Here is a 72,089-nt window from a genome sequence, read left to right on the forward strand (position 1 = left end):
TACATGTTTGTGCTGTCGTGAGGGATTCTATTCAGGGGGTTGAATAATTTTGAAACTGGAGAAATCATTATAAGTTGCATTTTCAGTTGAATTTGGGGAAACCACTTGAAGAATTCGTTGTGTCGAACTATTTCAATTGCTTTTGTTTGATTTGTTCATTGCAGCTGAAAGTCTGTACATTTTGCAACTGTACCTTCTAAAAGATAAGCATCTACCTTTGTATGATGTTTTAGGGATTTATTAGATTTATTATTTCTTAATACATTTATTTAATGTGTTACTATATTAACACACTGCGTTTTTATAACAATTAGAGTGTTTTGTGGTGTCGAGGTTTGATTTGGCTAAGCTGGGGCACTCATGTCAAGACAAACTATTGTAAGACGATATTTTTTAAATGTGATATCACAAGGCAAACCAACTTATCGAGTTTTCTCAGAGTATACTCAGAGTATCTGTGTTGTTGAAATGTTAGGGACCGCTGCTAAAGTGCGTCAAAAGAGAAAAGTGTCAAATCTTTGACATTACCAACTGCTTTTCAGGAGAGTCTTGCTGAGTAAGTGCTATGAATTAAAAGCTACCGTAATCAATACTGCGCACACAGACAAACTGATTAGCTTAATTTTTCAGTAGGAACGGATTATAGCATATAATTAGAACAGTACCTCCAAGTTTCACAACAGCATACAACGCCCACAAATTGGGAATATTTAACTTCATATTTGTAATGAACATGGAATAGATTTTGGAAAGAATTGCAGTGATTAATTATTAGATAATTATTCATTATTAAATGGTTATTAAAGATTAATAATTGGTGCTGATGGAGAAATAGAAAATGGTAATCAGATACAATTAATGAATAACAGTGGTTGCTATTATAACATAAGTATGTTATTCTGCTACTGCCATGTTATCATGATATGATAGCCACCTGATTTTTTTTTTCTGTTTGGAGCAGTTGTAGATTCATGTCATGGTGTAGTATTGGGTCTCAACAATGGTTCAGTAGCTAGTCTTACTAAATTGCACCATCTAGTGTCTTTCACAAGAACTACATTCATTTAATTCAGTCTGAGGTATCAGGAATAAAACTTATCCCCACTGCTGTTAAAAAGTAATGATCAGAAGGGGATCAAAAACAGTGGGAGGGAAAACACCCCCATAACCCCTGGCAATGTGCACCCAGGATATAGCCTTTATGTCGTATCTGCTTGTATCAATTTAATATACAGTACTCTCTGAAAATATTGGAATGGAAAAGCAGATGCTTGTTTTGTTTTTGTTTTTTTCTATACACTGAAAACATTTGGGTTTGAGATCAAAATATGAATATGATGGAGCAAAATTTCACGTGAACATGTGATGGACAGGTGTTTCTTGTTGCCCAGATGTGCCCTGTTAGATGGCTTGTTTAAACAATTAATAGCTCTGAATGTCTTCTCTTGTTTACAGCCCTCAGTTTCACCTGTGAAGAATCCACTCTGGTTTATTTTTGTTTGTTTTTGTTTTCAACCTGAGTCATCCTAACATCCCACTGTCACGTGAGGGAACGGGCAGACAGATGCAAATGCAGGTAGAGATGTTTATGAACGTCCAGGCAAAACACACTAGGCAAAAAGAGGTCAATAACATAAAAACGGGCAGAGTGATAAACAGGCTCGGTATCATCACAAACACAAGGAATGGAGCGTATAGGCCTACTACTGAACTGGAAGTATTTTTAAACTGTGGTTTTGCTGTGAATTGGATGCACGTGTGCGTGATTAAAATGAAGGTGCGTGTGGTGTCAATGTATGAGTGTTCTGGGAATTGCAGTTCATGGCGGCCATGTTTGGAGGCTGCAGTGCAGGTTGGGAAATGGAGTTCCTGGCATGAGTAGACCCAACACCCACAATTCATTTAATCCCCCACTTCATGAGAACCGAGGGTGGCGAAGACATAAAGAAGTCCTCCAAGTCTAAATTTCTCTCAGTCTGCTCGATATCGAGTTTTCCACCCAACACACCCCTCCTCAACCCGCATAGCTCCACTGGTCCAGACGCCATCCGATTCGTCTTCTTTTATATCATTTTTTTGCAAGACTTTTGCACTGGATGGATGGATGGTTGGATGGATGGATGGATCGATTCCATCTCAAGTGTCCAATACAGGTTTTTGTGACTATTTTTAATTTTCCAAAAATTTTGAGTGATTGCCTCTATGTCTTGACATTGCAAAACCACCAGTGTTTTTTGTTTGTTTGTTTTTTGGTTTAACTACGACAGCCATCTTTGTGTCATAGCATACAACAAATTTTGGTTATACAGCTGTTTACAGAAACCTCAGTATCTAGGCTCAGGATGATCCTAGCTTCTTGAAACAAAAACTAATCTATAGAGCACATTACAAGGTACATGAACATATATTAACATTTGGCACATTCTTGTTCCTTACTACTTAGGACTTATGTCCAATGGAATGCTCAAGATTGCTCACAGTTCCACATTTAGGATCAATTTATAATGAGAAGGGTTTGAGTCTCAGTCTTAATTTTTTCAGGGGGTACCTAGGTAAGTGTAGTGTGCATGCAGAACATATCCGGTTTGAGATCAACCATCACTGGTTATAGAGAGAGGGCTAGTAGAAATCTGCTATGCATGCATATTAAGAATTATGCATGCATTTTAAGAAATGAACAGATGTAATGTAAGCATAACAAATAATAAAAATGAACAGTATTTTACATTAATTATATTTAGGATTGACATACAATAATTTATGCGTGTCACTGAGGCCTATAATGTTAATAAATTTGATATTGGCAACAGTGAAGCAGGATCTATCACAGGGTTCTTCAAATCTGCAGTGTTTAGCTACACAGCTTGGTGAACCATAAGCTTTGTGTGCTTCCATTGCCTTTCTGCTCTTCTGCAGTCTCCTTTTAGTTTTACATTGGAGGTACTATTTCTCCAAGGGGCAGCTTTAATTATCCCAGAGACAGTTGGGGAGATAAAGAGGGGGTAGAGATGATACGAGCTCCATGAAGGTTGCAGCTGTATCAGCCGTGAGATAGTGCTTAGTAACAGTTCTCTGATCACTCACAGTGTTAGTACATGCTGAAATTTCAAAGAAGACAAAATAGTGGTCAGAAATGAGAATGTCAAGTATCTTTGGTTCATTAATAGCTAAACCATATGAGATCACCAGATCCAGTGTATGGCCATGTTTGTGTGTGGGGCCAGATACATCCTGCATAAGGCCAAAAGAGTTTAGTAACCCTGTGAAGCTGACAGTCGATGGATCAGAGATTACATCCATATGGATGTTCACCAGTAATTAACACATTCATAGTCAGATAATGTCATAGAAAGCAGTTCCCCAAAATCATCAAGAAAACCATTGTTAAAGGGTCATGAAACCTCCCTCTTTCAGCTCAAGTCTACCTCTCAATGTTTTTGCAAAATGCCGCTTGAATAGGCATGGATGGCTGTGATGCTGAAGAAGGGAGGGGGAGTGGGCGTGACAGCGAAAGGCAGGAGAGGAAGGGGGGGGGGGGGGCGAGTCTTCTGAACACTCACAAAAAAGATGGATAAAGTTTGCAGACGAGACAGAGGACTTCTCTCCTCCTGAATCCCCAGGGCTAAATGGAGACACAATAGAAAGCAGTGCAGGTCCTCTGCCCTATCTATTTAAACCATTAGCCCCTGGTGTGACTATGGAGGAAAACATCAAATAAAACCGGAGGCAGCGTGGATGGGAGGAGTGTCGGAATTGTAGCTAGCTAATAGGCTCGAGCTTTTCACGAATAAAAGGCGAAGGCTCGTCCCTTCAACACGGACTCTCGTTGTATAGTTTTGCACACGACGGCCAGCAGAGCTTTAATCGGTTTAATTAGCTCAACAGGCAAGTAAAACTCTCATGGTTAAAAATTAGACACGTACCTCATTTGAAGGGATGGAAAAGTCCTCGGGACTGAGTACCGCATCATCGTGTAGACGCAAACTGCTTTCATGAGCGAGTCCGAAGTCCACCTTTCTCCAATTCTCATCGCTCTCCAGAATAAACACACTCGAACTCTTACACCACTGAAACGAACACCTCCGACCCATTTGAATGCCTCTCGTCTACTACATCTGTAGGAAAGCACCACGTGCTGTCACGAATAATTTAGAGACAGCATCTTCTCATAGGATAAGAACACGCAGGCTCATGAATAATTATGAGACACCGACACGTCATCGAAGTACTATAGTACATTGCCACGTCACCGCCTGCGACTGAGATTTTAAACCAGGAAGACAAAAATAGCGGAGAAAAAGCTCAAAATTAACCAGTTTTCTCCTACAATTAAAATGAACAGATTGTCTTTTATGATGTGCGATACGAACACCTCAGTTAAAATCCCAGCAAATGTAGTTTAGTGTTTCATGACGCTTTAAATCTAGAAGGGTGATAGATAACTAATAAAATAACAGCTTGATCACCCTTGAGATGCACTGCAAGGTACTCACATGTTTCAAATTTCCCCCAGAGGAATCTATGTGCAACATAAATTATGATGGTATAGACAGGCAACACCCCCGACCTTCTTATTCATTCTAGGGACGCAGAAGAATTTAAAACCTGGGAGGTGCTTACCTTGCTCAATGTGAAATATCTGACACTTAATTTTACATTTTAAAATATCTATTCAAGTGTGTTACTTGTTTGAATATTTAGTTTCATGTGCCTGTTAAGTGCAGTATATCTACACATGTATTCATTCTGACATTTTTATTAATTTATTATTTATAACCTTGCTCCTACTGTGAATATATAGCACTTGATGCGGACATGGTATTTGTTAACAAATTAAACACCTAACCCATTCCTAATAGTCCATTAGTGACTTAAATCTGGGATTTTATATTCTGGAAATCAACACAACCAGCTCATTTTATTACAATAGTTATTGGCATGTAGATAAGAACAATAAGTGCCTTAAAATCCCCAACAGTCTGTCGTTTAGACATCTGAAATCAGATGCTTTTTACACTTTCCCACTAGTTCAGGTTAATGCTCACTTAAATATTTCATATACAATCAGTAAGAGAATGAGGCTGAAGTCTAGTTAGCTACAGTGCTTTTTGTCAACAGACAATGTTGACCATTTACAAAACAGCAGCGTAGTAGAAAATAATGCCATTAAAATGAGGCAAAGGACATTCCACAAAAGCTTAGACACAGGCAGAGTATCTGTATCAACATACAAACATTTTCAAATACCATGTTAGATGTTAGTTGTGTTGTGAAGGCAGTGCTGAAATACACTATATGGCCAAAAGTATGTGGACACCCCTCTAAATGATTGACTTCAGATGTTTCAGCCACACCCACTGCCAACAGGTGCATAAAATCAAACACCTATAGCCACGCAATCTCCATAGTCAGTAGAATGGGTCGTACTGAAGAACTCAATGAGTTTACACTTGGCCATGTCATAAGATGCCACCTTTGACACAAATTAGTTCCTGAAATTTCTGCCCTGCTAGATCTTCCCAAAAAAAACAGAACTTGGACACAGGCATGGCAGTTCTGAAGCAACATACAAAAAGTCTGATGGAAGTATCTGCGTTTGGCAGATGCCGAGAGAACAATACCTACCAGAATGCATAGTGCCAATAGTAAAATTACATAAGTGGAGGAAGTATAATGGCCTGTTTCAGGGTTTGGATTAGGCCACTTAGTTCTAGAGAAGGGTAATGTTAATGCTACAGCATACAAAGACATTTTAGACAATTGTATGCTTCCAACATTTTGGGAAGGCCCTTACCTGTTTCAGCATGCCTGTGCCCCTGTGCAGCGAGATCCATAAAGACATGGTTTGGAGAGTTTGGTGTGGAGGAAGTTCAGTAGCCTGCACAGAGCCCTGACCGCAACCCAACTGAACACCTTTGGAATGAATTGGAATGTCAATTGTGAGCCAGGCCTTCTCGTCCAACATCACTGCCCGCTCTCACAAATGCTCTTTTGACTGAATGGGAAACAAATTTCCACCGACGCGCTCCAAAATCTTGGAGGCTGTTATAGTCGCAACATGAGACGCCAAATCCATATGAATGCCCATGGTTTTGGAATAGGATGTCCAACAAGCTCATATAGGTGTGATGCTCAGGTATGCACATACATTTGGCCAAATAGTATACCTGGATTTGCATGAATAAACAACATACATTTGCTACGAGTTATCATATCTAACAGAGCAAACCTTGAATTGGTTTTTGTTTTCTTATTTTTGTCTTAAAATTGCTTTACTATATACTATACTTTAAAATATGCAAACATTTAATAAAATATGTTGCACAGTCAATATATTTGGTTTTCATGTTAAAAAAATGGAGGTACGTTTAAAAAACGAGAAACAAACAATATTGTGACATAGTGCGAGACTTCTTTTGTAGAACATTACTCATACCTTTCTAAATAATAACTTCTAAATAAATAGTGGTTAGTTAAATAATAAATATAAGACCCCAAAATGCTCCATCATAGTGAGTAACAATGACAACTGAGAGAACAATGTACATGTGGCACACACACACATATATATATGGCAGTATTTAACAAAAAAAAAAAAAAAACACAAATCACCCAATCTGATGTGTGCATTGTGAGACATTAAATCACATTAATTTAAAGAATAACAATGACAATAAAGCACCGTTTAAGAACATCAAGCCTGCTGACACCAACACTATAGAAAAACACAACATAGTTCTTTCAAAAAATATTAGTGCAGTATGTATCTAGCCACAATGACCAGGGTGATTATGGGAAGTGGCACAGACACTCAACTCTGTATTACTTCTATCACCTTTCTTCTCATATCACTCAGAACTGGGACTAGAATTTCCATAAGAGCTTTATAGATCAGCTGTCCATTCTCGGAATCATTGGTAACCTGGAAGAGATGGAAAGCCCAGCCAGAATTAGTGCAATAACCTCAAATTCAGTTCAAGAAACAAGTTGGGAGAGGGGTATATCTAAAGAATTCCATTGTTGGTTGTTACTCCCATGCAGTTTCTCGAGCATGAATGCTTGTCAAGCAAGAAGAACTCACCCTAGTGAATGCTTTGATTGTACGATGAAGAACAGCCGTTTCGACTTCGTCCGGCAATGTCATTAAATGTGCAGCACAGTCCAGGATACACAGAAGGGTTTGTTTGTGGTCCTACATGACAGACAGAAACCGAGATTGTGTTACTGAATCCTCAAAACAACAAAATATAATCAGGAAAGTGAAAAATCGTATATTCCACAGCACCTTAAAACAACAAAATGAAACATGTATCCAAATAAGCTAGATCAGTAACCAAAATAACACGCCATCTGCAGTCCCAAACAAACTAAATGTTGTAAATACCATGGCACTAAAGTCCGGCTCATAACTGGTCCTGACAAACCATATTATATTTTATTGTACTTCTAATATGTTATTCATCATTCCTAAGAAGTCAATTATCTCACAGAGATGTTTGGCAGAAGCTCTGCATAATTTAATGTAGTCTAAAAATATATATATACAGATTTAGAAAAGTGTAAAAATGTAACAATTAAAAATGAGTTTAGAATTGGTGACAAGTTTCAATTTGTTGCTGTTCCCTTAAGTTGACCTGTGCTGGGAAAGTCAACAAGGGAGAGAGAAAACAGAGTTTGTGAATATACAGTGGTGCTTGAAAGTTTGTGAACCCTTTAGAATTTTCAATATTTTCTGCATAATATGACCTAAAATATAAATCACATTTCTAAAAGTCCTAAAAGTAGAACCCAATTAAACAAATGAGACAAAAATATTATACTTGGGCATTTAATTATTGAGGAAAATGATCCAATATTACATATCTGTGAGTGGCAAAATTATGTGAACCTTTGCTTTCAGTATCTGGTGTGACCCCCTTGTGCAGCAATAACTGCAATTAAATGTTTCTGGTAACTGTTGATCAGTCCTGCACATCGACTTGGAGGAATTTTAGCCCGTTCCTCAGTACAGAACAGTTTAAACTCTGAGATGTTGGTGGGTTTCCTCACATGAACTGATTGCTTCAGGTCCTTCCACAACATTTCTATTGAATTATGGTCAGGACCTTGACTTGGCCATTCCTAAATATTAAATGTATTCTTCTTTAACCATTCTTTGATGGAATCTTTGTGTGCTTAGTGTCACTGTCTTGCTCCATGACCCACTTTCTCTTAAGATTCAGTTCACGGACAGATGTCCTGACATTTTTCTTTAGAATTCGATGGTATAATTCAGGATCGTTGTTCCATCAGTGATGGCGAGCCGTCCTGGCCCAGTTACAGCAAATCAGGCCCAAAACATGACACTACCACCACCATGTTTCACAGACAACATAAAGTTCTTATACTGGAATGCAGTGCTTTCCTTTCTCCAAACAGAACGCTTCTCATTTAAATCAAAAAAAGTTCTATTCTAAGCTGCGTGATCTTTAACAAGATATATAGAAAATTATATACTTTCAAGCACCACTGTAAATGTTGGTGAGGGACTGACTGTTTTAGCTGCTACAATATCAATGATAGCAAAGACTAATGTGTGTGGACATTCTGCAACATTAAATGTAACAAAATATTTAAAACATAAAAATATTTTAGGGGAAAAAAGACCTAAAATAACTTGGTTGCCCAAGTTTACATACCCTTTTTAATGGGGCATGTGACTGTGCTCAAAATTAAGCAATTACATTTAAAATCATGTTCAAAAGCACATCTGTCATCAATGAAGTGATTCTGATTAACCCTTGATTTTTGACTTGATTTTCTGGTTTCTTCTGACTGCTGAAGCCATGGTCCACAAAGAGCTTACAATGCATCTACAGATTCTCATTATCAGATGGTATCAATCAGGTACAAAGAATTTCCAAAACTTTGGATGTACCAATGGACCACCATGAAGGCTATCATCAAGAAGTGGAGAAAATGGGGCCCCACAGTGACTATCATGAACCGGATGTCCCTCCAAAATTGGCAAAAGGACAAGACAAAAACTTATCATCAGGGAGGCTGCCAAGAGACATTGGCAACATTAAAGGAGCCATACACCAGTAATATCCACAGACCAGTAATAACCAGTAACATCTGGCAAGTACTGTTCACTACATGTATGTGACAACAATCTCTTATATTCTTCACATGTTTGAGATAAACCCAAAACATCCAGGCCTGCCTAAATCACCTCAAACCATGTGGCAATGGTTTGCTGAGCTCAAGATAGATTTGGGTATAATTCTAAAAGTTAGGTTTGGCACAAAAACAAGGCAGCTTATCACCCAAAGAACACCATACCCACAGAGAAGCATGGTTAGAGAGATCGTGTTAATAGTTGAATGGTGTTTTTTACCTGTTCCCTCTCAGCTCTAATTAAACACACTGACCTCTCTCCAGACTAGACTGCTGATGACTAGACTGCTCAAACCTCGGTCATCACAAACAGAGAAGCTCTCCTTCACAGAGGCAGAACTACCAATAACCTCATCCACCCAAACAGTTGTGGTAGGTGGGTTCTGGAACTGCCAGTCCACACAGATTTAGTTTGCCATTACACTCTCTATTCCTTGCATGCCTAAAAATACCATCAGATCTGTAGACAGCTGTGTGCTAGTTTCTCTGGCCAGCTCAAGTACACCTGTTGTTTCCGACGGTCTTAAATTTTCCCTTTTTAATGTCCGATCTTTCAGCAATAAGGCTCCATTTGTCCATGATCTCATTGCAGACCTAAAAATTGATTTTGTGTGTCTTACTGAAACTTGGCAAAAACCTGATGACTTTTTTCATCTAAACCAAACAATACCAGCAGGATTTGTTTACATCTATAAACCCCGCTCTTCCGATAAGGGGGAGGGGGGGAAGGCTAGGGCTGCACAATTAATCGGATATCGATCGCGATTATGATTTTGACTGCCCACGATTAAATGAACATGACTGACTGCGATATTAACGTTTAAAGCGATATAAACATCCTCCGCTAAAACTCTGCTGCAGATCAAATCAAGCGCTTCCTACACTTACAGGCAATCACCATAGAGTGGCGCAGGGATGACGTCATTTTGTAGTGCCAAAACCCCGAAACAGAGTTAGCATTTTAGCCCTCAAGCTGCCAGCTTTGCTTCGAGCTCTAGCGCTTTGCGCAAGGGGAAATCATGACAACGTGAAGCTAAATGGCACTACAGAGGTTGTCGGGGACATTAAACGTCATCACGCCGAACAGGAAAAAACTTTGCAGATAAACTCAGGGCTCTACAGTGCGACCATTTCACTCATATTTGTGACTGAAAAGTATTTTGTGCGACTGTGAATAAATATTTATTCGCACCGGTGCGAGTGACCTGTTCGGAGTTGTATAATACAATTGGAATAAAAACTACAGGAAGTCCAAAATGCATCTACACCGAGCAACAGCTACTTTCACACTGCTTTTCATCTCCTCAGTCAACCGAACAAGTGTGTAAATACTGCAGAGAAGCCTTTATGATGACAAGTAACTCTGCACATAATCTGCTTCTCTCAACTTCCCAATCTCACAAACCGCAATCTTTTATTGAGCCCGCAAAATGACCTGAACTTTCACCTGCTCGTGTAGACACAGCGGCTTCGCGCGGACTAAATTAATAATAATGCTAACACTACAAGGTGGGTTTAATTCAAACTTCTTTATTAAATAATTCCTCACGAATCATAATCAAGAGTAGCAGCTGTAAACATGCAGTACACTGCCGCTCTCCTTCACTAACTCTAATTCACTCCATTTAAACTCACGGTAGCCAGATATCACTAGAAAAGTAAACTCCAGTTTCCATGTTTTGTTTTAACCCCCCCCCCAAAACATAATATCAGCAGACATGGAACACTGTACTGGGGGAACCAATCTAAAACTGATAAACAAAAATAAAACTACTAAAATGTAAAGATAGAAAATGTGCTTAGTTATAAATAAATCATTTCATCTAAAAAAAAAAATAGATATTACAATAACTTAATAAAATATAAATAAAATGAGAAATGAAATAATGTTTAATTACTATGGGTTGCATTTAATATCAATTTGACATTAAGCTTAGTTCGCTATTTCCTTAGAAAGCTGTTAGCCTTTTTCCTAATATGGATCATTTTTGTGTTAGTCTACTCTTAATTAGGACTCTCTATTGTTTTTAAGATATTTCAAAATAAATATTTTATGTTTGTTTATTTATCAATTAACCAACAGTATTTCTCATTGCTATTATTTTAACTCAGTTAACAGTGACCATGAGCAGAGAGCTTACATTTAACTGTTTATGACAGACCTCTTGATTAAAGTTTAAACAAAAAAAGATCGGTATCTGGATCGGTATCGGCTGTAAAAATCCTGATCGGTGCATCAGTAATGAACACCATTAAACTAAAGCGCTTTGCATCTGACGGGTAAATGAACTCACCCAATCACATCCTATATGAGATTATTCAGATATCTACACAATATACACAGAGCGGTTCGAGAACTGACTCCAGCCCAGAACCATGACAGTGGAAAATATCTAATAGTGTAGCTTTAAATATATTTAAGAGGAGCAGACTGCAAACACTGAACATTGAGGTTTATTGTATTTGTTTACCAGGTAAACAGGTTAACGTTGTTTTTTGCATACAGTCTGTAAAATGAACTGAAAATATTAAATGTAGTTTGTCAGAAGGTAAATTAATGTGTCATGGCTCATACCATGTTCCTTAATTCTGTTATAACTGACCAGCTCAAGTTTTCTCATGCTACTTGTGTGTTATATTGTGGCATGAGAAAACTTAATAAATGTGAAAGTGCAATAAAAATACGTTGTCACTAAAATCAATTAATAATCGTGATAAATAATCGAGATCTCAATATTGATCAAAATAATCGGGATTATCATTTTGGCCATAATCGTGTAGCCCTAAGGCAGGCTTGCACTCATTTATCATGAGAACCTAAAATCACCCCAGTTTCAGTCTCAGAGCCATCCTCCTTTGAAATTCTGGCCATGCAACTGAAGGGACCCACTCCCACCATTGTAGCAGTGATTTATAGACCTCCCAAACCTTCTGCTATATTTCATACTGAACTCACATCTATTTTAACAACTGTGTGCTATGTCCCCAAATGTTATTATAATGGGAGATTTTACTATCCATTTCGATAACCCCACTAGCATACTTTATAAGGATTTTCAATCCATCAAGGATAGTTTTGACCTTCAGAACTGACCAGCGTAGCCATAGACATCTTCAATCTTTCCCTCACCCTGGCTACAGTTCCTTTCTGCTTCAAGTCCACCACCATTACACCTGTTACAAAGAAAGCCACAATCTCTCTTCTTAATGACTACAGATAACTGGCTCTTACACCGGTTCTCATGAAGTGTTTTGAGAGTCTTGACAAGTCACACTTCCTGAGCACCATACCCACAACCCTGGACCCACTACAGTTTGCATACAGGACAAATAGAACCACAGAGGATGCTATTTCTTTTGCCATTCACAAAATTCTAATGCACCTGGAAGATAAGGACAGTTATGCCAGACTACTTTTTATTGATTATAGTTCAGCATATAATACCATCATTCCTTCAAAACTCAGAAACAAGCTGCATAACTTGGGGCTGCCTCCTGCACTGTGTAACTGGATACTGAGCTTCCTCACTGGCAGACCTCAACATGTTTGCCTCAGAAAACACTCCTCCAATACCCTCATAATGAACACAGGCAGTCCTCAAGGCTGTGTACTGAACCCTATGTTGTACACTCTCTTGTGTCGCTGCCCAGCCAAACAATGTCATCATAAAGTTTGCAGACTACCAGAGAGAGGTGTCCGAACTGGTCACATCGACAGCTTCTCACAATCTCACACTGCACATCAGTAAGACCAATGAGATGGTAGTGGACATGAGGAGGGGTGAGTGTTTCTATTGGCCACTACTGATCTGAAACTCTGAGGTACAAAGAGTGGACAGCCATAAGTTCCTTGGTGTCCACATTTGTGAGGACCTCAAGTGGACAGAGAACAAGTGGACACAGTGCAGCTGGTAAGAAAAGCCAAATCAAAGACTACAATTCCTTTGGAGACTGAGGAAGTTTGGCATGTCTCCACAAATACTCCACAACTTTTACAGATGTGCTGTAGAGAGTGTGTTAACCTGCTGTATAGCTGTGTGGTCTGGCAACAGCCATGACAGGAAGGCACTACAGAGGGTGATCAGGCTGGCCCAGAAAATCACAGGGGCCTGATTTCCCCTCACTGCAGGACATCTATAATAATAAAAGAACCTACAAATGAGCTAGTAACATCATCAGCGACCCCACCCATAAGTTCTTCACCCTCATGAAGTCTGGCAAGCGGTACTTGGGTATATTGTTTTCTTATGCCCGTTTACCCTGCTGTCTTGAGAGGAATTGACAAAATAAGAATTTAATTGTACCAAGTACATATGACGATAAAGATCTTGAATTGTTTCTTGGGTTCCCTATACACAATAAAGGTCACATATTAGATTTAGTTTGTTGTTCTGGTATCTTACCATGTAATTTTAGTGCGACTGAGTTCCCCATTTCTGCCCACAAGCTTGTCTAATTTGATGCTCCAGTTTCCCTAAATCTAAACTAAATCACCATATATCTGCTCGTAATGTTAAAAATGTTAATCATGGTGACCTGAACAGATTAATGGAGTTAACAGAATTAATAATTAGCCACTCCTCCTCCGCGTTGGACCTGGTAAATCACTATGACAGTCTATCCTTTATACTGGGTACCTTGGCCCCCCTGAAAACCCGTACATTCTCATTTATTCACTCTTCTCCACGGTATACCTCCAAGCTTCAACAGTGAAAAGCTCTGGGCCGTCATTTGGAGCGGTTGTCTAAAAAAAACTGGACTTACTATACATAAACAGATTTACTCTAATCACCTGATATCTTATAAGAATGCACTCAGTGCTGTGAAATCATCCCATTACGTAATATTATTAGTTCTGAACAAAGTGGTTTTCATGTTAAGGCTGATCGGTATATAAACTGCTCATGTGAAAGATGTTTAACTCTCACAGTGGATCCTGTTCAACGAATTTAACAAACTTAATTAAAAAATTTTTGTACATCAGCGTTGAAATCTGTATGACTCCAACAATGGAGTGTGAGATTTTTAGACCATCAGAGATACAACCTTCTAGCCAATGAATTTGGAGTCCTATTTATAAGGCTAGGGCTTATTCAATCGTGTAAAATGTTTAAGATTGTACCATGTTCTTCTTTTACCTTGTCCATGATGCTGAGGGCTTGCAGAGGATTGTGGATGTTCTGACTTAGAGCCTCCACATCCTCTTTGGTGATGACTGGCTCCTTCAGCTGCTCCAACCATGACCACATGAGAGCAGAGAGCAGCAGTGGGTTGCGCTCTATGCAAAGCCTCTCCCACGCCCCTTCTCTGCAATTTAACTCCGCCTGAAAGGCAAATAAATAAAAAAAAGGACCCCCTAAAGGTCTGAGTGCTGATTTTAATTAAAATAAAATATAACACTGATTACCAGACTGACATTTATTACCAGAGGTGCTAACATTGCTAACTTGATATTTAACAACAATCTGCAGAAATGTCTGGATTCATAAGCAACCAGCTGAGTGTATAAGCTTACTTTATACCACTGTTACAAAATTAACATAACTGCTTTAATCTTTAAAGTCCCATATCATCTCCCTTTCAGTGAATGACCACTGCTTTAAATGACAAAGCTTTAGCTGAGAAAGAAAAGTATTCAGATGTCTTGCATATTGCCCTAGCAAGGGGTTAACATTTTGTAACGGCTAAACTGTAGATGTTCGGCACTTCTGTATTACAAATTGCTAAGCCTCAGGAGCTTGCCATGTGACTTATGTGAGAGATTGACGTGACATGTTGCTCAGCACATTAGTCACATTATGCAATAATGAACAATTAACCCACATTTCAAGTCTGAATTAAAATGGCAGGCAACATTTTTAGGACTCTCTTGTGAAGTAATTTTGTCTAAATATGCTATGCTATGTGACCAGCATGTTTATATATTCCAGTTACATAAGGGATATTCACCTTAACCACTTGTTAAAAACTGTCTAGAATGGTAAGCAACAACCAAGCTAAACGTATACTAGTTTTTGTTCCATGAAATAAAACCCATCCACCATGTTGGTGGATATTTCTTTACCTGCCACATTGAAACAGCATTCCTTAGATTCTCCTCTTCTACATCCATCATGAGAGCCCTAGCCACCAGCACGCGGCGAACCTCTGGAGAAAGCTCAGTCTGGAGCAAGAGGAAGGTAACATCGCTGCTTCCTGTACAGGTGACATGACATCTTACTGGCTGTCTTTTACCCTGGTCTAACTTTTCTTCTGCTGGTAACCTGGGCATTATAGCTGCGCTGCTCCTCGAAAACCCCAAACACTTACTGCGCTTTGTCTCTCTCAATGGTATCTGCTTCCTGCAATCTGATGAGACAGCCATATGTTCCACCTCTCTCTTGGGTTCGTCAAGGGAGGCTGAGGATCCATCTAGAGAGTCGGGTTTGGAAGCGATGAGGTTTTCAGGCGTCAACAGTGGTCTGGAGACCTGAACATCTGGAGTTTCTGCTAACCTACTCTGAGACACACAGTGCTCACTCAGGAGGTTTGCCATGCCTGGGTGCCATCTGAATCCCTTAGACCTGGAGTCCAGGGTGTGCAGAGCAGAGTCGCTGAAGCTGCGCAAAATCTGAGCTTTATCATCATCACTTGCATTCTCAAACTGCTCAGGAGGGGGAGTGGACGATTGCAAGGAGTGTGGCAAGTTCAAAAGGATGCCCTTCCCCCTCATCTCTTTTCCTAGCTGCTGCAAGGCCTGCTGCGATATGGTCTTCTCTACCTCAGCGGTCAGGTCAGGGATCTCAGACAGGTATTTTTCCTCTGCTGTGTGTCTGTTCTCAGCAATGTCTAGCAGGAGCCTGCAGACCAGATGGACTATCTTTGGCACATGCTTCATGTGGCGAGCCTCATAGCCATGCAGCAGATGTCGCTGATGTGTCAGGTACTGCGACAGTGTGACAGCATGTACTCGTGGTTCGACACTCGTGAACACACAGTGCAGTGGTGCTACAAAACGTGCAAACTCACGCACACACAGTAACTGGCCTCGTGTTTGTATTGAGCTTGGACGCTTCGCCCGCACAAACAAGATGGCCTGGTCTGCGCTCATCCGTGATGTGAACACTAAATAGCAGGCCAAGAGAACACCTGGAAACAAAAACAAAAAAGGCAGACAAACAGATAGATAGTTTATCTAAGGGAAGGGACTTAATACAGTAGACACACAAACAGTCTTAAGTCTATAAATACAATTATGAATAGACACTAAATAATAACTATAAAAGTTCACTATTACACTGAGAAATGCTTAATTGATGACTAATCAAGTACTCGTATTGTAACTACCTCAAATACGTAAAAAATTCACAATTTTTTTTCTTTGGTCTGCCATGAAATATAAAAAATCCGTTTAAAAACCAGACCTAATTTTTTTTTTTTTTTATTACATGGGAATCCATGGCACGATGCGATCACTTATTACTCGTCGTAATGCTCCTAACGAGCATGAAACACAAGGAGTTTGTTGGTCTGCATTAATGACAGCAAGCAACTTAATTGAAGCCAAGTGTGCCAATACTTTAATCTGAGTGATAAGAGAAGAATGTTTAGGGTAGCGTAGTAAGATTCTCACTTAACAAAGTCATATTTACATGGGTCTGCCAACAGGAGTCACTGTTTTTCTATGGGTGAATTTCAAAAGGTAAACTTGTAATATTCTACAGCATATAGAGTTAATAGGGAACAGATTGGGTTAGGGGGCAGTGGGTCTAGGTGTTGGTGGGGGTGAATCTCAGTTGTAATATAAAATCAAGAACTATTTTAAACGTCAGTCTATTTATTTTTTCAATATCAAGCAATAGCGGTTTTTTGGGGGGTTTTTTTTTGGTCCGTGTTCGAGAACAAACTGGCCTGAATTGCACAGCTCTAGTAAAAACCTGCATTAAGCATACTGTAATTCAGGGTTGTCAGAGTCAGAAAAGGCCTGCAGAAGTTCAGATCTGTTTTCACTACCCTAACACATCAAACGGATTTAACGGGATAAATATAAAGCCATGCATCGCTGCAGTTTTACAGGAACGTTGATCATTAACGTGTAAATGCATGTTACTACTGCAGGGGTCGGGAACCTGTTGCTCGTAAGCCATATGTGGCTCTTTCAGAGATTGCCTATATCTAAACAGCGAGGAAAAAAGAAATAAAAACAAATCACGAAAGCTAGTGTGTCAATTCAATTAAAACTCGACATATTACATAGTTTAAGATATTATATACTTCATAATCGATGCCCGTTTGACATGTATACACCAACCGATTGAGATGTGGCACAACAAGCTCAAGTTTCACTGGACAATGTGAAGCAGCGCGGTAATTTCCCAGTCTAATTCATAAAATCGGTTGAAAACTACACAGCAGGTCTGTTTTCAGTTTTTTACAAAGGCTAAAAGAAAAAAACTGACAATAAGTATTGTTCTTTCCAGTAAGAATGGATAGACGAATTTGCATATTTGGAAATAATAATAATAATAATAATAATAATATAAACATTTTTAAAAAATTATATTTTGGGTCACTTATGGCTCTGCCAGCTGAAAAGGTTCACAGACCTCTGTACTACTGCATCTGTGATGATGACTAATCAGCAGAGATACTACAAATGTGCATTTCGGTTGTATAAAATACTATAATAAATGCATCCTATTACTGCAGGCATGCCAGCACAGATGAATGTTAACCTGTTCTTCCAAGCCCGGCATGACAGTGAATGGCCATCTTCCCCTCCTGCACGGCAAAAGACATGACCTTCACCATGTCTAGGATGGTTGTAAGGGAGGCTACCCCGTAGTCTTTCCATACAAAGTTGTAGAAATAGACTGAAAAGGTATTTACACATGTCAAATATTAAACACATTTCAACAGTCAGACACACAAAAAAAACAGGATACAGGATTTTGCGACTTACAAATGAGGAAATACGAGCAAAGCGATGTATCAAGTGGAGAACAATACAAGTAGTGCAAGGTTTATAATCGAGTTCTAGAGAAGCAAAGTGCGCAGAGTAGAGTTGCAAGAGCCAGAGTTTTTTGTTTTGTTTTTTTAATAATGTAGCGGTTAGCATTTTAGGGGTTAGTTATGTGCTCACGGAAGAGGTGGGTCTTTAGCTGTTTTTTGAAGATAGTGACAGATTCTGTGGCCCGGATTGAGGTTGGAAGTTCATTCCACCACTGAGGAACAGTTAGCTTGAAGGTTCTGGAAAGAGACCTTGAGCCACGCTGAGTATGCACTACTAGGCAGCTAAGCGTAGGGTCGATCACGAGGGAACGTAAGCCTCAAGGAGAGTGTTGAGGTAGGAGGGTGCTGTTCCAGACAAAGTCTTGTACGTGAGCATTAACGCCTTGAATTTGATACGGGCGGCTACAGGAAGCCAGCGATTCTTGTGCTTTTTCGCCGAAAACCACTTGAATTGACGAAATTGCAATTGCACGGTCTTTCGCAGTGATCTTTGTTGGTAAATGAGACCTTTTCGCTGTACTCATGTTCGATGTGCGTGAAGAGGGCTTTGGCAGAATTCCTGTTGTGATGATGTCACGTGGCGTGTTGTGATTATGTCACATGATGCGTCTTGACCCGAATCCAATTTGGATTTTGGATTGGATTGAATCCAATGACAATTTGTGGTCATTTTGAAAAATTACAAGCTCCTGCCAATATTGCGGCATTTCCTTGATTTTACATTCATTTCTGCAATCGCAAAATCCTGGAGGGACTGATAAAACTGCATGATGAATGCATGTCATATTAACATGTCAGATAAAAATGTTGCCCATATTATGTAAACAAATAAAGCAATGCTATTTTTCTATATTAACGTGCGGAAAAGCCATTTGCAAAGTTTGAGTGGCACATGTAATGACATGCTGAAGCCTGTGGAACCTTTTCCCTAATGCGCTTTCCTAGACTTTGTTGGCTGTCAGCAATGCATCTATCTCAGGAGAGCTTGTTAGGAGGCGCCGATCCTGTACTCTCTCTAGGTTTATAACAAACATGGGCTCACACGTTATTACACGCACTTTAATACAAAATGCATTAGAAATGGACTCTTTCCAGCATCGAACTCCTTGGATAACCTGGACCACAGAGATAATATTAGTCAGAAACAATTAGTTCTTTAGTCAGATAAACTCCACCAAGGAGTACAAGCCTGAATCTATTAGCCTGATTAAGCTGCATGTGTGACTCACTCCCTGCCTCCATGAAGACCTCTGGGTGGTAGGTGAATCCACTCTCTGGCTCCAGGGGATAGCCACAGCTGGCATGCTCTCCTGGGCGCTGCAGGTTAATTATGGTCTTTAGTCCGCATCTGGGAAGAGACGGGTGTAAACAACGTCTCCTCGGTGTTACCTACTTATTAGCATTAACAAGCAGAGCTTAACCTACCCCAAGAACTCGTTGATGATGTTGTATTTTTCAATAATCTCAGTGGACGGCCTTGCCATGGCTAATAACTTGTCTGTGATCCTGATGTAAACAGAATAGAGGAGACAAAAATAAATAAAGATTTCATGTTTTTTTTTTTCCCTTGCCATCTTGTCAGCAGATTCTTATCAGGCATCTGAGATCAGATTGTCTACTTCTCCAGCAGCTAGTTCAGCCCTGCATGATTCATTCATGATATATTTAATAATCTTTCCTTTGCTTTACAAAGGAGATGAGATATGGCTTACCAAGAGGAGTAAAGTCCCTTGATGGCTTGTTCTTCATCACTCCAGCGAGACGGGTTTTCATACTTGCAAGCTCGTCCTCCACACGCCATGGAGCACTGCATGTGGCCTGGGATTACATGCCTCAAGGTCTCACCCACCTTGGTGTACTTTGCCGTGGGGACCCTGACATTGGGTCTGAAATCTGAAACCAGAGCCTTTTTAACATAAATAGTATTTTCCATGTGAACAGTCATCTACATCTCAATGTACCAGCAATGTTAAAACCTTTAAATACTGCATGAAAAGATCAAACGACTGTCTGTTGTTATTTTCAGCCCATTAGCACAGAATAATGACCGAGAACACTCAAACCACAGAACAGATGCAAATGCCTCATTTCCTGCGGATGACAGAGAACTCGACCATTCCAAGAATATAATTGTCTTCAGGAGGTTCCTCAGACATGGAAAAGAAATTGCAAACTTTGGAAAACCGAATTACATTCGCATCCATTCAGTGCCGCCTGCTCATCGGCCATGCTGACGGCTACCACGACCTTCTGAGAGGACAACAAGAGGACGGCCGGGTTACACCGCCGCCTCCTCCTCAGGACTTTCTGCATGTCCGTCCTCACTATGAGGAGTGTGAAAAGAACACAAAAGAAGCAACGCAACTCGGTTGCACTCGAGGCAGTCTCCATGGTGACCAGTGTCCAAGTCAGTGGGAGATGGAGCAGAGGTTTCGCTATGAACACATCTCAGGTAGAGAGCAAATTGCTTGATGTGTTGGAAAGACAGATGACTCATTTTCCACAAGTACTGCATAATGCAGAGATGCAATGATGGCAGAAATGAGTGCACAATCGCTCTGCTGCTAATGTATTCCATTTGAACTATAAAAGAAAACATTTCAGCTAAAAGTGAAATGCTTCTTTAGAGAGAAATTGGCCCACCTCATTTTTTAAAGAATTAAATGCTTAAGGCTTATGTTCCTGACACAACATACAGTACACGAAACTTCTATAGCCGAATAAATGATGTGGAGAAAACTACTGAAACATAATGTTTTATCCAAAATCAGTAGTCATGAAACACAAGTCTCTGTGCAGACTCCGGAAAGGGAACAGGTCCGGCCCCAGATTGATCGATGTTCTTTTGTTTCTCAATCATTTACTTTCATGTATTCAATTTTAAGCTTCAGATATGGGTAATGTTTCTTAACAGAGATTTAAAAAGTGGTCCTTCTTTAACTGAATGCATTAACAGCAAAATCCTCTCCACAAACAATGACAGAAACATGCTTTGACATGTGCATCCTTAGTAGCCAGACACACAATAGTGGTTACTAGAATTTCACTGCTGGTAAAACAAAACCGCAGCAATCCATACAAAAATATGTCACTTCATTTACACAAGAGCTGCAGAACATAAGAGCTGCTTCTGATGTGAAAAACTGAGTAGGTTCAATGACAAACTGCACCTTAATATCTTCAGATCAAATGAGTGGGAAAATATATATCATTTAAAAAAAAAAAAAAAAAAAAAGACCTGCATTAAGAATAGATAAATAAAGTTCCACCCATGTTCCAAACAAACTAAATGATTATTTATGATGATATTTATATTAGAGCTTAATGTCTTTTTACACTGTGCTAAACAGGGACTCTAGTATTAGATCAGACATTCATTTTCACAGCAATACACAGGCTAGCCTACAAGGTAACACTAATCCTATAAGGTTCAATACTTTTATTTAGGTGTTATTTAGAAGATACAAACACATCAGTGTGTGTGTGTGTGTGTGTGTGTGTGTGTGTGCGTGCGATGACCTACCTGGCTCCATGTCAGTGATGTGCTCTGCACTGTTCCCTGCACTGCTGCTGCTGCTGGAGTTGGAGTAGGGCACGTCACTCAGCAGACTGACACCTGCTGCCATGGCAGAGCCTGTAAGAAGGTGGAGGAAAATGTGGCATCAAACGGCTGAGAACAAAACCCAGGACGGCAAATAGAGCAAACGACAGAGAGCGCATATAATCGCACAGTTGCAACAGGCACATACTGGATCCAATGGACCCATGGGGCTGTAAGCCACTCCCTTCCATATGGTTGGAAATGAGTCTAAAATGACACGATTGTTGCTACTTGAATAGGAACATAAAAAGGAATCATCACAAAAATATGCTTTTCTGCATATTTTCAATATGAAGTTATTGACAGATTCCTTTTAACAGCAATCAAAGGAGCTTTACAGAAACCTGGGTCTAGATCCCTTATGAGCGTGCCAAAAGCAAAAGTGGCAAGAAAAAAATAAATTCCTGTAAGGCTGTGGTTAAATGTGACTACACATACATGAGCTGATGCAGCAGGTACATATTCGAAATTGCTCACACACTCTCTCCTGCATACCTTTCATACACCTGGAGCTCTGTTCATAAGGGGGCAGGTCAGACACTAAACCTTTTGAGCAGTTTTGACCACTTCCTCCAAGATGGCAGGAGTTGAGGAGGTTATGATAACATGTCTTTGCTATTAAACCAGTCTTCCTGTGACGACAGCTGTAATGCATGCCACGCTCTTTTATGTTTAAAACAACTTTTTTTTTTTTTTAATGAACCCATCCTTCAGTCATACTATTCCAACACTCTTTAGTCATTTCCCTTCTCTAACTGGCTGTTAAATCCGGTAAGTAATGATTGTTGAATCTGGTGTTTCTGGCCAGGGAAATCACTATGTTGGACTCCAAAACTCCAGCACTGCCATTGGTCAGTTCAGCTTTGCAGATCTTTATATGATTAACCATCAATACTTACAGAGTACATATTACACATATAATATGAATGTCTAGTACAGTAGATATCATCTACTTATTATGGGTTGGAATAACACCATGAGGCTGATCTTGAAATCATTTTTGCACCGGAATGTTTGCACCTGTAGATTTTACACCCGAAATGTTCATTAGTTTCCAACTTGTTTTGTGCTTAGGGAAATTGTGTGAGCAAGTATTTCAATTTGTAGGAAAAAATAAATAAATAAATGCAACCACCACCAATTAATGAGCTCACCTGCATGTCCTCTTCTTCTGTTTCTAAATAAAGAAAAGGGGTTTTTTTCCACCCAGTACCTGGGGTGCTTCTCAATACTCAAAATGGATGTTTCCTCGCTCTTCCGTCCTCCAGCCCGGGACACGGAAATTGATCGGAATCAGCCATCTTGGAGGACATATCGATTCTCTAATTGCACCGCGAGGAGACGAGGAACGAGGAAGCTTCCAGAGGAGTTAGGAGCGAGGATACACAGGTGTATCCAATGTGGAAGTGTTTCTTCTCAAAAAAAAAAACATGACACACGTATAAATTCCCCTCCTCCTTTACATCTGCCACAGTCTCAAACAAAAATTCCTTTGATGATGATGTGATGGAATTTAGTGTGAAATATAATTCAGCAATAATATGCCTACAATGAGTATTGTAATTAATTGATCTTTGCATGTTTGGATATGCAAAGCTGCACTAGTTTATGTATTGTTTATTCATTCGTTGTTGAATAACCCAGACACTTCACATATCAGTGCATTTTGCATTATTAAGAATGTTTTTATTAACCAAGCGCCAACAACATAACGGCACAAAACAAAAAAGCATAACGGCAGATCCCTGAAGCGCAGTGAGGTAATCCAGCTGAGCACGGTCATCATTAATTGACGTCGCTTTGAAGTGACGCTCGAGAGAGCGAGAATATTCCATCTGACTTGCTTCTACTCCTCTCTCCTCGCATCTCATCCTTGCATCCTTCCCTCACATCCTAAGGGGATGGAACCAAGGCGCAAGGAAAAGAAACGAGGATGCACAAATAAGAAATGAGAAGCACCCCTGGTGTGCAATTAAGTGACCTTCTCAGTGTTAAATCTATGAAGTCCTGCATATCAGTTGCTCGCATTATTCACATTACACTTTTCATAAAAGCTTATTCTATGCAAAATGCCGAGGTGATCGCCAGTGGCCTGCCTTGAACTTGGCCTTGTATCAATCCACAGCTTTGGATTTTACTGCATTACACTACTTATCGATAAAGCAAAATGTAAGCTACTCTTTCTTCAGGTAACATACATCAGTAAATGTGAGCAGCATGCTTAGGTTCAAGATATTCTAGGTTCAAGAAATATTAGGACATTCATGTGATATGCGGTGTTTAATTGATGCTGTAAAGTGAGCAGAGGAAGCAGGGAAACAAGTCAAGCCTCATTTACATTGTAATGTACACTTCTTTGGTTCCTAACAAAGTGATGTGACTGAAATAGCACCACAGGAGGCTTTGTTATCCTCAAACATGTTCCAAATGAAAACATTCGACCACATTTAGCAAATATTAGCACAATTTCATCAAGAAGATTTCTGAGGGAGGGCATTTTTATAGATCAAAACACCATGCAAAGTTAATACATAGACAAGGCAACATTTGTTTTAGTTGTGTTTGCGTTTGTTGATACAATGTGATAGAACAGTGGTCATTACGGTCCAATTCTGTACCTCAACTAAGTTATTAAAGGAGTGTGTCTGAAGATATATACCAGGGACAAGCGTTTGCTCTCCGAGTCATAAATCCCCACAGATCCCAGTGCTCTTACTGTGACATTTGTCTTCTCGCTGCCCCTTTGTGTTATCCTTCCAATTGTTTCCACCTGTTTCCTGTGTAGCTCCCTAATTACTTTGGCTACTTATACCCTCTTGTTTCTGTGTTTCTTTGTAAAGTTTTGTTTCACGGCGATGTGTGTTACCGAGCCGTCTTTATCGGGTTTCCAGCTCTCTAGCTTCAATGTGACGTCCCAGTTTGACCTGTTACCCGTTTCTCTAGTTTCCGATTATGGATTAAACATCTTATGATGCTGCCGGCAGGTTTCTCAACCTCTGCAGCGGACCATGATAATGATTTTGCGTCAACACAGCGAGTCAATGTGTGCAGCACAAGACCTTTCGTGCTGCGGAACCTAAGCCCAGTAAGCTTTCCCTAACATTCTCTTTAGATTTTAGGTGCGTGTCTAGGGATTACAAGGCCACTGGGAGGTGACTAATGCTGTGTTTGAGTGGTGCTAGGAAACTGAGAAATGCCAACTTGAACCAACTTTAATAGGAACACCTGTATACCTGCACATTCATGCAGTTATCCCATCAGCCAATCATGTGGCAGCAGCACAATACATAAAATCATGCAGATACAGGTCAAGAGCTTCCGTTAATGTTCACATCAAACATCAGAATGGGGAAAAATTGTGATTCCTGACTTTAACTGTGGCATGGGGGTTTCAGAAACTGTTGATCTCTTGGGACATTCACAAAACTACAATCCTTAGACTTCAGTATAGTATGAAAAACAAAATGCATCCTGTGAACAGAGGGTCTGAAAGCTGAATCACCTTGCTGAGAGAGATCAGAGGAGAATGACCAGACTTGTCTGAGCTGATGGTAACTCAAATAAGCACTCTTTACAACCATGGTGAGCACAAAAGCAGCTCTGAATGCACATCAAACCTTTTATTGAGGTGAGGTGGATGGACTACAACCACAGAAGACCCCATCAAGTTCCACTCTTGGCAGCCAAGAACAACGATCTGAGGCCATCATGGGCACAGACTCAACAAAACTGGACAGCGGAAGACTGAAAAAAGACCAGGTGACTTTTTTTTATTTATTTATTTATTTTTTTTAATATATCAGGCAAAAAATAGCCTGCACTCTCTTTCATGGTAACCATGGTAACAGTATGTTAAGCACCGCTAGCACTATATGGTCAAAAGTACATTGACACCTGACCTTCGAACCTATATGTGGGCCTTCCCCAAACTGTGGCCACAAAATTGGAAGCACATAATTGTCTAGAATGTCTTTGTATGTTGTAGAATTCAGATTTTCCTTCACTGTAGCTAAGAGGCCTAGCCCAAAACCTGTTCCAGCATGACCATGCCCCCATGCACAAATTGAGATTTTTAAAACCATGGTTTGACAAGATTGGTGTATAAGAAGTTGATTTTTTTTTTTTTTTAATTAATTTGTAAGTCCTCATTTGTAAGTCGCTTTGGATACAAGCGTCTGCTAAATGAATAAATGTCAATGTATGAATTGTTACTAGGCATGAGTCAGAATTTTGCGGCCTCGAATATCACAATACGAAATACTGGCAAGAAAATTTTGCTTCTCTGAGGTGTATTGTACTATTTCCATTTAATATTCATTATGAGCTCTACCTCTTCTTACACACTGGGTGGTAGCACCAGAGGTAGTAGCATAAAGAGCATGAAGGGAACCTACTTGCCTTGAAGCCCATAGTACACTACTTTTTCACACTATCCAGAATTCCCAGCAGATCCATAGCATGGCTATCCGATGGGCGGTTACTGTAAAACACAGTACATACCTGCACTCCAGTTTCTATCATGGCTGGCCTGACCGCAGTCTAAATACAGGCTAAAATCATTGCCTGTTTGCTGCACGTGATGTAAGTCGCACTCTTGTGTAAAAACTATTCAGAAGCTCGTTGTGTTGTGCTGGCAGTGGTGTTACCAAAAATTCATTTCGGTGTGATGAGGATATATACAAATTTAATCATGATTGCATTCTCATCTGCACAAGTAAATTGGTAAGTGTGATGCGCTCATGCATTTCAGGTAGATGTCGGACAGCAGTAGGAGCGGTGATGACGCCAATTTGCTATTTAATCATTTAAAAGTACAATCTACCGTCAAACAATCGTTACATATTAATAAGATACCATGAGGTAAGCCATGAGATACATACCTGAAATTATAAATCCTATATATTGCGTTGGGTCGATTTGATGTCATTAAAATTTTAATACAATTATTTTGTATGATTTACTTGTAAATATCATGTCAATATCATCTTATGAAGCCTGTATCGAGATGTGTCACATATCGTGGCTCTAGAGTATCTTCTAAGCCTAATTGGCTAGTCCTTCTCGCCCAGCATCAGTGACCGACTACATTAATGATCTTGTGACTGAACGGGCACAAATCCCCAAAGCCACGTTGCAAAATCTAGTGGAAAGCCTTCCCAGAATAGTGGAGGTTATTATAATAACAGCAAAGAGGAACTAATGTTCAGGACATTGGTCAGGTGTTCACATTGGGCAAGAAGGCCTGGTGCACAATCAGAGTTATAGTTCACCCCAAAGGTATTCAGAGGGCTTGAGGTCTGCGCTCTGTGCAGGCCACTTGTGTTATTCTACTCCAGACTTTGCAAGTCATGTCTTCATGGACATTGCTTTGTCATGCTGGAACATGTTTGGGCCCCTTAGTTTTCCAGTGAGGGGAAATCGTAATGCTACAGCATATATAAGACTTCCTATACATTTGTGTGCTTCCAAATTTGTGACAACCGTTTGGGGAAGACCCACACATGGGTATGATGATCAGGTGTCCACAAACTTTTGGCCACATACAGTGCTGTGAAAAAGCATTTCGTCTATTTGTGTGTGTGTGTGTGTGTGTGTGTGTGTGTATCTCGTATTAAATTGTTTCAGAAATTAAAAGAAAATCTAAGATAAAACAAAGGCAACCTGAGTAAACACAAAATACAGTTTTTAAATGATAATGTTATTTATTGAAGCAAAAAAAGCTATCCAATACCAACTGGGCCTGTGTGAAAATGTATTTGCCCCTGTAATTACTAATTCCGAAATGTATGAAACCGCATTCACAATGGGGTTCAGCTGGACTAAACACAACCAGACCTGATTCAAATCAAACCCTGTTCAATCAAATCAACACTTAAAGAGAACTTTTTCAACAGCATGAAGTTGGTTAAAAGGTCTTACCCATTAACACACTGGGAAGGGTTACAAAGCTATTTCAAAGGCTCTGGGACTCCAACGAACCACAGCGAGAGCCGTTATCTCCAACTGGAAAAACTCAGCACAGTAGTGAACCTTCCCAGAAGTGGCCGACCTTCCAAAATTCCTCCAGGAGCACAGCAACGACTCGTCCAGGAAGTCACAAAAGAGCCAAGGACAACATCAAAGGACCTACAGGCCTCTCTTGCATCAATAAAGGTCACTGTTCATGACTCCACTATCAGAAAGACACTGGGCAAAAACAGCTCCATGGAAGAGAGGCGAAGTGAAAACCACTGCTAACCCAGAAGAACATTAAGACTCGTCTGAATTTCTCCAAAACACACCTTGATGATCCTCAAACCTTTTGGGAGAATGTTCTGTGGATTGATGAGTTGAAAGTGGAACTGTTTGGAAGACAGGGGTCCCGTTACATCTGGCGTAAACCAAACACAGAATTCCACAAAAAGATCATCATACCTACGGTCAAGCATGGTGGAGGCAGTGTGATGGTGTGGGGATGCTTTACTGCTTCAGGGTCTGGGCCTGGCAATAATTGAGGGGAACATGAATTCTGCTCTCTACCAAAAAAACCTAAAGGAGAATGTCCAGTCTTCAGTCCCTAAGTTGAAACTTAAGCGCAACTGGATTATGCAGCAAGACAACGATCTCTGAATGGCTCAAAAAAAAAGTTAAATGAAAGTTTTAGAGTGGCCTAGTCAAAATCCTGACTTGAACCAATTGAGATGCTGTGGCAGAACCTTAAACAGGAAGTTCATGCTCAAAAACCATCCAATGTGACTGAACTAAATCAGTTCTGCAAAGAAGAGTGTATTACAATAGTGTGTATTCTAAAAACAATGCATTACATGGATGCCAGCCTATGTCGGACCAAATATATTAATACATAAAATATTTAAGTTTATATTTACAGAATTTAGCAGACGCCCTTATCCGGAGCAACTTACAGATGTGCTTTGTAGTCTCTATAAGAAACACATCCACATGATATTGATCATATCAATATCATTTCACTATCAACTCAGGAGCAGCAAGATAAGACACATTAACCGTGGCGAGTTTAAGCTTTGGCTGTGTTTCCGCACGACACTGGACTAAACCAAAGAGCGGTGCTCACTTTTATCTGAACTTTGAAGTGATATTTCAAAGCGGCACAGTGTTCGGTAACCAGACCGTGTTCATGTGCACCTACCATGCTTTTACCCTTTCCTGATTCTCAGTCCAATACACCATAAGAGGCCAATAGACATAAAACGATCCTGCGTTCGGTTTGGGTTCTATGACAGCAGTATCACATGACAATGTTTCAAGACATTTCTCTGATGCACAATATGCATCACAATTAGGGCTGCAACTAACAATTTTTTTTTTTTAGATAATCTATTAATCTATTGTTTATTTTTTTAAAAATTCCATACACCAAAAATATTTCTCTGCAGCATTTTAAATCAACTAATACTACTACAGAATCTTAATTAGGCTTAATTAAATAACAGATCACTAACTGATGTACAGCATTACTGACAATTATCAGATAATCTTTCACAGCATGAAGAATATTCAAGTGTAATCAAGTGCTTATAACAACCAAATGAGCCACAAACTAATGAAAGGTGACAATATCCTGTGCATTTTCTTTACTGGGTCTGCACACTCTTTTTGCAACTATTCCATATGTCTTACCAGTAGTTCAAGCCCTGATTTGTTCAATTCTGAACAAAGAAATAACCGAATCATAAATAACTAACCAACTAAAACACCCCGATGCTATATTCATTTTGCTTGGGGCATGTATGATTGAAACAAATTAGTTTCAGAGAATCAACACTTCTTGGAAATCAACTTCTTTATGAACTAAAAGCAGGGTGGTGACTTAAAGGGGTCTGTCTGTCTGTCTGAAACGCTCCGATTGAGTTCCGGTTTCTCCAAAGCCCCTCCTTCTGAAAACGAGGTTGATAATGTTGTCGGTTTTACCGGATCAGTTCGAGCCCGAGTCTGATTCTGAATACACGGATGATCAAACAGATCATTCAGAGCCAACTTAGCAAGCACGACTTGAGCAGAAGTTTTTATTTTGTAACTCTCTTACCTTTCAGACACAATGTTATATCCGTTTAATTTGTCTTCTTCAAAATTTTAATTAATTACAAATGAATGGCGGCATTATGCTGAGATTTCAAATTGCGACGGAGATGTTTGCAGAAGTAATATCTGGACTTGGATCGAGGATCAGTGTTCTCTATTAGATAGAATAAATCCCTTTGTGGGAGACTATGAGCTTTGTAACTTTGCAGATCTTACACATGCACAAACAGATACATTACATCCATCCATCTTCTATACCGCTTATCCTTCTCAGGGTCACGGGGAACCTGGAGTCTATCCCAGGGAGCAGGGTACACCCTGGACAGGGTGCCAATCCATCACAGGGCACAATCACATACACACTCACACACCCATTCACACACTACGGACACTTTGGACATGCCAATCAGCCTACCATGCATGTCTTTGGACTGGGGGAGGAAACCGGAGTACCCGGAGGAAACCCCCGCAGCACGGGGAGAACATGCAAACTCCGCACACACAGGGTCACGGTGGGAATCGAACCCCTGACCATGGAGGCGTGAGGCGAACGTGCTAACCGCTAAGCCAGATACATTACGCACTAAAGGAAAAGGAAAACATTAAAAAGCTTCATATGACCCCTTTAAATGACTTCCCAAACCAGATATGTTAAAAATATAAATTTTGTGTATGCTAAGAAAATTAAACAACGTAAGATTTATCAATGCTACTGGCTTGAAAAATGGCTTACCTACTTACACGTTAATTGAGTCAAGTAGCTTCGCTGCTTGCTGTCTAACACTGCATAATGCACATGCTTCAGGCCATTTTTGTTTTGAAGCTAGAAACCCTTTGTCTCATACGCTAATTTGAGTGAATGATGCTCATTTTCAACCCATCGAGTTGTTATGAGGTCAGGGCTCAGCTGAAGATATTTTTTGTCATCAATTAGTCAACTGTCCAGTTTTGTTGTCTATGACATCCTCAGATTGTTGATGTTGGCTGTGAGGAGTGGAAATTGATGTGGTTTTCTGCTGTTGTAGCGCAAACACCTCAACGTTTGACGTGTCGTGCACTCGGAGATGCTTTTCTGCTCACCACAGTTTTAAAGAGTGCTTATTTAAGCTATTAAATCCTAAATGTTTCATAGAAGTTGCTTGATAGAGTTTGATAGAATCTGATAGACATCTTGTTGGAATGACAGTAATTATGAATTTCTGTTGAGTCTTTTCTAACGAAAACACATAATTATGAACACATAACACTTAATGTTGTGGACTATCCCAAGGCATAAACCTCTGATGGTTACACACCAATGGCACTGGAGATGCCTTCCATCAATGTTAAATAATTGTCCTCTTATAGAAAGCTTCACCATATCATCCATCCATCCATCTTCTACCGCTTACTCCTTTTCAGGGTCACGGGGAATCTGGAGCCTATCCCAGGGAGCATGGGGCACAAGGCGGGGTACACCCTGGACAGGGTGCCAATCCATCACAGGGCACAATCACATACACACTCACACACCCATTCATACACTACGGACACTTTAGACACGCCAAATCAGTCTACCATGCATGTCTTTGGACTGGGGGAGGAAACCGGAGTACCCGGAGGAAACCCCCGCAGCACGGGGAGAACATGCAAACTCCACACACACAGGGCCACGGTGGGACTCGAACCCCCGACCCTGGAGGTGTGAGGCGAACGTGCTTTCACCATTTTTTCTTAAATAATAAACATTTTTTATTAGCCTTAGATTATGTGCAACATACAGGTGTCAGAGTGGTGTGGTTATATAGAATCAACACCTTCTGACCAACCAGAATTCAGAGTTGTTTTTATTTTATGATGATCATAAACCTGCAAAATATGTTATTATATTTTTAGTGTCTTTGGAGTAAAAGTTTAAAACCCAGATTCACATTTTGTCCATGGAAATCTGAATTAGATACACAAAGTTACCGCACAGGCAAAACACATTATACCATTTTGCTCACCCTCAGTGAAACATGAGTCGCTTTTAGAATATTCCTTCCATGTTCAGGTTTTACGTGTTATAGAACATAGAGCAATTAACATCCACGTCATTACGTCACCGCGCCACGCCGTCCGACGTCCCTCCAGAATTTCACGTATCGACATACAGTTGGTCTTCGTCATGGTACCATATACAGTTTTGGGTGTTATGAACGCTTTAAGTGCGGTTAATTATTTGTCATGCTGTACGTGCAAACAGACGACTGCTTGAAGCCGTGGGCTACGTCCCAAACCGCGTACTTACCTACATGTATTTCTCCTACTATATAGCAGGTAAGTACACGGTTTGGGACGCAGTCTTACTGTCCTGTTTGCCGTCAAACGGTCGAGCACTGCCGTGTGTGATCGTGTCCTGTCGCACAATGCGGTGAAAACTCTCACACGACCTTAATAGTGTGATTAAGGTGTGTACATGTCTGCACGTCGATAACGCGACTGAAACAGGAATACTCCACACGTCTTAATTCCATTAGTGTTTACTTCGAGTATGACTTTAATCGGATTAAGGTAATAAAAAAAAAAAAATCTCTGTTTACATGCTAGTTTCTTAATCAGAGTATTGTCTTAATCGGGTTAATATCGGATTATTGTTGTCCATGTAAACGCACTGACTGACAGGCTGTCAGTAATCAAGAGCTTTTTTATATATATAATATATATATATATATAATATATATATATATATAAAATATATATAATATATATATAATATATATAATATATATATATATATATATAATATATATAATATATATATATAAAATATATATATAATATATATATATAAAATATATATATAATATATATATATAAAATATATATATAATATATATATATAAAATATATATATAATATATATAAAATATATATATAATATATATAAAATATATATATATATAATATATATATATATAATATATATATATAATATATATATAATATATATATAATATATAAATATATATATATAAATATATATAAAATATATATATATAAAATATATATATATAAAATATATATAAAATATATATATATATATATAAAATATATTTTATATATATATATATAAAATATAATATAATATTATATATATATATAAAATATAATATAATATATTATATATATTATATTATATTATATTATATTATATTATATTATATATATATATATATATAAACTGTGAGGTAGCAGTACAATTCAATCCACTTTGTGTATACCATGTTTGTTTGCTTTTGGTTTCAGTTGTGCTCCCTGTTAACGTAGCAACCAGAGGACTAAAACACTGCGGTAATGAAAGCCTTGTATTCTCTATAAATCTGTGGTCCAATAAGATACATATTCGTGTAAAGTCTGTTTTGTTAGCCCGGATTGTTCCGCTCCAATACCAGTCAATATTAAATAATGGCTTGATATTTATGTGTTTAACTTTATAAGTTGAGCACCCAGAGGAACGAAACCAGGCTCAAATTGCCCAGGCTGATTTGTGAACATTACTACGTTCTGTTTTCTGCCAGTGCGTAAGACCGTGAATCAGGAAACTGAAATATTTGACATGCATTTAATATCCATGCAAATTCATTTGACTTTGTCAGTATTGTGCAGTACCTGATTGTCTTGATTTCCCTGCCAAGTGAAAGGATAGTTACAGGACTGCGAAAGATAAATTGCAATCAGGCTATGCCAGAACAAGTTGTATGGTTATTAAAGACTGAATATAACTAAAATAGTGTTCTTGGGTTTACATTTCATCTTCTTGACACACCAGGTTTATGAAAGACAGATGCACAAATACCTCCAGCTATTTTTCTACTTGGCAGTGGGGTGGAGTTCTATGAAGTAATGAAAATGTGCTTGTGATTTCATTTATAGGGCAATAAAAGTCGTACGATGTTGTAGTATACGTAAGGAAACACAATGGGGCATGCTGTTATAGAAACGTAATCAACGTCGGGGTAGCCTGAAACAAAGCGCCGTTACTGCTACCACCCCAAAGTTAATTATTTTCCTAGAATAGCATGTTTTATACAACCGTTCGCTGCCTGCGTTAGCCATGTAAAAATCCACTTCCCAGTTCAAAACGGTTAATACAATACTGTTGGAGACATTAGCAGACATGGCAAACAATCCTTTTCAGGAATATAACTTCCGGCTTAAAATATGAAAGCCCGGAAGCACCTTTAACAGGGATGTACAAATCAATTTGAGCTCACTAGCTGACGTGCTATAAAGTGAGCGTGTCTTCTTTGGCATCCATTTCCACTAGCAGAGCAAAAATAAACAGAACATTTGACGATACGGTGTCTGAAATGTCACTTACTCTATATTCATTCCTTGTTTAGAGAACTGTTCTATAAAAGCAACACTGTAAAACATGATAGCCCCATTAATTTATGTCTTTTTTTTTTTTTTTCTCCTCTTTAGCTCCAATTGTCAAGTTTTGGATCTCGAAATCAAGTTTAAAAGCTTTCAAAAAAATCTTCGAATCAAGTTTACTCACGTTTTTAAGGCAGCAGGTGAACGTTCGTTTGCAAGTTTAACCAACTTGAAATATCTTCTAGAGAATATCGCACTCACAGTCAAGGTCTACGGTCTCATGACTTCAGTGAATCATATCCGTGCGATATTCAACATATCTGCACTCTAGCTCGTGCAATATCGCTTAAATACCACCATTTGCCATTGTAATTTACAGTTACATTTAAGTCCCTGTGAATAATTTATTATTACAATTAACACATTACAATGAGTGCATTAATACATTAATATAAACCCGTGATTTACAGCTGGAACTACTGTCAGAGCGACTGTAAGAGAAAATGAATCAAGACCTTCTGAGCAATCTGATTGTGAATATAATGCAAGTTGTTATAATTGTGTAATAGATGTGACATTTACACTCAGGTTGATTTGGAAAGTGTCGCATCACCAGCACAACCACAGCATTGTGAATTAATATCTGAAAATATAATAGTACAGTATAGGCATGCATTCATCCCTTTATTTAAATAAATGAATGAATGAAATACGTTCATTTATTTAACATTATGTAAATTTCTCTACAAATATAAATATCAAATCAAAATACTTGATTATTCAGACAGCTAATCATGTGGCAGCAGTGCAAATAAATCACATGCAACAGTGTCTGGAGTTCAAAGAGAATGTTGCAAAAAGAAAGAGTAAAACATCAAGTGAGTTACAGTTCTGGGCGGAAATGAGAGCGGTCAAAGGAGAACAGGTAGAGGAGTTTGAACTGACCGGATGGTTACAGTAACTCAAATATCCACTCTTTACAACCGAGGTGAGTAGAAGAGCATCTCAGAATGCCAAACCTCGACACAGATGAGCTGCGACAGCAGAAGACCACATCGGATTCCAATCCTGTCAGCCAAGAACCCATTTACCCAGCCTGCCTTGTGTCAACAGTTCAGGCTGCTGCTGCTGGTGATGTTATAACGGTAAAGGGAATGTCTTCATGGCACACACTGGACCACTTAATGTCAATCAAGCATAGTTTGCATGACACAGGCTATCCGAGCATTGTTGCTGACCGTGTGCATCCCTTTATGGCCACAATTTACCCATCTTGTAATGGCAACTTCCAGTATGATAAAGCACAAGTCATCTCAAACTGGTTCCGTGAACATGACGGTAAGGTCAGTGTACTACAATAGCCTCCACATCACCAGATATGAATCTAAAAGAGCATGTCTGGGAAGTGGTACAATAGAAGATTTGCAGCATTTAATGACCTGATAAAATCTGCAGCAGTTATATGATGCATCTGTCTCAACAGCAACCAGAATCTCAAAGGAATATTTCCAACACCTTGTGTAATCCGTTGAGGTATTTTTGGTGGTTGGGCTCTGTTCCTACCTAGTATTAATAAAGTGGCTGATGACTGTATATTTAATTTTACATATAGTATAAGCTTGTTTACATCATAGAAAATGAATGTTAACATTATATTGACAACTGTAACAACTGCAAACCCTGTCTAAAATTCACTCGAAACCTTTGACACCGGCAAATTGCAGTGGTACAAGAGGAACAAGACATTTTCGGACATGAAGTGACTGGAAAATAAGCAGCTTTGGGTGGGTTAGAGTAACTCCGCTTTGTGTTGGGCCTCTTCACATCACCCCATCGTTGATTATTTGCCCCAAAGTGTTTTACTCATGCATATATATATTTTTTTTCCATTACACATACACACTCTACGGTATCATGCAACTTGCTCCTTACTTCATAAAATGCCATCCATCCTGACTACATTTACATGGACAGCAGTAATCTAATCATTGACCTTACTCTGAGTAAGATAATATTGTGATTAAGGTGTTTACATGAGTCGCTTTTAGAATACTCCTTTCATGTACCCATGTTACATGTTATAGAACATGATTAGATTATCGGCACACGTCATTACGTCACCGCGCCACGCCGTCCGACGTCCCTTCAGAATTTCACGTATCGACATACAGTTGGTCTTCGTTATGGTACCGTTTACAGTTATGGGTGTTTTTATTGAATTTTTTTTTTTACGAACGCTTTAAGTGCAGTTAATTATTTGTCATGTTGTACGTGAAAATAGACGACTGCTTGAAGCCGTGGGCTGCGTCCCAAACTGCGTACTTACCTACTATATAGTAGCCGAGATACATGTATTTCGCCACTACAGGCCTATAGTAGGCAAGTACGCGGTTTGGGAAGCAGCCGTGCTCTCGTTTGCCTTAAAACGGTTGAGCACTGCCGTGTGTGATCGTGTCCTGTCGCAAAATGCGGTGAAAACTCACGACGTTAATAGTGTGATTAAGGTGTGTACATGTCTGTAATACACGTCCATAATGCGACTAAAACAGGAATACTCCACACGTCTTCATTCGATTAGTGTTTACTTTGAGTATGACTAAACGGATTAAGGTAAATAAAAATTGCTGTTTACATGCTAGCTTCTTAATCAGAGTATCGTCTTAATCGGGTTAATAGTGGATTATTGTTGTCCATGTAAACGCACTGAGTGACAAGTTGAAAAACAGCTCGTTATTTGTGCATCTTTTTCATAAGCCTTGTGTGGCAGGAAAACTATTCAGTTAAACATCTTGTCCCCCTCAGAACCTATCTGCAGTTACATGTGCACTGTCCTACAACTATCATGTGACTTGCCAATGAAACAGAGGATGCCAAATACAGCAAAAATCATTACAAAGTCAGGTGAATTTCTTGAAACATGTTGGTAGACAGACAAAAGAAACCTCGAGTAGAACAATCCAACGTTTTAGACTTGCCGTAATGCGAAGAGTAATAAGTACAGAAGCAGTTATACTTAGCCTCTTATTGTGGATTCATGAATAAACACTAACAGGATGCACACTGTTTACATGGCCGGGTGTGCCATGTAACGCCATCATTAGCCAGATCCCTCATGCAGAAAGCAAGAAAAGTACATATCTGGTACACATATATGCAGCAAAGATGGCTAGCCTTGCTGCAGGACCCAAGCTGTGTAGTGTAAAGCACGGCATCTTTGTATCCAGTGATAGCACGTTCAAAACAAAAACAGTCACCGTTAGCTAGCTAAACCAATCAGAGCTGTGCACGAGCTCGTTATATTGTAACTGTAACATTAGAGCAGAATGCAATGCTCATCTTCTTAGACAACAACCAATTAAGCTAATAGATGTATATCTGATTGTCAGCTACATACCACGTTCCTTCGCTTTAATGTTTATATCAGCTCTCGGTCATGACGCTTTGTGGTCCAAGCATCCTCAAAACAGCAGCAGCTCTGCTTAAATCGCAGCACTAATCCCCAATGTTTGCACCGTGTGTTCGCTGGCCATTTTCAAACAGTTACATTTTAACAGGTCGTTGGAGGACATACATAAGGCCTCTGATTGGCCATTTCGTGGTCACGTGACCAAAGGGACGCCGATGACGTTTCAGCTTTGAAGAATTAAAGGAAAAAAAAAGGTACAAAGCGCTCGAGAGTGAAAATAGACCGCCTTTCATTTCGAACTAAGAGGCCTCAGTGCACTGAGAGTCACATCTATGGGTAATTCCAATAAATAGCGAATAATAACAAACATGAGCCATTAGATTCAATTGGTAAATTTTGAGTGCAAGGCTTGCAGTGGCCAAAAACTCAATTTACCGTAAATAACTGAGGCGACTGTTCCAAATGTGCATGAAAATACACACCTGACATTCTGTGTAGATCCTAGGAGAAAGTAGGCTTAACGAAATCAACCAGTCAATACAACAACAATCCATCCATCGTCTATACTGCTTATCCTACAGGGTCGCAGGGAACCTGGAGCCTATCCCAGGGAGCATGGGGTACACCCTGGACATGGTGCTAATCTATCACAGGGCACAAACACACCCATTCATACATTACGGACACTTTGGACACGTCAATCAGCCTACCATGCAGGTCTTTAGACTGGGGAAGGAAACCGGAGTACCTAGGAGAAACCCCAGCAGCACGGGGAGAAACCGCAAACGCCACAGGAATCAAACCCCCAACCCTGGAGGTGTGAGGTGAACGTGCTAACCACTAAGCCACCATGTTCCCACAACAACTACTCATCATCATCATCATCATCATCATCATCATCATGTAATAAGTGATTAGGTTCCTGATTTGGTGGTCAACTTGCAGAGAGAATCTCAAAATCTCTTCCAGTTAAGTGGCTACTTAAACATCAGCTTTGGTTTGAATGGAATTTCTTCACAGATTCACTTGAACAGCCAGTTAGACTATTTTTGTAAGGTTTGAGTGATGGTATTTGTTACATAGCCAGTAACAAAATAAAGAAAAATGAAAAAAGTAATGAAAGAAAAACAACATTAGAGAGAGAACCAGGATGTCCAATCTTCTGTCCCAGAATCAGCACCATAGACACCACTTTGAAGAAGAGTTTTGTAGTTGCAGAAGACATCAAATCACAACTATTACCAAAACAAGACAATCCCAGAGAATATTCATAAAGAAAATAGGGGACAACAGCTTCAGGAGAGGGCCAGGCCAAAATAACAAACACATATCTAACTAACTCAAAAGCCTCTCTAAACTTACCTAAAAGAAAAGCATACAAAAGAAAGAAAACAAATTACAAGAACCCTTCCCTCTTTTCCTGTCAAACCATAAACCAGGAGAAAAGTCAGGAGTACCAACAAAAATGGCACCCTCTCCTTACATTCCCCAAAGAAGAAAGAAATAGAAATATTGAGCACACACTTCTGCTACAGCACAAACACCTGAGCTCACTTACTCAGAAGCAAAACAACTCTACATATAACTCGATTCTGGGACCAGGAGGAAGGCCTCATCTTCATCCTAAGAAGGCTCTCTCACGTCTCCACAGATCCGATATGGCTTATGTCTTCCCGCACACCATCCAATCACCTCCAACATCGACTAATTAGGTCCAGCTGGTCGGAGTACCTGCATGACGATGGAGGGCAGAAAACAAAACACCCAAACAGAAACACTAACACACCGTTATACATAAAGTAACATCCCTGTGACGTAACATATTTGATTGCTTTTACAGTTTTCAAAGATGATAACAAAGAGACTATTTAGCATACGGGGGGGGGGATAACAAAGATTTGCACCCCTATAGTAATAACAAGTAAAGGAATGGAATAACTGAAAGTAAATCATTCTAGCTAGACATAAATCTGAGGCTCAGGAATTATCATGCTGCTTATGCATTTGATCAGAATGCATCGCCGCTTATTCATAATACATATACTGCCGCCTAGTGGTTAAAATAAGGAGTTACTACAACTACATCCAACACCGTCCTGTGTGAAGTGCCTAGTTCTAGTTAGAATATTTTTTTCTCCAGTCAACTAGTTGAAATTACACTCTGCACTTAAAGTTAAATATTATGAAGAAGATGTATCCATCATGGAAATGTGGTTAGGGTAATCCAAGCATAACAACAACAACAACAACAACAATAAGAAGAAGAAGAAGAAGAAGAAGAAGAAGAAGAAGCGGAAGAAGAAGAAGAAGAAGAAGAGGGAGAAGAATTAAAACGTTTAAAACGTTTAAAAGCCTTGTTTTAATGGTGCAGACTACCCAGCAAAAATAGCAAATAGCAATAGCATTATTGGTAGTAGTATTACTAATAGTAGTCGTCGTTATTAGGGTTATTATTGTTGTTGTTGTTGTTGTTGTTCTCACTACTACTACTACTACTACTATATTATTATTATTATTATTATTATTATTATTATTATTATTATTATTAAATGGTTCGTTCGTTTGGTCTTTTAGAACATCCCTTAAACGTTCAGTGTAGAGCCCTATAACCGAATGATTCCTTTCCAGACAGGATTTTACATAGCATTCCTTTAGGAAGATTTTGAACGCCCCAGTAGACCTTTAGAGATAGTAGTCAAGTAGTAGCTCTACACTCAATATGTAGAACTTTTAAGGGTCTTAGGTATAATGTTCTGTGTAGAACCCTATAACCGAATGTTTCCCTAGAACGTTTTTTTGTTGTTGTTGTTGTTTTGGGTTTTTTTTTGAAGAACTCTTAATTATCCAGTAAACCCTTAAAGAACCATTGAAGAACCTTTTTTTCTCTAGGAGTGGAGTGCTATCATGTAGAGCTTCGTTTGTATTATTATTATTATTATTATTATTATTATTATTATTATTATTATTATTACTATAGTTAGGCCATTTGAATGTACAGCTCCTAGCTCATAATGGCACAAACTCATAATCGTAAATGTGCAGTCGTCCTGTGTGCTGGGAATGCTCCTCATGAAGAATGAACAATCTATTTGTCTTTTGTCAATTACCATGAGATAATATTTACAAACACCCACGTCTTCCTAGCTTTCAGAGCTTTTAACTCATCCTTGACACTGAGTCAGTCGACCACACAGTTGTTTCATTCTATGGCAATATTATTACTGCAAGGCTTACATTCTGTACGCGTTACATTGTACCACTAACGATGTTCTAAGATTGCATTAGTCTACTACTGGGCAGTTGTGGACTGGGAAACTAAAGCAAAATCCAACGGGCAATTTTTTTTATTCTATTTTAAATAGATACATCAACCAATGTTGTTATGTCCTATAGCTGAGGCAGTGCTACTGAAAACGTAATATTTTCAAAGCACTGATCCCCCTCTTTGTAAGAGAGGGTGTCAGAGGCTTTAAAGGAGGAGGGGCCATGTGTGACAAGACCTCCTTAAGCGTGTGTGTTCTGGACTCCAAACTTTCGTGGCAAAGGTAACACACTGCTCTATTCCATGGTGAGAGGATCAAACTTCCTATTTCAGCTGTGAGGACTCGAGCATGTTTTAGACATCCACAGAAGAAAAGGACGAGATTATTGCGTTCATGTGCACGGAGATCGGATTTCACTCTTTTTGCGCATTAAAAAAAAAAACAAAAAAACACTCCCTTAGCCGCGTCCAGGATGGCTCTAGTTAACCGGAAGAGCGGGATGGATGTTTCTCCGTGTGTGCCTCGGGCAGACATGTGAATTTTTACGCACCACCTCGATGCGAATTTTTACGCACCATCGAAAAATAGGGACTCGAAGCACGGAAGAAGTGTGTCGCGTCCAGAAAGGCGCAGTAATGATGCAGCATCCTCTGGAGATCGGGGCTCACTATTACCCTGCGGAGGCACAACAGGACCACAGATCTCACCGGTACAGAAGCTTCATGATCGAGGAGATCCTCACCGACCACCCGGACCACAAGGCCTCTCCTCCTGCCGGAGATTTACTCAAATTCGGAGTACACGCGCTATTGTCAGCACGGCCGTATCCAAATCACATAGGTAAGTGTCCATGTTTCCACCAAGGGCATATAAAGATGACTTTATGCACTTATTGCAATCCTGTTTAGAAAAGGATACTTAATGCTATTCATTGGGCAGATTAATAAATGCATATGTAAATCTTGAAAATAATAAAGTTATTATTAGGCATAAGATAATAAATATTTAATAATAATAATATCGGTTGCAGCAAAACTAAATGCCCGACATATTTCGCAAAGATCATGTTAATATCAAACCTAAGTGCAAAACACACAAAAACAATCTAAAATAATAATAATAATAATAATAATAATAATAATAATAATAATAAGATACATTTTACAACATTGTATAAACTGAGTATATTTACATTTGATGCATTGTTTATAAGCCGTTATATGATTACACAATGTAATTATAATGAGACACAAAGCATCCAAACTTGTTGGTGTAAGTATAAGTCTATGTTGAAGCTTTAAAAGAGATATTTATTTGGAACAGCCCAATTAGACTTTGTAAATATATGTTTTTGTGACTACAAAACGCAGTACGCAAAGCAAATAATCAATACAAAGAAGCGTATTATTATTATTATTATTATTATTATTATTATTATTATTATTATTATTATTATCCCAGCATAAGTCATGTGTATTACGGCCCTGAATCTGTTAGCTGTATTAGGCTCCTTTTCCACTCCATTGCAGAAGACAGGTAGAAGGAACTTGCTGAAGTTCTCAGTGTCAGTATTATTTAGTCATAGAGTACGAATCGGTGAGATGAAAATAATGCCCCAGTGTAGCCCACTGGTCTACTACCACTTCACTGAAAAAGATTTCTAAATCCAAATTGTACACTATTTCGGAATTTTTTTTTTCAGACTTGCATTCTGTTTTTAGGACAATATTTTACATTTCTAAAAGTTTTTGTTCAGTGTTGAAAGTGGAACACGGTGGGTTACTGGAGTCCGCCTTGAAGATGTCATTCTTTTAGAATAGAAATCATTCCCTGTATGCGTTTCCTATACTCCTGTATTTAAACTAGCAGCAATTGCAGACTATGAATGGGTTCTTTTTATTCTTTTCCTTGTTGACGATCAGTTATGGGTGCAAACTGGAGCGTTGGACACGCAGACGATAATATAGGCCTAAATTATGATTATTTGATCAACAGAACAGTCTCGTCCTGATAGCCGCCTCGTGTTTGTTTCTCTCCTCAGTGCTGAAGGCAGAGCAGAGCGGCCTGCTGAAGTTCCCCGTGTCCCCGCTGTCGTGTTCTCTCGGGCCGCCGCTCGGCTCTGCGCTGCTCGCCGGGCCTCCGGGGCTCGGTGTCGGCTCGGCTTCGCACCATCTCCCGCTCGACCTGCACCTGCGCGGGAAACTCGAACCCGGAGCCGAGGCGCTCAGCAAGACCAAGAAAGGCAGAAGGAGCAGGACCGTGTTCACCGAGCTCCAGCTCATGGGTCTGGAGAAGAGATTCGAGAAACAGAAATACCTTTCGACCCCGGACAGGTTAGGCGAGACTGTTTCCAAAAGAACTCACTCAAATAAATAAATAAACAAACAAACAAACAAATAAATAAATAAAAATGACATGCTGTATTATTATTGTTAACACATTTTGGGAGTCTTTGTGTTATGTTATATTCGGCACTGATATTGCACACATATTACTGCACTAATTAACCCCTACAACTGTGTAACGGTTTTGCAAGATAAAAGCCTTTTTCATGCTTAATCCACTGTTAAGCTATAACCTCATTTTATATAACACCTTGCGTTTATACAGAATAGACCTGGCTGAGTCTTTAGGTCTCAGTCAGCTGCAGGTCAAAACGTGGTATCAAAACAGAAGAATGAAATGGAAAAAAATTGTAAGTGTGGCTTTTTTTTGTGCTAATTTACACCGAATAAGCGCATGCTGTGTATAGGAAAATATGTTTCTATTCTTATTTGCTGTTTATTATAAAGGTATTGCAGGGAGGAGGGCTGGAGTCCCCCACCAAACCGAAAGGGCGCCCAAAAAAGAACTCCATACCTTCCGGTGAGCAACTTTCAGAGCAGGAGAGAGAGAGGACACGGGAAACCGAGAGCGCATCTTCATCCTCTTCATCATCGTCATCCTCTTCATCTTGTTCAGGCCAGTCTGAACCCAGTCAAGAGGAATAAACGTGCCACTCTCCGTCCATGTGAATCCAACTTACGCTTTAAGGATGCACAGGCTGACGGCCTCTCATGGATTGTTTCTTGTCGAAATCGACGTTTTGGCACTTAAAAACTGATCCAGACAAGTCAAGTGGACCGATATGATGTATTGTTTCCATTTTGCTAAAAAAAAAAAAAGAAAAAAGAAAAAAAAAAGAAACAAACAAAAAAAACAACAACAACAAAAAAAACACTAACATGGACTGCTGCTTAATCCTGTTTTTCTCTTTATGAAAACTTCAGAGCAGGGTTGAGCAGAAATGGGTCTCTCACTTTTTTCTTTTTTTTTCTTTTTTTTTTTTTTTTAAAAAAAAACACTTTACATTGTGTAAAGTAGCTTCGCGGGGTCTTTTTCTCTGCAATTCCTGTGCTCGGTGGTTTAACTATGTATGATATGATAAAAAAAAAATTAAATGTTCTTTTTACAGAGTCAGATGATGATGATTATTATTTAATGAATTAGCAATGAATTTAGTTAGTAGACCAGCATAATTACTCTGTGAATTCGTCTGATGCACTGAGGATGCGGTTTGGTTTCGAACAATTAATACATCACGGTATCGAACAAGCCTACTATATGTACCATAAATATATAGGCCTAAAATCGATGACATTGATTTTGTCTTACGTATGTAAGCATCCTGGGTGCATCTAAATCGCTACTGAAGTGGTTTATTTAGTTATTTCCATGCCGCACCACTTTGGCCCAAAAGTATTTACATGCACTAATGAAAAACAGTTATGGACAGTTGGGCAGTCAGCTGGATCTTTGGCGCATGATGAACTTGGGGATGGCACTGGAGATGGCAGGCTCTACTGTAATCTGTTTATGAGTGCACGATAGTTGAAAAGGCGTTTATGTATAACGCATCACATCCAGAAAAGAAAAGAAAAGAAAAGAAAAGAAAAGAAATTACACACGCTCTGTAATTTACTACAGTATTGTTTATCGCCCAAGTTTAAACGCTGCCTCTGGTCTTGAAATGTTTACGCACAGCATTTTCATTTAGCCTGCGTTATTTCCTTTTTAAAGAATTGGCTGCATGTGGAAATCATTGTGCTCGGGCTCTGTGGTAGACCAGCATGAAGTTGTATAAACACTGAGCGTTCTATATTGTTCAGTTTAAACTTTCCTGTCGGATATAGTGGAGCAAAGATGAGCTGTAACTAAGTTTTTTTTTTTGTTTTTTTTTTTTTAAGTTTTCATCCTCTTCCTAGCATATATGCGTGCCTCAAGGATTATGGGGTAACCAAATGTAATGGCGGTCCACGTATACAGGGTTAACGCACTTTTACTTTAACGCACTTTCTCCAACCACTGCACTTTCAAGTGAAAGTTACATGAGCATAAACACCAACAACAACAACAACAACAACATTACTGCGCATGCATAAAACACGGTGTTAATCCTTTAATTATGTGGCATTTCTGCAAAAAATAAATAAAAGTGTTAATTGAAATGGCGCATGGTATATCTAGCCTATACAACGTATTTAAATTTCCAAGGATATAGAAGAGCAATAGTGTTACGTTAGACAATAGCCTATATGACAGATGTTTTGTGAAACAGATTTTTTTTTTTTTACATAGAAATACAGTTAATATGGCAGTGCTTATACAAGATGGATTTAAAGTTAAATGGATTCATGCTATTATATTATAGATGCGAGCAGTGGGATTGAGAAGATTTATTAACTTGAACTTGAAAATGCGCTTTAGGAAGCAGATCCGACCTACAACATCTCTTAATAAAGACTCAGTAATTATTATTATTATTATTATTATTATTATTATTATTATTATTATTATTACTATTATTATTATTATTATTATTTTTATTTTATTATTTTTTTTTTTTAATATCGGTCTTGTGTGCAATTATGACGCTCGGGTCGTGCTGAATATTAGCCGAAATCTAATAAAAGTGTTCACAAAGACATTTGAAAATTAGGCGGACTTGTGTAGGTAATTAATGCCGTAGCTATTTCACTAATAGTTTTAAGATAAACTGTGCAGGCTATGCATGAAAGATCTTAGCCGCCTAGCCATATCTGAGAAGAAGAAGAAGAAGAAGAAGAAGAAGAAGAAGAAGAGAAGGAGGAGAAGGAGAAAAAAAAGAAGAGGCCTTGAAATATAGGTAAGCTTGTAAATTAAAGACAACAAGGGCATGCATTCTTTTCACAGCCTTTTAATTTAACAAAGTAAACTCAAATAACATAAGCTAAATAAAACAGAATATTTATGCCTTTTTATGTAATATTTGAGATAAAGTTTTACAATAATTAATGTATTGACCATGAAGAGGACCCTATTTAAAAATATATAATAAAAATGAATGATCGTGTGTGTGTGTGTGTGTGTGTGTGTGTGTGTGTGTGTGTGTGTGAGAGAGAGAGAGAGAGAGAGAGAGAGAGAGAGAGAGAGAGACTACTTCATTATTCCTAATATGTTGTATTAGTCACTTGGCCAGAGAATAACACTGCAGTTAGCTCCCTCACAAGTATACGAACATTGTATAAAATTCCTAAATACAGCTGAATTACTTTTGCTGTAATTTCACTTCAGTTTTGTCGCTAAGACTTTTTCAAGTCTATCTTTTGCATTTTAAATGTGAGAAACAATATGTTCAGGTCCCCTTGTTTACAATGGACCAATTCTATAAAGCCCAGATTCTGTCATTTCATGGAGCGAGTCATTTAGCATTTGATGTTTATTTTTGTCATTTGTTTACATGTGTATTTAACGAATATACCTGAAAGATTAGTTCTAATCGCATGGTGAAATATAACTATTCTACATCAACAAATGAACTTTTGGTCCATGAAATGTTTGGCTCTTAAACTAATTTCTTTAATAAAAAAAATGTATATTCTAAATAAGCAGCATTTGTACCACAATATAAACTGTCTTACTGGAATGGGATATTTTTTGAAAGGAATCATTCACAGCAGATTATAGGGAAAATATTTAACGTTCATTTTAGTCCCGTGCTACAAAATAACATCACCAGACTTGTGATTTTAAGGTAAAAAAATTAATAATAATAATAATAATAATAATAATAATAATAACTGAGTAGATCTGCTGGGAGTGAGACTTTTAGTAATAAACTTCAATGTACTTGCAAATCTAATTGTTCGATTTTAGTGGGGATTTTATCAGACAGATAGACACACACACACACACGCTCACACACACACACGCACACGCGCTCATACACACACACGCTCACACACACACACACACACACACACACACGCTCACACACACACACACACACACACACACACACACACACTTTGGTTGCTATCTGATTCCGGTTGAAATATGTTTTATTTCCCAAATATCTCATTCATTAATCCCACAAAGACAACTGCAATCACAAATTAGTATTGACCGTGTAATCTAAGGTGAATCAGCTGAATTTGTTAATGCCCTATATGTGCAAAACAAATGCCAACCTCGAGACCTTGGCAATAGTTGGTCATATTTTTTTTATAAAAACATAGAAAGATCGTATTTCATGTAATATTTCATTAAGCACAATATAAATAATAAGTCTACATATATTCGTCACTGTGCCAGTTTTTGTACCTGGCTAGGTACCAATGCTATAATGTAGAGCTGTCTTAATTACACATATTTCATTTGGTTCTTGTCCACCTGGCCAGTGAAGCAGTCTCTCCTCTCACTAGTAGTCCATAATTACTTCCTTCGAGTATGTTTGAGGGCAGCTTCTCTGCAGAAAGAAAAGAGAGGCAATAATCATGTGAATTTCCCTTAGAGTAAGGCGCGTTGAATTATGCCAAATGCTTCAATTGTGCATAATACATAAACAAACAAACAAACAAACAAACAAATAAATACACTCTCAGAAAAAAATGACTAAACTGTAACTCATTTGTCTATATGTATATTTTACCTAGAACGGTTTCAATAATGTAAGCACTACCTTTAATTGTTTAATCTTAAAAAAAAAAACGAAATATTGTTCGTTTATGTACCTTAAATCATATTAAAAGGTACACAAATTCACCACCCCAGCGACAAGAAATTGCACAGTTGAGTTGTTTTTGTTTTGTTTTTTATTGTTTTTTTTAAAAAAAAATTATTTTTTTTTTACTGGACCTACATACATATAACTCTTTTGCACCTGTAAGATCCCTTTATGAGAGGTCTGGTTAGACAGTTATGATTTACTTGTATATGCAAGTGTCCTAATAGGCGCAGATTACAATCACAGATCCACAGTGAACAGACTGGTGCAATGTTTGTTCAGGGATGTTGTTATCTTTTAGTCGAGTGACTATGAAAGGTCCCAGTCCAGCTGCAGTGAGCGCTTGCTGATAGCTATGTTAAAGAGCAGATTGGGAGCTTTCAGAGTTTATAGGACACGGCGTGCTCCTTTCAGCTTAAGTGTTTGTTCTTGAAGACACTTAATACCCTGAGTGCACAATAACAGCGGTGTAAGATCCCCGAAATACCGCCAGTTCGTTTGCTTTTTCATCCCTCTGTATTAGCGCTCCTCAGCTAATGGCACATTACATTTTTGCAGTCCTTCCAGCGTCAATAACGCAGATCCCTCCCGTACAAAAGAGATGAGCTTACCGCACAGGTGGTGAAATTTTCATCTCTGAACTATTTCGGTTGCACAGCTCGCAGCAAGTCAGCGGACACGTTGTCCTTTTCCAGTGAATGAAATCCAAAACAGTGTTGAAAGTGTAGCCTAATGGTACAGGAACGCTTTAATGCGCGCGCACAAATAAACCCCGAGTGCTCGAGATTCCAATGTATAAAGAATGAACTCCACGTAAGTCATAGATGTAAATTAAATTTTAAAAAATGTTTTTTAAAAAAAAACACAAATAAAGCAAACATGCATGTAATTCAAGTTTGCATTGCCTCACTGCTGTGCAGTTGGAATGTTATAGACTGTAATGTGCATCTGGACACGTGCTTACAAACAGGCAGTGCAGCTTTTCTCTTGGTGGTCCTTTGCAGCAGTGTCACCGGAGGATTGAAGGGATGGAGAAGGAGGGTTAGCATGAACATCTGCTCTCTTCACTACCTTCCTCTGTCTCAGTGAAACGCCTGAGCCATTCGTCAGTGCTCACCCGTGAACGTGATCATTATACAGATTAAAGACAGGTGCAGCCACACTCGCCCTGGTGAAGGTGAAGGCCAAGACAGATTCTGTTCTGCAGGCATAAGCTACCGACAAACCTGTGATACACTAAGAAAATAATATTTTTATAATATATATTTCTATATAATATTTTTAAATTGTTCCATTTTTTTTTTACAAAGGTGATATTATGTTGGAAACCAACATACAACCTGATCTCAAGCAAACATTTCAGGGACATTCTAAAACACTTAGAATTAATTTTTTTTTTGCTTAATCTACGAAAACAACGACCAAGTGACACCATTTATATTTAGAGGATAGAGACAGTAGTTATAGCTAATTTATAGGTTTTTTGTTGTTGTTGTTTTTTGTCCCCCAAGTTGCTGCTTTAACACATTAAGCCAGGTTTACATAAGTTTACAAATGGAAATCTCAACGTGAATCTCTGCCTTTTTACCTGGGCTTTTTTTTATTTATTTTTTTATAAACATTAATGCTTAATAAAATCTGGGACAAATCTGATGTTTCTAGGTAGCTGTTTACATGCTGCATTCAGCTGTTTGCTTACATTACTGTTGTTATTTATCGATTGCTGTTTCGTTCGTTGGCCAGTGGATAACGTTTATAAAGAATAAGAGATATGTTATGTCACGTGCTCGTTGTGTCAGTACACTGGCCATACCTTTTAGGACTTCGAATGAGAAATAGTGATTTCGTTGGCTTTTATACGAAATGCGTGGTAAGAAAAGTTGCTCCACTCCTCTCCCTTACGAGCTGGTTTGTAGGAATTCTTACTAATTTACGTTCTGTGTTCGTGGAATCAAGAAGAGCGGTCGTTAAATTGAACTCGACTTTTGGGAGGCCTCAGTCGTAACGTCCGTCCAGCGCCACACACACACACACACACACACACACACACACACACACACACACACACACACACACACACACACACACACTGGGGGGAACTGGACACGATTAAAGGAGCTCTGATTAATATAACGAATGTGCCAAAACTGCACATGCGGCGTATGATCCCAATTAGACTGAAACCCAACTCGGCCAAAGCGCTGCTCCACATTCATCCGGCCATGCGCTCCCCTTTTGTTTTCGTTGGACTGTCTTTGATAACACGCTTTTTAGTCACTGGGTTCGAAAATAAATTACAAGTGATAATGTCAAACGTATGGCACATGTATTAAAAGAAGGATGCTGCAGCTATTACGGCTGCACGCCGTGCTAATGATTTGCAGCATGGCTGCGTTCTTTCTAACAGAAGTCCTATTCTCTCAGCAGCACAGGCCTATTGAATGATAATAAATGAAAAGACCTTCTGAAAGGGCTTAATCTAACACTGTCCCTGGCTCTTTAAATACGACAATGCCACACCATACAGTTTAGACAGAGCACATTTCTGACCTCAGCGACTTGGTGACATTTTAAGAGGGCGCAGGATTTAAACGCACAGACTTCTAAACTCTTCAGTAAACCCGTTCAAGTGCTGAAGCATGCACAGAAGACGTCAGCGTCACTGCATGCAGAAGGACGAATTTGGATTCACGATATCGAAGCGCTCGTTATGAATCTTGTTATCAGTGGAAGCACGTTTGGAAAGCACGCCGACGCGATGGGCACACACGCGGGCGCGGGCTGCGCAAATCAACCTTGTGCTTCAGAGGTTCGACAGGAAAAGGTGATTAAATGATCCCAGCACAGTCTGTAATAAAGGATAGCACTTTCATGATTTTATATCAGTATTCATCTTTAATGCTAGACCTAACTGCATAGAGTAATAGTAGTTTAGTTAGGACATTTATCACTATAATTTCTACTTGTCTGGAAACTGCCCGATCTGCACCAAGCGTGCGTTAACGGGTTGCGGCTCATTCAAACTGTCACTTTACGAAACTGCGCACCAGTGATTACAGCATACAATGCAAACCCCGTAATACGAACTTCTTGGAAATTCGAAAGACTTAGAAAGTCTGTTATTATGAATAGTAGTGAATATGGTGGTCGTTTACCTCCCCGAATTTTGAAGAAAAAAAAATACAATTTATACACACACAAATATATATATATATATATATATATATATATATATATATATATATATATATATATATATATATATAAATATATATATATATATATATATATATATATATATATATATATATATATATATATATATACAATACACACACACACACACACACACACACACACATATATATATATATATATATATATATATATATATATATATAAAGTTAGGCTAGCTGGTTTCATCTAGTCCTTATTTAATATCGATCATTATTTCGTATTTCGTATGTCGTCTATCTTTGTTGGTGCGAGGCAGGGAGGGGGTGCGGATTGGTTACCCACAAAAACAATTGGGCGTGCAAGTCTCATGATAAAGCCATTCAGTAATGCGGGTATTTTGAAAACGTGGAAAGTCTCCGTAGCCTTAGGGTAAAGTATTTATTTATTTATTTTTTAAACCTAGCTCATGCAAACTTTAGTTTATGCAGATTGCTAAATATGGACGAGATATAGAAACATGTCCATATCATGTCCATATACAAACCATGGCTTGTTTTGTAGCTCTGTGATGCGTTAAAGAACGTATGCAAGTCATGGATACACTTTCTTCTGTCCCATTCAAATGGCAACTTTATTCAAATAGAAATTAAAACCTTGGTAATAAAAATACACCCCTCTGTCAAGGCCATGAAGTCATATTAAGGAACTGTTCAGCAAGCGTGAAAAAGTATCATCACACTCTATCATATATGCATCAAACATAACCAAACCATAACTGTACAGTGTTTTGATTTGAACGTTTTCAAGACTTGATCCACAGCTTTAAAGACTTTTAAAATCCCCGCGTTATCGTACCACGTTGTCATGTGACCTGCAAGCCAGGTTGTGTTTGCAGAGATGACGATGTGGTTACTCGATTCAAGTGCCACACGCGCGGCGCAAATTGGGCGCAGGCGCGGATCAGGTAGTTGAAGAGCTCAGAAATTGAGTGAACACTTTTATTTGTGAATTCTGGTACAGTCGCTACTTTGGTAAGAAATAATAAAGAAATATATGAAAAAAAAATAAATACATAAATAAATAAAGTATTAATTTAAATCATTCAAATATTTTATTACTTAGAAATAATGAAGCACAAAAATAAATACACGTTTCAAAATCTAGAAAAGGCATATAATTTAATTTAACTTAGGCTATATAGTTCTATAGGAGACTTTTGAAGACGGTAAATTTTCCCAAAACTCAGGGAAGTGTTTTGGTCTGCCAACATGATAGCACACCAGTAATAATGAACAGACTTCCACAAACAAGTAATAAACTGTTGTCTACTGATGAATATCATAATTAAAATATTATGACCCTATGTAGATCTAGCACTAAAGAAATAATAATAAAAAAAAATCACTAAAATGTTGTTAGTTTATTCACCTTTTTTTCAGACCTTTGAAGCAAAGTACATGCGTTTGCCTTCTGCGTCCGAGAGCTGAAGTAAATGGGCTTTCACTGATAACAGGATTACTGAGAGCATCCATGTGAAGCCAAACACACCCTTCTGCATGAGTGCAGTGATGGTGAAGACTTCTGGCCATGCTTCCATAGTGAGTGAGTTTGAGCGATCATAGAGCTTCTGAGGGGTTGTGTTCAGATCTCATATGTGGAAAGCTGATCAAGCTGAAGAACTGAAGTGATGAATAAGCTCCCTACTGTTCTGCCAATCCACACAATCACTGTCAATATAAGGGATCAACAAACATTCTTTTTAGGTGTATGAAAATTTAAACATTGGAATTTCTTTCAACTTGCAGTACTAAAATATGTGTGCTGTCTGGTTCAGTCACTAGCACTCACAGTGTGAACAGAACTTTAAAATACCCAAACAATAGTAAAAGTAACCAGAAAGCTAAAGAAATACTATTCATGTCAAACAAAATAGAATAGAATGGTAATCATTTGGAGGAAACATGAATACAAAAGATTTCGATCCATTACTTTCTATAAAGAGGTCCTTTTAAAAGTAGCCTTATTTCTCCATCTAAGTGCTTCTAAGGTCTGCTCCTAAAGTGCAACAGATGGCTTCTCCAAAGCATCAAAACTAATGGAGGAAAGGCATTAGACCACATAAACAGGAGCATCATTCCAGCTGTTAGGCGGTCAGCGTGTTGTTCCTATTTTAGGCCTGACCTCCAGGGATGCCTGATTGGATTGACTGTTTCCAGCTCAATCACGGTTAAAAACTCTGGACAGTTCAATATAAACCAGCCCAATCTGCCCTTAATAATATAATAAATTATCTTGAATGCCAAATAATTTATTTCCAGTGTGATTAAAATAGGCCAGTAGAGTGGGAACCACCAATTCTGGCAGCAGTGCAAGTCACCTCCTGTCATCTCATTTATCCTATCGCATACAGTTTGCAGGAAATGTCGAGCTATCCCCAACTTAATGCTCATATAAAACAAGGCAGCTGCTGGGAGAAAAATCAAATTCAGTGCATGGACAGGAAGGGTTCATCTCTTTACTGAGTTATTGCTGTAGATAATAAATAAAAACAAGGTATTAAGCATTAGGGCACAGAAACTCTTATGCAGTTCACTTTTGAGTAATTTACTGCTCTGAACACCTGACATCTTTCTTTCCTTTAAAATGACAGCCCAATCGATTTCAGACCATGTTGTATGTTTCTCTCTGGATCTTTATTAACAAACTCAAGCCGTTCTTGCGGTGCACGGTTCAAGGATCGTCCTCTTTATTCCCTTCCATGTGGTGGGAGGATTTTCCTTCAACTTTATCCAGGTTAAAGGAGAACTGGACCGATTCTTTTTCAAACACATTGCATGCATGTTTTACAGTGTTTAAAAATGATTCCACAGAAAGATGTTAGACATATTTACATGAAAATGCAAAATCATAGTATTCTCCAGTACTGTGATAAGAGCTGAGGAAGTACAGAAACTGTTTTTGCTGTTCATGTGCACATTTGTGATACGCTTGGCAGACTTGTTGAACTCATTCTTTCAAACCACTGATTAAAAACATTAGTTGAAGCATTTCTCCAGTTTTAAACTTAAAGAGTGCACACATCCAAGTGCGCGCTTCTCAATGGTTTCTAAATCACAATTCTCTTCCCACTAACTACTGAACATGCATATCATGCTCGCCTCCATCCCTATAGAGTTTCATCTAGTGCGCGCACTGATCTTTGCTGATCATTGTTCTTACTACTTGTTGTGCATGTGGTGCCGACACTACAAGACTTATTGTAGTCATTTTAAACAGACTTTAAAATGTTGGGTGTCTGCAATGCCAGAAAAAAATTGTGTCTAAATGGAAATTAAGGGAAATCTCAACACTGAAACACATAAAATGTGTTTATAGGGGAATGTTGGAGGGGCACGTTGGCGTAGTGGCTAGCACATTTGCCTCGCACCTCTAGCGTTGGGGGCTCAATTCCCACCTCCACCATGTGTGCATGTTTGGGGGTTTCATGCAGGTACTCTGGTTTCCTCCCCCAGTCCAAATATGTGTATTTAACAAACAAAGCAGCACTTCTTCATTTAATTGAGTTATGCTGTATATACAAGTATTCGCTCTAGATCATTGAACATACACATATATTTACTTCTTAAATTTATAACACTATACAAATTGCTGTTTGAGGAGGAAAATATACATCACTCATCACAGTTAGCTGGCTAGCTTGTTTGTACATTTGCCTCACACCTCTAGGGCTGGGGGTTCGATTCCGTCCTGTGTGTGTGGAGTTTGCGTGTTTTTCCCATGCTTCGGGGGTTTTTCTCCGGGTACTCCGGTTTCCTCCCCTGACCAAAGATATGCTTTGTAGGCTGATTGGCATGTCTAAATTGTCCGTAGTGTGTGAATGGGTATGTGAGTGTGTGTGTGTGTGTGTGATTGTACCCTGTGAGGGGTTGGCACCCTGTCCATGGTGTCCTCTGCTTCATGCCCCAAGTCTCATGAGATAGGCTACAGGCTCCCCGCAACCCTGTGTAGGATAAGCAGTACAGATAAAGGATGGATGGATGGATATACAAGTCATTCAATGTGAATTTATTCTTTACATTTTGTAATCTAAGTAATAAAAGAGTTGAGAACTGGGGAGAGCAAACTATATGAAAATGATGCAGGAACAACCAGAACTGCCACAATTATGGTGAAAGCCACTCCGTATTCCGAGTGAGCCCATCCCATGATGATTGATTATTGATGTTAAGTTTTATGTTAAATCCTTTCTCTTCTTATATTCCTCCCCCATCCTGTACTACAAGCGTACAGGGTGTTCACGGGTCCTTCAAAAGTCTTAAAATGTCTTAAATTCCTTAATGTAAAAAACAAGGCCTTAATTAGCATTAAAATGTCTTAGCAAAGGTCTTAAAAATGCAACCGAACCAACACCGTAAAGAAGATGTCGATTTTATTTTTGCTTTTTGAGATGGTAAACCCATGTGATTGTGTTGCACTCAGAGTGTGTGCAGCTCATCAGTGTTTTAGAGCGGCTCGGTTCACAGTAAACGCACCAGATTCAATTGGGTTTTACGTTAGCGTAAACTCAAACATTTCTGTGGGCAGAGGTTTACAGCATTTCACCTGAGTGGTACACTATAAAAAACACTGGTTTAAAAATAACCCAAATTAGGTTACTTTTAACCCAACGGCCGGGTAAATATAGGACAGAACACATCTTGGGTTAAATTAACCCAGCAAATGGGTTGTTTTTCAACCCAAAGGACAGTTTAATTTTCACAAAAACGTTAATATTTTCAGGGTTATTTTTACCCTTTGAAAATGTCCAATATACACCACATTATAAATAAATATGTCAGCATGGTATCTCCTTTATTTATACACAAGAAGGTGTTCAGAAATGTATTGCTAGAGCTGCTACAGTGGCGTTTATCTATAGACTTTGAAGTAAATGACTCAAATAAGCCATGTATTTAAGACGAAAACATGAGATTTTGATCAAAGGAGACGTTTGAAACATCAAAAAAAAATTTACGATCCAGTGGTCATTACAAACAAGTTAGCCAAAGCTAACAAAGATAGCTGTGCATTTAAGTTCATGTACACTGGAGTGTTATCGCACATTTTTGCTTTTTCTAGTGTACTGTAATGGTTTTATGGATAAATATATTGATATGAACCTTCACTCAGTCATGTGCTATTTTGAACACACACGCATGTCTAGTTAAGGTCAACACATTTTGTGTTGCTTTTAACACAATCCGTGTGTTAGTACATTTAACACATGCTGTGTGTTCGTACATTTCCACACAAAGATGTGTTAAAAAAAAATAACACAAAATTAACACAGGTGTGTTGTTTATATTTTTCCCCTGCAATTATCCTAAAATACAATTTGTTTGTATGCTACAATTCTACTAAAATGCTCATAAAATAAACAAACAATTGCATGAAATTCAGGTGAGATTTATTAAAATCATTTAAACATTTGTCAGATGTAAGAATTGGAGTCGATGCATCTTCTTAAAAATCTTCCTGCCATCTGCGAAGACAAGAGTCCCACTGCCTTGCATTTGAAAAGCTGTAAAAGAACAAAAAGAGTGTTGGTTAGTTGTTAGCTACAAAATATGGACAAATGTCTTTTTGGGCTTTAACTGAGAAATTGCGTTACAGAATCCCAAATTGTGTAATTTTGGAAATGTGAGCTCCACTCTCCTAATGAACAAAATGGTGCTGTAGACTAACCAGGAAAATCTAGCTGACTTGCTAATATTTATTTTCTGCCTTTAGCACCAAACCGCCAATTTTTTGTCAACCAACATTACAGAGATAGTGGAAAGCATTACAACCTACTGTAACCCCATCCAATATTTTTGTCATGCTAACCGTGTGAAGAACTTTTGGCCTCGACATTACTGAGCTAGCTAACTTCTGTTAGCCACTGACTGTCTGCACCTGTTACCCAGCATTAACATTCCCCAAATACATGAAGAAACACGGCTCTAACCCATCCTCCCAATGCAAATTAATACAGCTTGCTGTGTTCAAAACACTTGCTAAATGTAGCTAACGTTAACCCACTCTCGGTATTACATCATGGTGAATAGCTATAATGCTACGTTATCTCTCTAAGATAATGGGAATGTCTAACATTACCGCGAGCTGTATGCTAAAGTAATGAGGAGTGGGCGAGAGGTGCATTGATTCAACTGTCAGTGAAAATGACCCAGCTACTAACCCAGCGGTTGGGTTACACAAAAATACCCAAAAACTGGGTAGAGACTGAGAAAATAACCAAATTAAATGTCACAAAAGACTCAACAAAACGTTTGGGTAGAAAAAATAACCCAGCATTTTTTAGAGTGTAAAGAGAAGTGAATTTTAAAAACTGCTGCCAAATAACATTAGGCCTTCCTGCAGTTTTCTGCCAAAATAAAAGCTCCCAGGTCTAACACATAAAAGTGAATTAATTCAGAAATATATTACTATTGTTATATTACTATTTGTACCCCAAATAAAAATGTATTATTATTATTATTATTATTATTATTATTATTATTATTATTATTATTATTATTATTATTCAGTGCAATAGTGATATTACAAAATAGCAAAGGTTTTTTAATACATATATTTTCTTCTTTACAAAAATTTCTGTACATTTAAAACACTACTTGTTACATTACCCTGGCATTAAATTACAAACTAAAAAAACCTCGTAAACACTGCAGCGAGGGGGTTTCTAATACAGCTGCTGAGGGAGTGATGGTAAATTTGACATCTTTTTCTCTTCTGACTGCCGTAATCCATCTCTCTATATATTTTTCTTCCTCTCTTGGAAAGTCATGGAAAGGAAATACTGGATTTTATTTTTCTTTCACTGTTGGAGCAAATGGTAACGTAAGAAGGATATTTCCTACGGTCTTCCATCTCCCCTCTATAGAAGTTTACCCTGCTATAGTTTACTTAAACCCAGAAATGGATGTACTGCATATGCATGAACACAATCCATTATAGCTGATGTATCGTGTAGCATGATTGAAGTGACGTGCAGGTCTTAAAATATTTTGGAAATGTCTTGAATATGGTATTAAAAAGTATTACATTTGAAGTGCTGACACCTGCAGATACCCTGAGCGTAGTTAGCACTATATGTTTAGATCATGGAAACAAAGAAGCTGAGGAAGACTCACCTGAGCAAGTTGTGTGGTTGTATCTAAATGAAGCTAAATGATAGTTGCAAGGTACGATGCAAGTGTAAGTGTAATACAAATGACTATATGGAGAAAATGTAATGTGTAAAATATAAAATGGACTGTATATACAGTAGGGACTGTTTTACAAGGAAATTAGTTAGGTCGTTATTGCGGTAATTGAATATTGAGGTTGAAAGTGGAGCATTTTTGGTCAGGGGTTCAAAGAGAATTTTGCTAAGGGTTGAGTAAAGTTCAGAAACACTTTTGCTTACTGGTGAAAGACTGTGACTGTTGTCAGACAACATATTGCAAGTGAATTCTAGGATTATTTTTTTTTTCCGCATATTTTTTCATGTTTCGTAGAACATGTTTGGAGAAATCATTTAGTTGAAAAATTGCTATTTTGGCAGTCATAGCTCAACCTGTACATACTGTGTGGAATTATCCATGTTCGTTATCATTGTATCAGCAATTGGCCTATACCTTCCAGCACTGTGGTGCAAACAATGCTGAAGACATGTATAATTATGCTTGTTCTTATAAAGAAAACCTGAATGTTGATGTTGCTTTCTGCAACTGCAACGCAATTTTATATTATTACACATGAAATATATTTCAATGAAAAGCCGTTTAGGTTTAATTTCATCTCCACCAAATTGTTATATGCTTTGTGGTCAGCTAAATAAGAGTTCCAGGATAAACAAAGTCATTTATCAGGACGTTTATACGGTCAATTATAGGTCATTTTTTGTAAACAATTCCCACGACCATAAGTAGGCTTTATATTCTAGACTAGTGTGGGTAAACGGCAGAGAAACCCATTAGCTCTGTATAAACCAAAACAATGCAGTGCTATGTGAGAACTCTCTGAAACATGCGATGTGGCGCAATTCCTCATCCCCATGCCACCACTTCTCACTCTCTTCAGTTTGTACCCTCAGTAACACCAATCCTGTTTTATTCGTCTAGCCTGCTTTAAAGACCTGGATCGCATAACACGCTACTTTAGCCCAGTGCCTTTAGTGGTTCTCAAAACCACATAAACATTACGCAATAAGAAATAGTAATAGAGTAAAGTGTTTTTTCAGGCTATATTCTAAATAAAGTACATGGGATCGTGGCAGGCTGTTGAGACAGCGGGATCATTATGATGCTGTGGGTCAAGCTTATGACTCTGCGGCTTCACTCAACAGAATGCCAGTCGTTAGAGGTTGAGCAGTGAAATAATGCACCATTGTTTCTGTCTCTGAACTGTTTGTTTGCTGAGATGCAATCTCACATCCTGGAATGACTTCAAAACTTCCGCACATTTTTATGTAGTCAATGCTCAGACTGTAATGGTCTGGAAAATAGCAGTAAATGTATTTTTATTCTATAACCCATCTGGTATTACCAGTGTTTTGCATTATTTTAGAGCCTGATTGATCAGTGTTGTTTTGTTAAATACTCCAAGTCTGACATCACACCATTGCAAGTGAAGTTCAGTCATGTAATAGTAACAAAGAAAAAATATGCACAAAAATTGCAGGAATAAAACTGCAAGTATTCTGTGGCAGCAGAAAGACCTTCTCAGTTAGCATCCAGATGTGCCACATATGGACCAAATACAACAGGGAAATTGCGTCATCAAATTCAGTGAACTTGACTCATCAGGGAAAATAAGGTTCTTAACTACAAATGCAGTGATCTAGTGACATGGGATAAAAAAAAAAAAAATCCACCCACAGTTGTGATCAGCATAAATGTACTTACGTACTTATTCTTATTCACTTTTTAAAGCGGCCGTAAAACACACGAAACTGGACTCTATATCTAACCACGTTTATCACGTTGGACTAAAGTCAGTAATTTTGCCGGATATTTCTCCTTTTAATATTTGTTTCAATAAATGTCCTGAGCATTGAAATATGGTTTCACAATTAATTGCTAAAATATCATCTTGAACAGACTGAAAAATTATCATATCATGCACACTCTCACTCAGACACCTATATACACTGAGTAGCATGATAAACATTACTTCTTACAGCCACACGAAACCAGGCCGAGTGATTGAGACAATCACTGTGTGCAATGGAGAGTTTATCTGATACCACATATGCAGCAAGAACTGGTTTTCACTCATAAGCACATGTTTTGCATCACCCATTGAAGGTCTTTGGCTAAGCAGAGCCTGCTAAGGGGGTACTTAACTGACCCCAATCAGTGAACATCTCAATACTTGCCAGAAAAGAAGTCTCATTCAATTAATGTGATTACATATTCAAGTAGATATTAAACTGAGCTCTACAGTGAGTTCCATGTTTTTGGAGTAACCATGAATGAAGAAAAAAAAAAAAAGGCTTAATCTAAGGAAAATATCAAACCACCTTTAAAATGCAAGACGAAAAGGGAAAATTATTGCTTGGCCAGCAAAAAAAAAAAAAAAAAAATTAAAAAGGATTTTTAAAATCCATAAAGTCCATAGTGCCTCATTCAGGTATTACCATTCATTCAGGGATCACTAATTGAGCATTAATGTGCCAAAATAAGCTAAAAGAAATAACATTGAATTTGCCAAAAGTGTCATGAAGAAGCATGTCTCCGGAATGGTTGGGAAAAGTTGGCAAGAGATTTACGGCATGTTAACACATTCGACGACAGAGCAGGACACGCCAAAGCATCGCCGCTGAAGCACGAGAGCGTGTGCATTAAGGAGCTGACTCTCTTAAACAAGCTGATCAAAATATTAATGGTACATGTAAACACAGACCCTTTATCTGACAGCAATTTACATTACAAAGACCTTCATCCAAGAGTGAAGCCAGGGCTTTCGTCATTAGCTGCAGCCTTTACCTCACACTTTGTCGCCGTGCACACAGGTGGATGCACTGCTCTGAGCCACTATTGTGTTTATGTTAGCTTTTCATAAGCCCTGCTTGAAATTTGTCAAACTACATCATTGTTTAACTATGTGCCAGTCAAATGCACGAGTGCCAGATGGGGGTCTTTCACTCCTAACCTTTCACTCAGCAGAAGAGACATGCACAGTTTCACAGCATAGTCACAAACAAGGAAAGCCTCGACTTTCATATTCACACTCTCCTCGCCTCCTCTTTCCCCAGGGCCACACCGTGAGCACGGGTTGAACCTGACATGGCAACTCATTTTAAATGGAACAAACCGTTTCCATCTGCATGCTAGATGCTGATATGTGTTTTAAATGTGCAAGAGTTAACTGATTAAAGAGAAATGGTACATTTTGTGATGGGAAGTGCTATAGAACCTAAAACGTCAAACTGAAAGGCAGTGAGCTAAATTTGTCACCTCATTAGAAAAAGAAGTGTACCAACCACAGCCTTAAGATTCATAAGGTAGCAATGGTGAGAGTGTTTTAATAAGTATGTGTCAGAAACGAAAAAAATTTAACTTGAAACACAGGACTAAGCAATATTTAAAAGAATAAAATATCCTAAAATATGTGCTGTTAAATCTACACCTGGTATGGAAGAGGCATTTTATCACATGTTTGCCAAGAGTAGGAGTCAAGAATGTGTTGATGTGTTTAAGACAGTCTACCAAAGATTAAGGACCTTAATAGCAATTGCAGATCTTTGTTTTGACAAGCTGAAAAAAGCCCCAGAAATAATATTTACAGCAGACAAGTATCTTTTTGCTAGACAGTGAATGGGTTCCGTAAGTGATCTGCATCCATTTCCTCGACTAATGCTTGAATCTTATTTTCAACAGGGCTTTCACCATCAGATGTTACAAATGAGCTTTTTACCCATCCATTTTCCAGCCTGTGTTGGCTGTGGATTGTCTGCGGCTGTGTCCTGAGCTAGGGTCCATCTGGCCCTATCAGCTTCTCAGCCCCAAATCTAAACAGGCTGACGTTCTGCAGGTGTGGGCCGTGTCTGCTTGCACCATTGGAAAACACCAGGATCAAGCGCAACTTCCCCTGTAGCTTATAAACACACACACAGTTCAAGGCCCCCCGACCAACAGTCCAGATCAATAACGTCCTCTTATTTTCCTTCAGGAGAGAAGAAGCTTTACCGATGACCCGGTCACTTCATAAAATGACGTAGCAGATGAAAGATTAATCACTGGCCTTATAGTATTCATTGGATGCTGTAATATTTCAGTACATTTTATTTAAAATATTGTTTACTAAAATAGCGATTATAAAGTTATAAAAACGAGAGAATACATTAAGACGAAAAATGAGATACAGAAAACATTAACGAAAACAATCGTTTTGCAATCACACACTACAAGGTTCACTGTGAAATATTGAAACATTTAAACACCCAGTGTAATAAGATAATCCATGTTGAAGCTCCTCTAAAGTTTATTTCGTAGGTATAAAGCTCTGCATCTGTATTTCCATTTATTCATTTGGCAAAGTTGATGCTGAGCAGTTCAAGGTTAAGGACCTTGCTCAAGAGCCCAACAGTTCCAGCGTGGCAGTTCTGGGATTCAAACTCACAACCTTGCAATCAGTACTACAGAGCCCTAATCACTGAGACACCCAGAAGTAAGCAAACCAGACCCACTGATCAGTTATTACAGACGGTAACCTTCTAATGCAACCGCAGAGGTGATGTTATTATGAATAAGCCGATGTATACTAATGGAGGTTCCTTTTCACGTTACTTTTCACGTTTCTATGTGAAATACAAAGACACCAGAGGTATTTCTCACCACTTAATTAATCTGAGTGCCGAACGATAAACAGCATCAAGAGGTTTAAGTATAGAGAAGGGAGGCTGTCTGTAAATAGCATCTCCACATTACAAAAAGAGTCATGGCATTCGTTCTTCAGTGTGGTTGGGCTTTCCCTGGATATCTTCCCCTCCTCCAGCCTCCTCCCCCTCCCTGGGCCATGAGGGTAAAGGAACAGCGAATGCACACCGCCGAGCGCTGAAAGGCCCAACCTCTGCGCCCTTCTTCTGTCAGGCTGAAATTAATAACCGCTGATTTGTATTTAATGCTCAATTTCCTCTCTATTATTACAGCAGAGCAGCACAGCCTTGGTTTGAAGGAGAGTTCACATGACAGCCTCTCTCTCTCTCTCTCTCTCTCTCTCTCTCTCTCTCTCTCTCTCTCTCTTACCCTCATTTTCCCTCCCTTCTGTACTCTTCACATATGCCAAATAGCTTGCACAAATGTTGCATGCATGTCAAATAGAATCTCATTACGGTGGGCCCTTCAGGTCTGTTTAGGTCCTGGAAAAATGGACAAGCGGGTCCTTTTTGTGTTCGTCATTCAAACTTTAAAACAGGAATGAAACACGTCCATTCACACCACTGAAAATACACTCGTGACGTTTTGGTGAGCGAAGTGTGAGCAAGGCTTTTTTTGGGCCTCAGGCCATCGTGGGGGAATACCACCATGGACTTTCAGCTTAAAGAAACAAAATGTGACATTAAATGAATTCAGAGTCTTATTGAAATACAGAGCTAAAGCCTACTCAGAGAAATACCCCCATTTCCCTTGGTTGTTCGCACTGTTAATGTTTACTTAAGATGGGTGAATACATCACACCTCACACTATTATAGACCTATTCAAGTTCTGTTCTGCATCATTGACTTCAGTTGGATTTCTTTGGCTGTCATTTATCAACCTTCGTACCTTTCAGTGAAACATTTGTCATCATTCATCAAAGTCAAGAAAAAAAGATTTTTCCAAACCCATGCAGTTTTAATACTCGGTCCTAAAAAAACAGGATAAAGATGTGTTTTCACGATAATGACTGTGATTAACTAGCATGGCAATGCAATGTATGCATGTTTCTATTTCCAAGAGCAGAGCAATGAAGGAAACTTGAAGAGTGTAACATCAATAAATGAAATAGAAAATGTAGCAAATCAACCATTTTAACAAAAAAAAAAAAAAAAAAGCAGACGGAAAGTGACGTTGTGGCTCTCAGTGCGGAAATGCATGACCACTTCCACATTTCCGTGCACAGGAAATGACAAAAATTACTGAACAAGGAGCAAATCAAGCAACAAGGAGACCTTCATTAGACATACTGACTAGGAAATGCAATTCACAGATAATATAATAGAACAAAACTGTAAAGAAAATTCACACATTTTATAGATGCTTGAAGAAGATGCATCAAGGTCATGTTGACTAGCCTTCTTTATCACGGTGTTAACACAGAAAATAGCAATAATACATTTTTAATTTCATCCTAACATAAAAACTTAAATTCCTATTGTTCGATCGAGTGTAAATAATGTATCTCACGAATAATCGACGCTAAATTTTACATACATTCCTCAAGTTATTGTCTAAGATCTGTCATGTTTTGAGCTTGTTCACCGACAGTCCTCTTAAACGACTACTGGCCTTTCTGCGAGTGTCTTCATTCATATAAAACAAGGTGCATAAAAATGAAACACCCCATTAAGTACACGGTTTAGATGAATATTTACAAACGTCATAAAAATTTACAACATTTTACAATATACATAGATTAAGAAAATTTCTCCATTGTCTGTTCGTTCGAATATTCCACTGGATGTTTAAAGCAAATGAGCTGTATCCTGTCGAAAAAGTCACAGCAGGCCAGTTTTATTCTTTTTAAACAAATGCGAGCTTTATTCTTTTTAAAACAAGCATGCCGTTGTTGTTCTTTTTATAAACAAACGTTTGTACTGATGTTAAATGTAGAAATTGCAACCGATTGTGAGAAGTCAACAGGTGTGACAAGGATATGTTGCGGTGCTGTTGTGGTACGTTGCAAACATGACCAACTGAATGACACACTTGACACGGGAGGGCATTTACTCTTCTATTCTCTCCACTCATGCTTTGCTCCCTCACCCTTAACCCCTTTAACTATTTCAATTCTTTCAAGTGTGTGTCACAACCCCATTTGGTTTATGCCTCGCCTTCCTCTCTCAGAGGTTAGATAAACATGTTAACACGCCAACTGACACACCCCAGCAAATCATGACCATCACAATTACCTTGAACGTGGATGTCTCTGTGCCAATGATTCTCAAAATAAATGGCGTATTTGTGTTTGATTCATTAGTCACGAGAACTAAAGTTCTGAAAAAAAGTTCACGTGCCATCTTTTTTTTTTCCTTTTTTTTTTGCTCCAGCACATTTCCACAGTGTCATTCCACAGGGAGATTCCTCAGTGACAGGCCCTGGGACACATATTGTGAGTGTTCATGATTTCTCCCTTCTTTTAGGGATTGCCACCTGTGGAAGTCATAACACAGTCCACACTCCTGTAACCCACTCCATCCCGCTGACAAAAAGTCCCTGTATGTTTTGACATACAACCCTCAAAACAGCCATTGTAAGTATATAAGTTAATGTCTGGGAGGGGAAAAAACCCCCCCAACCCAACATTTTATTAAGACTGTTGAAATACTGACTGGCACAATTATAGCATGATCCATTAAGAGCTCCGAAATAATAGGTGCTACAAGTCAGTTTGTCAGCAAGTGCCTAAATGGCCTGTGGTTTTCTGTGCAGTGATGTAATTGTATGTCCTTTGAGCTTGAGTGTAAACCCTTGTAGGAATGGTAGAGCTCTGCCTTGACTTGTACTGCAGTTACTTTCATCTAAACATTTATGTTTAAATACATAGTTACAAGCATTTGCAAGTTCAAACTCTGTGGGTAGGAGCGAGTTCAAACTGTCCAAACGCAACCATTATTACTTCATCCGAGTAAATCTTTTTTTTTTTTTAATTCAGGCAACAGAAATCTTTGAACAGAAATCTAGGATTACTTGGACAGTACTCTCATTTGGTGGTATGTGTGTGTATTGACTCTGCAGGAAAATTGGAAGAGTGCAACACATCTGGAGAGAGCATTATAAAACATGTCTATTCCCTAACCTGGACGACGCAAGAATGTACTTGACAGGCTTTCATGCAGGAAATTGCTGTACTTTTCATAATGATGTATTCCATGATTTGGTAATACAGCTGAATGTTTCTAAATTCACTTCTTTTTTTTTTATTTTTGAGAAATAACATTTTATGATACAAATCTTGGTTGACAAATCTCACCCTAATGACCACTAAATCATTTAATGTTTTGAAAGTTACTCAAATGTTGTTATTACTTCATATTTGACTACCAAAAGAGGTGGTGTTCCACACTGAGGAATGAAATTTAGCCAAACCAACAGCCTTACATGCAGTGCAATTCATTTGTAATAACGTGTCATACAGTGGGTTAAATACGTCCCTGTGTGATTCAGAGCACATGGGCTCATCTGTCATATCAGCAAATCTAGGAGGTCCTTAAAGCCCTGAAGAGCCACTTCATGTTTGTTTAGTCACTCATTCTCAATGTAGAGATATATAGGGGCTCGGCAGGACACCAAGACTTCAGAGCGAAAGTATGTGTGGGTTTGTCAGGCAATTAGTATAATTTCTGAAAGAGTTGTAGCTATTATTATTATTACTATTCTTATTTTCACTTCATATTCTGTCAGTAAACAGTTTCTTTAATCACGGACGTTTTTATGTGAGTGTACTGACACAGTGTTGCAACTATAAAAAAAATAATTGGTATCCTCAAACCGCAGTGTCAATTCTCATCTGAGTATATTTACTTTTTGGCATGAAAGCCTCCTTTAATATGAAGGAAGGGTGTATTTAAAGAGATGAATCTGTCAAAATAGTCAAGCACTCGTCCATTAGGGGAGATATACAGGTTTTGCCAGGGTGTTGCTGCTCAGTGGTGAATATGAGGGTGCATTGAGTTGTGTTTTTTTTGCCGGATGAGTGACATGACCCTTTGTTGGCATCTCTTTTGGAGTAGACTCAGCAATTCAGCAATCACCTGTGTACACAGTCTTTCCTCACCGTTCTCTCCAAACACTCTCAAACACAGAGATGATACACAGCTTATTTTCACCCTTCCCTGTGGCCATTCTGTGGATAATGTTGTAACACAGATGCTGAATGTGATGGTTAAGCTGCTTTGAGTGGCAGGTGAGGTCTACGTTTCACTTAACAATCGCCTTTATACCGGAGATGATGACAACTTAAGCTTGTAATCTATGTGAGTTATAAATCGCTCATTACAATTGGTATTGCACTTTACTTGTAGATAGCTTGCTAGTTGAAGAGGAACAAGATTAGATCAATGTTCTAAATCATACATGTTGGGGTACATAAAGTTAGCATTGTGAATGTATATTTTTATTCAAAATCTCTGAGTGTGAAAACATTTTCCAATTCTTAGATCACACTCTGTACCTAAGTATTTTGACAGGAAGAACATCCAGTAAGCTATTAGTAATTGCTGTGTCCTTCCAATGCCTACAAATATTATTTGAACTATGGTACCAAGGGAGGTCGTTATAGTCATGTTCAGTTAATTGCATGTTCTTGTCTGCAGCAGTATTTACAAAATGCTGACGCTTAGTCTAAATGTAAGTGAGTTTATATTATATATCACTATCTACTTCTTGGTACTTCAGTTGTAACATATACTGTGGATGTGTGTATGTCTATACAGTCATGTGAAAAAATAAGTACACCACATGGAAATTGTTGGCTTTTTTGACATAGTTGGACAAGCAAACATTTCATCATCTTTGAAACAGTGCCGATTAATGAAGGTGATACACTTTATCAAATGACACATAAAACTGACATTTTGTAGTAATTTTCACAATTTAAATGAACAAAAAACAGATCAGTCACATGGGGAAAAAAGGTGTTCCTTTTGCTCTGGAGGTGTGTGGTGTCATCATGCCAAGATCTAAAGAGTTCTGTAAGACCTTCAGAAAAAAAAGTTTGTGGATGCCTATGAGTCTGGCAAGGGATTTAAAAAGATCTCCAAATTATTTTAAATACATCATTCCACTGTAAGGAATATAATCTACAAATGTGGCAGATATCAAACGTCCACGACTGGCCGTCCCTGCAAATTCATCACAGGATCTGATAGTAAGTCTCGCAACTGTTGGTGTCAAAGTGCACGCTTCTACAATCAGAAAGAGATTGCACAAATTTTACCTGCATGGGAGGCGTGCCAGGAAAAAGCTTTTGCTGTCTAAAAAGAACATTAGAGCAAGAATACAGTTTTCCAATGAGCATATAGGCAAAGACCAGGCCTTTTGGAATAATGTGTTCTAGACAGACGAATCAAAGATAGAGTTGTTTGGCTGGGAAGCAGTCAAAGCAGCGGTGGTGTAAATGTGATGGTTTGGGTTTGCTTCACTGCCTCAGGGACTGAACAGCTTGCATTCATTGATTCAACTATGAATTCTGCATCATATCAAAGAGTGCTTGAAGATAATGTGAGGACATCTGTGCAAAAGTTGAAGTTGACCTGAAAGTAGACCTAATAGGATAATGATCCTAAGCACACGAGCAAATCCACCAAGGAACGGCTCAAAAAGAAGAAACGGAGGGTTATGGAATGGTCGAGTCAAAGCCCGGATTTGAATCCCATTGAGATGTTGTGGGGGGATTTGACACGAGCAGTACATGCAAGAAAACCCTCAAACATCTCGCAACTGAAAGAATATCGCATGGAAGAGTGGTCACAAATTCCAACAAGCCTAGTGGACAATTATACAAAATGCCTACAAGAAGTTATTTCCGCTAAAGGGGGCAATACTAGCTTCCGAGGCCAAGGGTGTGCTTACTTTTTCCACAGAAGAATATCACATCTATTTATATTTCTGTTGAATAAATGACTGAAAAAAATTTTTTTCCTTGTGGTTTTGTGCAAGTACATCAATTTCATTAATAGGCACTTTTTCAAAGATGGTCAAATGTTTGCTTGTCCAAATATGTCAAAAAAGCCAACAATTTCCATGGGGTGTACTTTATATATTTTTATATATATATATATATATAAACACTCACCATCCACTTTATTAGGAACTGTACACCTGCACCTTCATGCAGTTATTTAATCAGCCAATCATGTGGCAGCAGCACAGTGCATAAAATCATGCAGATACACATCAAGAGCTTCAGGTATTATTGTTTACACCAAACATCAGAATGGGGAAAAGTGTGGCATGGATGCTAGTTTGAGTATTTCAGAAACTGCTGATCTCCTGGGATTTTCACACGCATCAGTCTCTAGTGTTTACGCAGAATGGTGCAAAAAAAAAAAACATCGTGCGAGTGACAGTTCTGTGGGTGGAAACGCTTTGTTGATAAAAAAAAAAATCTCAGCATGCACAAAACATCGACCCTTCTGCTAGATGGGCTATAACAGCAGAAGACCACGTTGTAAGCAACTCCTGTAAGCCAAAAACAGGAATCTGAGGCTATCATGGGAAGATTTCAATAAGTCTATGCCCATGATAGCCCCAGATTCTTCTTATTTTACATATATTCATTTAGCAGACACTTTTATCCAAAGTGACTTACAAATGAGGAAATACAAGCAAAATGATACATCAAGCAGAGAAGAATACAAGTAGTGCTACCATACAGTATTCTTATTGAGATGTATAAAGCACACAGAGAAGAGGTGTATGCACCAGTGTTTTATTTCTTTATTTTTTTTAAGGGGAGTAGTTAGTTAAGTGTTCACAGACGAGGCGGGTCTTTAGCCATTTTTTGAAGATGTGTGATGTGTGATGGATGTCTGGATTGAGGTTGGAAGTTCATTCCACCACCGAGCGACAGTCAGTATGAAGGTTCTGGAAAGGGACCTCATGCTTTGTTCTTGATTACAGGAGTGCAACCTGATGTAGTCTTCTGCTGTTGTAGCCCATCCACCTCAAGGTTTAAATTGTTGTGCATTCTGAGATGCTTTTCTGCTCACCACAGTTGTAAAGAGTGATTATTTGAGTTATAGTAGTATAGCCTTCCTGTCCAGTCTAGTCATTCTCCTCTGATCAGTCTCATCAACAAGTTGTTTCAGCCTGCAGACCCCCCACTCCCAGGATGTTTTTTTGTTTGTTTGTTTTCCACACTATTCAGTGTGAACTCTAGAGACTGAGATCAGTAGTTTCTGAAATACTCAAACTAACCCATCTGGCATCAACAACCATGCAATGGTTAAAGTCACAGAGATCACCTTTTCCCCCATTTTAATGTTTGATGTGAACATTAACTGAAGCTCTTGACCTGTATCTGCATGATTTTATGCATTGTGCTGCTGCCACATGATTGGCTGATTGGATAATTGCATAAATGAGCAGGTGTACAAGTGTTCATATTAAAGTGGACAGTGAGTGGATAGATAGACTTTTAGAAATATTTAAACTTTTTAAAAACTAAAACAAGGAATCACAGCAAAGATCATTTGTAAAAGATATTAGTACAAAAATTAATATTTAAGAATATTCATAAAACAATCCACAATTATTAAAAGTTCTATAGACATTAGATAAATACTTACTAAATTAATTACAGTCATGAGTGGTATGTTTAATAGCAGGAATTATGAATGAAGCCAGTTTGAACAGGTAATCTGGTGTTTAATCTGGATTTAAAAACATATGGAACCTGCTTTGCTAATATCCTCTGGAACACTATTCCAAGCTTTAGGAGCAATATACGAAAAACATCCACCAATGTCTGAGCTGAAATTGATCCAAAGAATTAATACTAAAGTTGCCCCTGCCCCCAATCCATGTCACTGCTCAAATGAACTCTTGTTCTGTGAAAATATTCGGTATGCAGTAACATCCTGTCAAATAATATCCACTGTCGAATGCGCCACTAAATTAATACAGAAAAAACACGCTCGGACACTTTGGCCTCAGAAGCCTGATACGATGCAGGCTAGTTCAAGCTCTCCCAATTGATTCAGTGGCACGTTCCTTGTTTAACAAGGTAGAGGGTAAAAAGTGGGGGGTAGAGAGGGTAAAAAGACTTTTAGTTCATTCATTAATCACAGAAGTAAACAGCCCATCCAGTGACACCTGGCGGGGTTAATGCCTCAGACCCTGGAGTAATCACCACCACCACTACCCCCACACACAGACTCAGTCAGCCACTCACATGAAAGTTTGTGATTATAAAGGAAATGGGAATTAGCAGAAACATTTAGGGGGGGGATGGGGGGGGGGGTGGTCTCCAGTTCGCTGTTAGGGAAAGAGGAATTGTGGAGGTAGTGGGTGGGGGGTGTGGTGAGGCTGCAGGCTGATTGGAGTGTTCCCCTGAGGCTGCAGTGTGGGGCGAGGTAGAGGGCCAAAGGTTGAGCCTATACCAAATTAGTAGTGTCTGTTATTCAAAACCAAAATAAAGCAGGAGCAGGGGTAAATGATTCCCCCTCCTTCCTCCTCCTCCATGCTGGAGTGCTTTCTGGTCTCTCTCTCTTGAAATTACAGAGAGGTCACATTGCAATTAGTGGTTTGTTTCTTTTAGACTGAAATATGGCCATAATTCATAGCTTTCGAATCATTTCATTGGAAAAGATGTATGAGCTGGTCGGCCTGAAGACGTAATTGTAACACATGATACAGCAATTTGTTACCCCAGCAGCAAGTTCACAAGCCATGGCATAAAAACAGGCAAGAAGATACAATTTGTTTCCAAAACTGCCTGCAACTGAAAACTGCCTGCTCAGGTTATTACACCTCTTTTCTTTTTATTTAAGAAGTATGAGGCATTGCACTTATACAGTATACAGGGTTCTGCTTGTGATGGCTCTAGTTATTGGTTCTTGGGTCAAAATCCACAGGAACAGACTCTCCATTTCCAATATTTTTCTTCATGCTTAGTGCTGGCCACCTGAAATCAAAAAGGAAGAGCTCCATTTCATTTTATTTGAATATCCAAAGACATATCCAGTGTTGAGAAGCTGTTTACAACCCATCCATGAAGAATTGCACTGATATGCAATGGATGATTGTAGAAAAGTGAAGTGTGTTAAGGCTGTGCTTTACTTTTAAAACCTAATCTTGTGACATTAATTATTCATCTCTATGTAGTAATTACTGTCAATTCAATGATTTAAAAAAAATCCC

General features: G+C 38.7%; 2 protein-coding genes across 3 annotated transcripts; one reads left to right on the forward strand and one right to left on the reverse strand.

Moving 5' to 3' along the window:
• Positions 1-3,768: 3,768 nt before the first annotated feature.
• ptpdc1a (protein tyrosine phosphatase domain containing 1a) lies at positions 3,769-39,751 on the reverse strand. 2 transcript variants are annotated; one of them, XM_053653154.1, is made up of 11 exons: positions 37,524-39,751; positions 21,674-21,784; positions 19,863-20,043; positions 19,576-19,656; positions 19,380-19,498; positions 17,874-18,011; positions 15,469-16,287; positions 15,224-15,354; positions 14,298-14,483; positions 7,082-7,192; positions 3,769-6,922 (listed from the first exon to the last, which is right to left on the reverse strand). In XM_053653154.1, the coding sequence occupies exons 2-11, from the start codon at positions 21,774-21,776 to the stop codon at positions 6,812-6,814; spliced, it is 1,980 nt and encodes a 659-aa protein (XP_053509129.1). In that variant the 5' UTR covers positions 21,777-21,784; positions 37,524-39,751; the 3' UTR covers positions 3,769-6,811. The 2 variants fall into 2 exon arrangements, with proteins under 2 accessions (XP_053509129.1, XP_053509128.1); XM_053653153.1 differs by having other exon boundaries at positions 15,224-16,287.
• Positions 39,752-41,305: 1,554 nt separating this feature from the next.
• Positions 41,306-43,788, forward strand: barx1 (BARX homeobox 1). Its single transcript, XM_053652342.1, has 4 exons — positions 41,306-41,638; positions 42,840-43,131; positions 43,409-43,493; positions 43,591-43,788. Exons 1-4 carry the CDS (start codon positions 41,356-41,358, stop codon positions 43,786-43,788), a joined length of 858 nt encoding a protein of 285 aa, XP_053508317.1. The 5' UTR covers positions 41,306-41,355.
• The last annotated feature ends 28,301 nt before the right edge of the window (positions 43,789-72,089 follow it).

Source organism: Ictalurus furcatus, chromosome 21, assembly GCF_023375685.1.
Source record: "Ictalurus furcatus strain D&B chromosome 21, Billie_1.0, whole genome shotgun sequence".
Lineage (NCBI taxonomy): Eukaryota > Metazoa > Chordata > Actinopteri > Siluriformes > Ictaluridae > Ictalurus > Ictalurus furcatus.

What these genes read in the sequence shown, in the direction of transcription:
- ptpdc1a (XM_053653153.1), bottom strand. Translation starts at nt 21,776, where the DNA reads ATGGCAGCAGGTGTCAGTCTGCTGAGTGACGTGCCCTACTCCAACTCC. An exon ending in AAGGGACTTTACTCCTCTTG is followed by an intron (nt 19,657 to 19,862) that starts GTAAGCCATATC and finishes TGTTTACATCAG; the next exon opens with GATCACAGACAAGTTATTAG. An exon ending in TGCCGGGCTTGGAAGAACAG is followed by an intron (nt 16,288 to 17,873) that starts GTTAACATTCAT and finishes TTTTGTTTCCAG; the next exon opens with GTGTTCTCTTGGCCTGCTAT.
- barx1 (XM_053652342.1), top strand. Translation starts at nt 41,356, where the DNA reads ATGCGAATTTTTACGCACCATCGAAAAATAGGGACTCGAAGCACGGAA. An exon ending in GCCGTATCCAAATCACATAG is followed by an intron (nt 41,639 to 42,839) that starts GTAAGTGTCCAT and finishes TTCTCTCCTCAG; the next exon opens with TGCTGAAGGCAGAGCAGAGC. An exon ending in TACCTTTCGACCCCGGACAG is followed by an intron (nt 43,132 to 43,408) that starts GTTAGGCGAGAC and finishes GCGTTTATACAG; the next exon opens with AATAGACCTGGCTGAGTCTT.